Genomic DNA, 59,682 nt, shown 5'->3' with positions numbered 1-59,682 from the left:
TAGCGGTTTGACTAGTCAAAAAAGCTAAAAGCTACTTAAAAAGCTGTTGCCGAACACAACGGTAGTATAGATAGATAGATATATTTGGTGCAAGATAAGAGAAATATTCCTTTTCTAATTACTAGAAATTTTTATTTATTTATTGGGAGATCCAACGAATCAAATTTACTTACTAAATTGGTGAAAATTTTTATGGTCAAAAGAACTCGAATCTAAGATCTTTCATTTTCTTGTAAATAGAAAAATCAAGCAGACCAAACTTGGTTGGCTATAATAATTATTACCTCCACCCCAAAAGGAAAGTCCCAAATAAATAGTCCACTTTTTTTTCACCTAGAGTGAAAAATAAAATTATAAAGTTGGTAGACAATTTCGTTACTATAACTTTTATATTATATCCATTTTAAATAACACATGAGCATCACGTTGAAATAATAAAAATCATATTGATAATATAAAAAGAAAAATATAAATTACAATTAATGAGAGTTACCAACATTGATGACTTTTTAAATTTAAGAGGAAAAAAAAAGGAAGAATAAAGCTACTTTATAAATTACTAAAATCATAGTGAAGAATATCAATCAAGAATGATAAATGTAATTTGTAATTTTTGATATTATTATTAATGAATTACATTTTAAAAAAATTAATTAAATAACATATTAATTTGAAGTAAGACTGACTTGAAAAAAAAAGTAAAGAATTAATGAAAATTATTGAAAATAAATAAAACTTAAGGAGGGCATAATAAACAATTTAAAAATAACTACAATGTAAAAAAAAAAAAAAAAAAAAAAGAGTATATCGACTATATTTTGGGACAGATCAAAATAGAAAGATTATATATTTTTTTGAGACGAAAGAGTACCATTTTACTAATTCATACTTCTATAATTTTGGGTATCTTGCTTTTCAATTACTCATTACTCTTAAGGGACATATTTTCATTTATTAGTAATCCACTTAAAACAATTAAATGAAATTAATCCAAAACTTAAAAGTTCTCTTTTCTTCCTTCACTAGCGGCCACGGGTGGTCACTTTTTTTTTTTTTTTTAAATAATCCTCAAATTTGTATCTTTTGATACAGATATGAGTTATTGTTGTCAAATATTGCAATTTATTGTTGCCTATATATTGAGATTTATAATCAGATATAGTTTTGAGTTATTGTTATCACCATTATTATTTAGATAGTTATACAGAAAGAAGTACAAATTTCCTCTGTAATAAAATGAAGAAATTTGAAGATGATCAGATCAAACTTGTAGAAAGATCATAGAGTCGAACAATGGCTATGAATAGCCATCAAGTGGAGCAAACGATTGCCTTTGACACAAATATTATGCTCTGTCAATTCGATCAAATACTTCTAATCCAAATATAGATTGTATTTTTTATTCTTTATATAAGTGGATAATTATTAGACTTCACGTATAAAAATATAGAAACATATTGATATGACCTGTATCCCATATATATATATATACCGTTTCCTCTTAAAGAAATTTCTAATTTGATTCTAAAAAAAATAAATTGATTTTCCTGGGAAAAAAAATGAAAAACTAGAGGTGCGTTTATTTACAGAAAACAGTTTTCTGTTTTCTATTTTATGTTTTCTAAGAAAATGAAAACTAGAAAACATAAAATGGAAAATACGTTCACTTGATAATAATAAAAAATTATATTTTAATTTAACTTCACAAACATTATTCATAACTTTCATCATACAAAATAAATTTAGAAATTTTTATATAAAAGTTTTTGAATTTTTATTATTGATTATTTATAATAATAATATTTTCTATCATTTTATAATTTTTTTTAAAAAAATAAAGAATATAATGTATTTGTAATAATAAAATTAATTATTTATTAAAGTATAATATAATTTTATTTTATTTAAATATTTTTCTTTTTTCAAATGAAAATATTTTATAGAAAAAATTATTTACAAATATTATAATTTTAATTATGAAAATATCACTTTTTAAAAGTGAAAAATAGTTAGAAAACATGTATTTTGTTATAAAGGGTGAAAAACAACTTAAAATTGTTTTTCAGATTTTATTTAAATTTTGAAAAACTGGAAAAATGTTTTTTAGTATTTCAAATAGAAAACCGACTTATTTAAACATAAAACTCTATTTTAAAATTTTCTGGGAAAACTGTTTTAGAAAACTACTCCAGTTTTCTACAACTGAACACCCTATAATCTTTTTATTTATTTTTCATGGTTTACAAATTCAAATGCTTTTATAGAAATACAAAATTTTTTAAATAATATCTTATGCGTATCGTAATTTACGCTATAATTCAATCACCATTTTGAGGCAGGTTTTGCAGACTTGTATGTATATGTAGTTATGGAGGACTAGGAAATATAGAGATTTGAAAATAGTATGCATGGAAAGATTGTCACTAAAATTTACACTTTGACGTCAAATAATTTTAATTGGATTAGTTATACTATTTGTATCTAAGAAAAAAAATTACAATTAAGGTTTCATTCATTTCTGGAGAATAACTTATTTTAAAAATATTTTTCAATTTCAAATAATTTATTTTTCATTATTTGATTGTAATATCAAAAATTAGTTAAAAGGTATTAAATTAATTAACTTATAAACTATAAAAATATTTATAATTATAAAAATTTATATTTTAAAATTTTATAGTTAAATGTGAGAAAAAAACAACATGAAAAATAATAAATTGTAATAGTCGCTGGTAATTAGTGGTGGTGATCCAGGGTGACCCTTGACCAGTCTATTGATAATTAATAAATTGTTTATAAGATTATAAATAAGTTTATCGATCTCTAGAAAATTTTTTATTCCATTAAAAATGAGAAGTCATTTTCCTGACTTCTCCTGAAAAGTGACTTAATTTTCCTTTGATCAAGAAAATATTTTTCGTTGAGTAATTTTTCTGAGCACCTCAAATATAAAAAAAATCTAAAATATATTTTTCAGAAAAATTATTTTCTAAAAAATAAACAGAACCTACATGTCTGATAATTTTAAAAATTGCAATTTTACATATTTACTTTTGTTTTTTAGGGCTTTGCAAGTAAATTGGAGTGAAAGTAGCCATACCATATTTTCACTAGCAATAGCCATAGTTATTAAATCCTGCCTAATTCGACGTGTCAATCTGAAGAACCGATCAACTGGCGTTAAAACTGGACCAATTTTACTTTTGAACCAAGGAAGAGTATCAGATTTGAACCGATTGACCCGTGATTGAGCCGGCTTCGTGATTGAACCATTGACATGCAAAAACTCGATTGACACGGATCTATTTTAATATTTTTAATTATTTTATTATATTATAATTATTTTAAATTATATTATTTAATTAATATATATTATAAATATTTTTATTACCCACTGGCTGAACTATTAATTCACCTGTTAAACTAATGACACCCAATTCTTTAGCCAGGTCAATGTTGAGTCGAGTTTAACAACAATATTGGCCGGGGCTAATTGTCACGACCCATTTCCATGGACCGGACCGGCACTAGGACCTGGGTGGGCTTAAGGCCCCCGAAGCCCGTAGTAAGCCTATATTATGCAAATCTCATTTACTATTCATAACTGTGGATACATGCCTAATAATTTATTTCAATTATGTATCACTAGTACAGTTCATCTACAACCCACTAGAATACAATTGCGGAACTCTACCTGTACATTTACATCATCATTTATTTATCGTTTACAGTCTTCTATACTTATGTCTCAACTCCATAGAATTTTTCTTTCTTCTATTACCTGGAAAAAAAAAAGGTAGGCAGGGGTGAGCGCCAAACTCAATGAGTAGGGTTAGATAACCCTCTCACCCCACACAATCATACAGATGCTAAAATATTTTTATTTGTTTATCAATTAAATTTATGATCATGCAATTTGTCACACGAATGGCAATACAACAGCAATCACAGTTATTATCACCTTCATATAATCACATCACGTGGAAATTAGTCAGTGGCACCACCTGAAACCCCAACGAGCCGTCCTCACACATGGCTCGCCCTCTCATACATGTGCACCAGGGAGCCGATCCCCCATACGGCCAACTGGTCTAATCCTCACTGACCAGTCCTCTCATTGTTTTTCCATTCTCTCTTTTCTTTTCCATACCAACAGGAGGCAACCCGGTGGTCTCCATCCAATCTAGATCATCAAGTGCTCACAACAGGAGGCCACCCTGCGGGCTACAATCAAATCTAGATTATCAGGTGCGCAACAACAAGAAGCCATCCTGTGGTTTTCCTTACAATCCATATCATCAGGTGCACACGGGGGCGCCGATCTCCCATTTTCCCGGCCGACGGTCAAATATCATATCATATCATATCATATTTAGGATCCATATCACATAGACCGTCCTCACAAACCCATGGTGGTCCACTTCATCCCAATTCCACACAAACAAGGCATAGTATGTTCATAGCACAAGTAATCAAACAATTTTTAATATCAACAAATAATGCATCATAATATGGCAACTCAATAAATTAATGCATGATAACATTTAGCCGTGAATGCATGAATGCAGGCGGATGGTACTAGTTATCTAACACTACTCACTGTTCTTTATTGTCCTCTAAGGGAACTGCTTTTCTAGCCACATGCTTCGAGCCTTTGTCCTTGCATTTCGGAGTTTTATAAACCTTTAACATAAACAATAAAATTCTAAGTAAGAATTTTCATTCGAAAGATTATATTTCATATTCGTTCATTAATTTTGGTAATCAGTTATTTAATTCCCTTAGTAATTTAAATTATATATATATATATATTATATTGGGTTTCCTTATTTATTTATCTATTCTAATGTATCGCAAGGTTTAGTTATTTGTTAAATAAGATTTTACGATCATACTAATCAAAATATTAGTATTACGAATAATAATAATAATGATAATTTTAGTCGGCATTTAATTTATTAACCTATATATAAATTCGTTACTCTTGTTTATTTATTTATTTGTTTATATTTTTCAGATAAGTGCCGTTAGTAAATTAATGTTCCATAATAAATTTTATTTTATTTTCTACCAAAATTTCGACAGCACTTCCCCTATAATTCAACTATCCACCAATTAACTCAGTCAATCATTTTATTAAGTTCTAACAACCCATCCATCGGGCAATCAATCAATTTAACTTTTCCCTTCCTCCATCCAAACGTCAATATCCACACTACCTTACCCCCATAATTTATAAATTAATATTACCTACCAAATAATCTACCTTAAATCCACATTTAAATTCCACAAATTTATTATTATCAAATTTTCCTAATAAATTTATGTAATACTAGAATTAAATTTAATTAGTCAAATATTTAATTAATCAATAGATCAACACTAATTTAAATTAATTTATCTACTCACAGTTTACTTAAATTAATTAACTAATCGAGATTACTTAAATTAAATCAATTAACTCAGATTACTAAAATTAATTAACCACAATTAATTAAATTAAATTAATTAGTTAAAAATTACTAAAATTAATTTAATTAACTAAAAATTTACTAACATTAATTTATACCGCAAAATTAATTAGTTTTTTTTTTTTTTTTTTTTTTTGTCGTAGATCGCTAGATCTGAGCTTTACGCGTGCCGGATCGAAACTACGCGTGTTGGAAGCGACTGGACCACCTGAGATCGACGCTCACCTGGACAGATCAGAGGAGGAGCAACCTTCTGTCCCTGCTTGGCTTGAACGGAGAGAGGCGTCGGCGATGGCGGAGCTACTGCAGTGTGGAGCAGCGGCGAGGTGGCGCGACGTGGCTGAGCTCGTGCTGGTGGCTTGCGTTTCTGCTGGAGCTGCTGGGACGCGACGCAGACGCAGTCACAGGGAAGAAGAAAGAAAAGAAAAGAAAAAGAAAAGGAAAAAGAGAGGAGGAAGTGGTGGCGTGATGGTGCTGCTGGAGGTGTTGTAGAAATGGTGAGGGAGAGGGAATGGGATAAGCGTGGAGATAAAAAGAAACAGGGCTTCTAGAAGGTTTGGGCTGGTTCGATTCAATTCTGGTTCGATTCAGCCCAAATCTTGGTTTTTCGTTTGATTTTTGATTTTTCAATTGGTTTTTGATTCGGTTTATCACTGTACGAATTATTAATTTGCATTTAAATAATTAAATACATTTCCAGGCTGTCAGTTTATTAAATTAAAATGGAAAATCTTTGAAAATAAAAATTCGGGTTGTTTCAGTCTTCCCCCCTTATAAAAATTCGTCCTCGAATTTTAAAAGTAACAAGAAACTAGGATGCAACAATTGTTTACGCCAATGGTAGTTGTGCTTCTCATATAATGCTGCAACTGCTAAAAGTTATGACATTCACATTCAGGAGAATACTTGTTCTTATGAGCAGTTATATATCTACCTTATCACGATAGTTAATTTAAGTTTGAGTTGTACTATATCTACAAGTCATCAACTCAAGTCAAAGATTCATAACCCTAAGCACATAACTCAAGTTAAATATTCATAACTCCAAGCACAGATTCGACACTAATATTCACCTTTACACATAAGAATTTAAGTCCCTTATAGCTTCTGCTCAAATAAGAGTTATTAATCTCATTAGTTATATATCATGTGCCCTACATTGATGTATCGCCTCATTTATCTCTCCCTAGCTATTATAGGCAATGATCATTACCCAATAAGACACTCATACACAAACCAAGTATTAAGTCTTTTGATACAAGAATCCACATATTCAAATTTACTACTATCCCAATTAGAATCCTTATTTCAAAATTTAAAACCTACATGCTGACTCATCCATTTTCCATCAGTTCCAAATATTAATATCATTGCTCCAATAATCATGGAAGAAGTTTACAATTAGATAAAATGGTTGCTGCCAATTCAAGGAGGTTTTCGATTATTATCAATTTTTGCCATTAAGTACTATTTGATCATTTCCAATTAAAGAGAACAAATTTATAGCACTTCTACAAGCTTGCTATCAACTGATAGGAGATCATGACCTCTATTCCAAGCTCATCATCTATTTATCAACTTAACCATTTTCCAACGAAAAATAGATGTACAATCTCTTTTCAAATCCTACTAATGAGAATCCCCTAAAAACAAATAGTACACCAACTATATAGAGAGAGTTTAAATTCACTATCAAGTCCCTATTTCGTTATTAACTTCTCTATTCCTCTTTCAAAATTATCATACCTTACCATTTCTTAACTAATTATATCATGTTGCCATGTCGAATAAATTTTTTTTTTTTTTTTTTTTAAAAAAAATTTTGCACACACCATTTTATTATACTCAATTCCATAAAGAAATCCAGCCTATATTTTTTTTTTTATTTTTTTTTTATACAAGTTTAATCGAGATGTAAAATTCTCCAAACCATAGTTTATATCCAATTTACCTATTTCTTCTGTCTTTAATCAATCTTTTAGACCTAAGTCTACGTAAATAAGAGATTAAGGATGTCATTTGTTTTATGTTTATTCTTAATCCTATGAATGCCTATGAATATGCAGAGAATAATATCGTTGGGTTATTCCTTTTTTCCAAGTCTATCGTAATGTCTATCACCTGTAAAATTTATACTTAATACGATCTAGGAATATCCTCAACCTCAATTATAAAATAATAGCAAGTCCTTAATATCTATAGTACATAAGCCAATTGTTTCATGTTCCATCAAAGTTTTAAAGTATAATATCATCTTATCTATCTCACACGTCTTTCGTCCATTAGTCTTTTCTTATTTAAATTTCGCAAGATATTTTTAAATTCTTAAATTTACCCATAGTTTTTCGGGTTAGCACACTGCCACCTGGTGTTATTATCTAGACCTCGACTGAGTTCAGGTCTTTCCTCCTTTCACTGACATGTCAAAATTTTTATCAATTACCTTACGATTCACTTCACTAGATTCTTTCGTTCTCTTTTCTCTAAGGATTTAAATTTTATTAATTTAATATTTATCGAAGAGCTCGGAGAAATTAATTGCCACATGCTTAAATTGTATTTTATTAATGTAGCTTTAACTCCAAAATATCCCCTAGAGTTGACTATTTCTCCTATGATCTAGCAACTACCCAAAAGTTTAAATTTAAATATCACATCCCTCTAGTTCTGATTTGTCACAAGTCATTATAGTCTAAAAGGCATAGCACTAAAAAAATTTCAATTCTTAACGTATCTACCTTTAAGTTTTATTGATTTCCATTTCTTATTCTTGAGAAAATTTCTGCCTCACAGAGTTACTTGTACTAATAGTCTACAATACTAGCTATCTCTTGTGAATTTCATCGAATGTGTTTACTAACTAAGGATTTTTGAGTAATTTAAGAATCCTCATTTATTAATACTTCCACTATACATTGTTTCACTGACAGATTAATCGTTTATTCAAAATTCGACTAATGAGTTGACGACTACACTCTAGGTCGACCATCCTATGGGTAACTGAACATTACAGACAATTTTCAAAGTAATTTTCCTTTTCCACTTTTAAAAATATCGGCATGTCACTCATATATAATTTTGAAATTCTTATAATAGAAATTTGCATTTCACTTTTATTTCCTTCAAAAACCAATATCAATGGTAATATAAAATATTTTCGAAAAGTTTGAAAATTATTACTTGGTGTATTTTCTAAAACCTTTTTGTATTTAACAAAAACAAATTGTCTATCTCCACGAGGACGATCCTCAAGTCATCTAGTTCCGGTCTACTGTTACATATTTCATCTCTAAATGATCTCCTTAAAGCAAGAACATTCTAATCTCCACCAGTACTGTTACTTTCGTTATTACTAGTCTATTAAGTAAATTGGTCCACACTTTAACTTTTTTTTTTCCAAAAGTTATTGTTATTTTATGATTATTTTTGATTTATTATTTATATTTATATTATTATTTTATCTTCATTTGTAGTTAACTGACCATATTATCATCATCAGCTTTTTACTATTTAACATCCCCTAGTTGTCTCCAAATTCTTTACATTTTTTTTTTTTCCAATAAGCAAATAATAAAACCTTTTTCTCAAATCAATATTCAAATAAAATCACTTTCATATTGTCTTTAAAACTTCGAATTCTTTACTAAATAAGTTCGAATAATTTTCGAAGCAGTGTCTCTTGTCGAATCATGGTGTACTGGGTGATCAGGCCATTACACCAATTTCCAACTGATCTTCTGCTTCAAAATAGATGGAGGGGGGTTTAGCAAAACTCAATATATTTATTTTATAAACGTCAGTTACCCGGACCTTTTTATGATTTACTATTATTTATGTACCTTTAGTTCTCATCCTAAGATTCATACAGATTTCCTTCCATCCTCGTGCACGATGCGTCCACCGGCACTAAAATGGAATTCAATCCAGACTACATCTCCTTTGTTGGTTACGGCCGATCCCAACATAGGAGCTCTATATTAATTTCCTATGTTCCGCAATTGATTCCTAAGGCCCAATTTATGCTCTGATACCAACTTTGTCACGACCCATTTCCATGGACCGGACCGGCACTAGGACCTGGGTGGGCTTAAGGCCCCCGAAGCCCGTAGTAAGCCTATATTATGCAAATCTCATTTACTATTCATAACTGTGGATACATGCCTAATAATTTATTTCAATTATGTATCACTAGTACAGTTCATCTACAACCCACTAGAATACAATTGCGGAACTCTACCTGTACATTTACATCATCATTTATTTATCGTTTACATTCTTCTATACTTATGTCTCAACTCCATAGAATTTTTCTTTCTTCTATTACCTGGAAAAAAAAAAGGTAGGCAGGGGTGAGCGCCAAACTCAATGAGTAGGGTTAGATAACCCTCTCACCCCACACAATCATACAGATGCTAAAATATTTTTATTTGTTTATCAATTAAATTTATGATCATGCAATTTGTCACACGAATGGCAATACAACAGCAATCACAGTTATTATCACCTTCATATAATCACATCACGTGGAAATTAGTCAGTGGCACCACCTGAAACCCCAACGAGCCGTCCTCACACATGGCTCGCCCTCTCATACATGTGCACCAGGGAGCCGATCCCCCATACGGCCAACTGGTCTAATCCTCACTGACCAGTCCTCTCATTGTTTTTCCATTCTCTCTTTTCTTTTCCATACCAACAGGAGGCAACCCGGTGGTCTCCATCCAATCTAGATCATCAAGTGCTCACAACAGGAGGCCACCCTGCGGGCTACAATCAAATCTAGATTATCAGGTGCGCAACAACAAGAAGCCATCCTGTGGTTTTCCTTACAATCCATATCATCAGGTGCACACGGGGGCGCCGATCTCCCATTTTCCCGGCCGACGGTCAAATATCATATCATATCATATCATATTTAGGATCCATATCACATAGACCGTCCTCACAAACCCATGGTGGTCCACTTCATCCCAATTCCACACAAACAAGGCATAGTATGTTCATAGCACAAGTAATCAAACAATTTTTAATATCAACAAATAATGCATCATAATATGGCAACTCAATAAATTAATGCATGATAACATTTAGCCGTGAATGCATGAATGCAGGCGGATGGTACTAGTTATCTAACACTACTCACTGTTCTTTATTGTCCTCTAAGGGAACTGCTTTTCTAGCCACATGCTTCGAGCCTTTGTCCTTGCATTTCGGAGTTTTATAAACCTTTAACATAAACAATAAAATTCTAAGTAAGAATTTTCATTCGAAAGATTATATTTCATATTCGTTCATTAATTTTGGTAATCAGTTATTTAATTCCCTTAGTAATTCCCTTAGTAATTTAAATTATATATATATATATATTATATTGGGTTTCCTTATTTATTTATCTATTCTAATGTATCGCAAAGTTTAGTTATTTGTTAAATAAGATTTTACGATCATACTAATCAAAATATTAGTATTACGAATAATAATAATAATGATAATTTTAGTCGGCATTTAATTTATTAACCTATATATAAATTCGTTACTCTTATTTATTTATTTATTTGTTTATATTTTTCAGATAAGTGCCGTTAGTAAATTAATGTTCCATAATAAATTTTATTTTATTTTCTACCAAAATTTCGACAGCACTTCCCCTATAATTCAACTATCCACCAATTAACTCAGTCAATCATTTTATTAAGTTCTAACAACCCATCCATCGGGCAATCAATCAATTTAACTTTTCCCTTCCTCCATCCAAACGTCAATATCCACACTACCTTACCCCCATAACTTATAAATTAATATTACCTACCAAATAATCTACCTTAAATCCACATTTAAATTCCACAAATTTATTATTATCAAATTTTCCTAATAAATTTATGTAATACTAGAATTAAATTTAATTAGTCAAATATTTAATTAATCAATAGATCAACACTAATTTAAATTAATTTATCTACTCACAGTTTACTTAAATTAATTAACTAATCGAGATTACTTAAATTAAATCAATTAACTCAGATTACTAAAATTAATTAACCACAATTAATTAAATTAAATTAATTAGTTAAAAATTACTAAAATTAATTTAATTAACTAAAAATTTACTAACATTAATTTATACCGCAAAATTAATTAGTTTTTTTTTTTTTTTTTTTTTTGTCGTAGATCGCTAGATCTGAGCTTTACGCGTGCCGGATCGAAACTACGCGTGTTGGAAGCGACTGGACCACCTGAGATCGACGCTCACCTGGACAGATCAGAGGAGGAGCAACCTTCTGTCCCTGCTTGGCTTGAACGGAGAGAGGCGTCGGCGATGGCGGAGCTACTGCAGTGTGGAGCAGCGGCGAGGTGGCGCGACGTGGCTGAGCTCGTGCTGGTGGCTTGCGTTTCTGCTGGAGCTGCTGGGACGCGACGCAGACGCAGTCACAGGGAAGAAGAAAGAAAAGAAAAGAAAAAGAAAAGGAAAAAGAGAGGAGGAAGTGGTGGCGTGATGGTGCTGCTGGAGGTGTTGTAGAAATGGTGAGGGAGAGGGAATGGGATAAGCGTGGAGATAAAAAGAAACAGGGCTTCTAGAAGGTTTGGGCTGGTTCGATTCAATTCTGGTTCGATTCAGCCCAAATCTTGGTTTTTCGTTTGATTTTTGATTTTTCAATTGGTTTTTGATTCGGTTTATCACTGTACGAATTATTAATTTGCATTTAAATAATTAAATACATTTCCAGGCTGTCAGTTTATTAAATTAAAATGGAAAATCTTTGAAAATAAAAATTCGGGTTGTTTCACTAATATTCCAGTTTAATAATGATATAGTATATATTATTTAATTAATATATTATATCATAATTTTAACATTTATGAATGTGTAATATTAAATTGATGATTAAAAAAAATACGGAGATAATTTATTTCTTTCTCAACAACTAATCATGTACATAATAAACTTTTGAAATTAAATAGAAAAACAATATATAAAAAAATAAAATTTTATAATGCGTAAAAATAACAAGTATTCACGAGCAATGCACGTTCGGACAAACTAGTAAGACTAAAAGCAAGAAATAAACAACTTCCTTGCTTTTTAGATTTCATCTGTGGTTGCCCAACTCTTAATCGATATAAATCCATTTCATGTGCTGAACTTGTTTGACCTTTGATCAAAATTGAAATTTCCTTCAAGAGAAGATAAGATTCTTTCCTTTATTTCGTTCACATGGTCATGGGTATTGTTTTGTTGGATTCAAATTGAATATTTTGTGCATTAGAGGAATCCAAATGGAGGATTGGTGCCATTTGGGATTTTTTTAAAAAAATCTAATTTAGATTGATTCTTTGTGGTATCATACTCAATATGTTTTTTTATTCTTTTGTTTCCCTAAACAACGAAAGCATGGAATGTTGAGGTTAAGTAGGCATCAGTGTCATAATTTAGTTTTATATCCGACACTTTCCTCCCCGACTCTCCTAATAAGGCTTGAAAGATTTCTTTGATTAGCTTGCCCCTTTTCCCCCATTCCATTTCACCATGCATTCCTGAAACATCCCCATAGTCACTATTTGTTTATATTCGAATTCCAATTTATCTATAAAAAAGCTATTTGTAAAAGTCAGTTCCATAAAATTAATGTTTGAATTTTTTTTAGTGCGAGAGAGATTTTTTTGGACAGTAAAACACAAGTGAATTTTATTAAGAGAATGAAAGATTACAATAATTACAAATTCTCAACTCATAAGTTCCATAACTAAAAAATCCTATACCCGAAGGTTACTGAAAACTGGAAAGAATAGCCCATATCAAATCTGCCTACCTCTCATGAGATAAGAAAAGAAGGCAGATAGCATGGCCATTCTCAAAAAGTGCAGTACAAGGAAATTTGCTTTAGTTTGTTCAAACGCCAGAACTTTGATGCTGTCAAGAATTTTCTCGTCATCCATCCAAGTTTGTTTAAACGAGGAGGTATTTTTCACCACCACAGACAGCAAATAGCGAAGAAAAAGAAAAGAAAGAAGAGAATAATCAAATTCACATTTACTAGCAAAATCATAAATCAAAACTAAATTTTATTCACTTAAAATTTGTAGCTCTAGCTACGTTGCTAGCTAATATCTCCCTAAACTCAAAATTTATTAGCGCTAGTAATTACCTGACTAAAACTAACTTGAATTGGAAAAGAAATTACATCATCCCCAATCATGATAGTGTGCCCTCCTGATGGCAGAACACTATAAGCATTATAGTCTATGATCTGCAGACTTTTACAAACATTAAACTCAAAGCTAACCTTCTGACTACTTATTAGCTTTAACAAAAACCCTCTTAAAGCCAATCACTTGCTTTATATTTGCCCCTACAATTCCTTCGGGAGGCTTCGAGTACACAATCACAACATCGCTTCCATCTCTGGATCCCACATTTTTCACTTCAACATCAAACTGAAAACTTTCCTTACAGGATAATTGATCAGTTTGGACTGATGGACATGGAGGAGTAAAGGTGTCTTCTTTGTAGTTCAAATTATGGCAATGTTGGAACTTGTTTAGTTTTATATTGACTGGTGTTCTTCTTGGAGATGTTAACTTATAAGTGAAGTTAGTGTAGCTGAGTCCATATCCAAATGGGTAAACTGTAGAGCCATTAAAGAATTTGTAAGTTCGACCTGGATAGCTTAATTCATCATTTGGCCTCAATTGTAGAGAAGTCCTTGGTAGTTGATCGACATAATCAGCTTCATGCCAAGTAAGTGGTAGTCTTCCACCTGAATCCAAAAAAAAAAAAAAAAAAAAGAAAGAAAAAGAAAAAAATTACTAAAATTATTAAAAACTGAAATTTCTTGGTTAAAAACTATTAATCAAGAAGAATTCAATTACCAGGATTGTATTTTCCAAAAACGACATCTGCAATGGCCCGACCACCTTCTTCTCCAGGGTATTCAGCCCACAAAATGGCTTTGATATTGTCATTGTTTTTAGCGAAAGTGATATCTATCCCTCCTGCTCACATGATTACGAGAATAACTGGACCTTTGGCAGCATTCGCAACATTGTTGATAAGTTCAGTTAGGTAACCAGGAAGGAGGAGATCCTCCCGATCTCTGGTTCGGCTTCAACAGACAAGTCAATGCCCGCTACTTATAGTAGCATCAGCTTCCTGCGCAACTTTCATTGCTGGGAATACCAATATGTCATCCCTACAAGCAACGTCGCATCCAATTGCATAACTCACTTTTGCATATGTCGAAAACCCATGGATAGGAGAGATATATCGGCATGGAATTCCTGTAAATCAAAATGTCCAGTTAATTAGATTTATAATACAACTGAACTGTATTTGTATTTATAAAAAATATGTACCTGCATAATTTCCAATCATAACCTTGGTAGCGTTAGCATGAGGACCAACCACAGCTAAGGTTTTGATCGTATCAGACTTCAAGGGCAAAGTATCATCGTTATTTTTGAGGAGGACAATTCCTTCCCTCGCTGCTTGTGCTGCTAATTCAATGTGTTGTTCGGAGCACACGTCTTTCAGGCCAAGAGATTGAAATTGAGGGATTCCATCAAAGAACCCTACTCTCAGAAGCACCACATAGAGATATTTAAGTGACCTTCTATGTCTTCTTCCCCGACCTTTCCTTGCTTTACTGAAGCTTCAGTGTTTTTGGTGTAGCATTCTCCACAATCCAGATCCAAGCCTGCTTTAAGTGTTCTTGCAACTGCATCCTCCTTGGTGTCACCAAGAAATTTATGGCGTTCAACCATAACTTGGATGGAATCACAATCTGAGACTATATATCTGTCACAAAAAGATAGAATAAAATCGTTAAGTTGTATTATTTATAGAATAAAGAAAATTAATTGAAGCCTGATCATATCTTTACCCATGGAGATTCCATCTCGAAAGGTCGATTAAAGGTTTCTATCATATTTTGATCATTCACCTGCATTGAGTTATAGCTTTAATTAATTCTCATTCATTTTGAAAATTAATTAAGATGATTACAAATTTTGAAAAAAAGCGTTTTTCTTCGAAAAAATTACTCTAGCATCAAAGATATAGCGTCCGATATTCTTCCAATTTTCAAGATCATAGGCAGTAAAGTGCTTGCAACACGAGGAAACTTTAAGAGGTCTAGAGTCTGGATCTGGGTGATTTTCAGTGCCATCAACATCCTGTAAGCCTCTTACAAAACTAGAAGCATATCTACCTACAATGAAAGGATCTTCTCCAGGTGTTTCAATGACTCTTCCCCATCGAGGATCCCTTACTACATTAATAACTGGACTCCAGAAAGTTAATCCGGCCCGACTCAAATTGTACATCGCCCTTGCTTCGGTCGAAACAGCCTGCATTAGTTAAATATTTACGTTAATAGTAACCCGTGTATGAGCAAAAACTGACATTTAATGCTAGAAATAGCAACTAAACTGATTACCTGACCAATAGTTTTCCATAAAGATTCGTTAAAAGCAGCTGTTGTGAGTATTACAGTAGGAAAGCTAGTTGCACCAGGAACAACTTCATCAAAGAAAGTTCCTGGGCCTGTACTGGACACACCATGCAAGGCTTCAGACCACCAATTATATTTAGGTAACCCTAACCGAGGCACACCATAAGCAACATGTCCAAGCTGCTGAACCTTTTCTTGCAATGTCATATGGTTTACCAAGTCTCTAGCCCTAACTTCATAGGGAAGGGACTTGTCACAGAAGGCAAAATTTGCCATGTCCAATCCAAGGGCAGCATACCTAGAAGGGTCACACACATAAGTGAAGTTACTCTTGTTAATAATTAATCTCAAATAATTCCACAATAACCTAGATCGTGCAAATCACTAGATTCAACAAAATAGATTGAATAAGAAAAAGGTTGCGTACCTGACATCGTTGTTTGTCGATCTTGATGTGTAGAATTAGGTTTGCAGCCTTCCAGAGAATTGAAGAATCGATTTAGCGGAAGCAATACGAAAGGAACGTAAAACTGAATCGTATTTAACTCATCTGGGGACCACGACCTTTATATACCTGTAGGGTTAGTACAATTCCTATTTCGGTCCTTTAACGAAATAGGAATTATATAATGGTCTCTACACTTAATATCTATAATTAGTTGATACCTCAATAGTCAATTATTCACAATCAAGACCACATTTAAAATTGACTTTACAATTGGACTGCTGTACATATTTAATTTTACATATTAAGCCCACAATAGAAAATTAAATCCAACAATCTCTCACTTGGGCGAACATATGTTAAATAAAATACATACACCAAAATGAGCTCAACAAACGCAGTCATACAAGGTATCCAAAAACAATCTCGTCCATTAGTTATATTGATAAAGAGCTGAAGGAACATTCGCCATATATCTCATGACTAAGTTCATCATCAACTACATTACCAATATCCCTAAATGACATAGATTCATTATAGAAGTGTAGCATGAAAACTACATGCAATGTGATCATCATGTCTGTTTCCAACTGGTCACCAACAAAAGTGAGATCAAGCAAAACAATAATAATAATACAGAGTGTAACCATCAACCAAAATGAGTACTCAACAAAATTTCATAATAAAACATATCCAAAACAAAATAGAGCATTCAAAAACATAATGCAAACATAAAGAGCAAACTCCCACTAAAACTAGACAGTCTCAAACAAAACGATACCCATATGAGCGGTGTGCTCATGGAAAACTTTCGGTATCACTGCCTTTGTAAGCGGATCCGCAATCATAGAGTTTGTTCCAATATGCTCTAAGGATATCTGTCCACTCTGTACCCTCTCCTTCACAGCCAAGAACTTAATCTCAATGTGTTTTGATCAAGAAGAGCTCCTGTTGTTGTTGGAGAATAAAACGGCTAACCTGCTGTCACAATACAACTTCAGTGGTCTTTCTATTCCACCTACTACACGCAGCCCAGTGACAAGGTTTCTCAGCCAAATAGCTTGATTGGATGCCTCATAAGATGCTACAAATTCAGCTTCCATGGTGGAGGTTGCTACTAGAGTTTGTTTCACACTCTTCCAAGAAATAGCACCGCCAGCCAATAGAAAAACGTAGCCAGATGTGGATTTTCTACTGTCTTGGCATCCAGCAAAATCAGAATCAGTATACCCAATGATCTCAAGCTGATCTGATCTCCTATATGTGAGCATATGTCCCTTAGTCCTCTGAAGATATCTCATGACTCTTTTGGCTGCTTTCCAATGATCCATTCCTGGATTGCTAAGATATCTACCTAACATGCCAACTATAAAAGAAATGTCTGGACGAGTACAAACTTGAACATACATAAGACTTCCTACAGCTGACGCATAAGGAACCTTTTGCATTTCCTGAATTTCAAGTTCACTCTTTGGACATTGTTGATTACTAAATTTATCACCTTTTGCAATAGGGGTATCCAATGGTCTAGAATTCTGCATACTAAATCTCTTGAGCACTTTATCAATATAGCTCTTTTGTGATAATCCAAGAATACCTCGAGAACGGTCTCGATGTATCTGAATCCCTAAAACAAAAGAAGTTTCACCTAAATCTTTCATCTCAAAATGCTTTGAAAGAAAAACTTTGGTTTCATGCAGCAAGACTTTACAATTAGTAGCAAGAAGTATGTCATCCACATATAAGACCAAAAAGATAAACAAATAGATAAGTATAAGCTCACAATCCACAAATGAAACAATTCACATAAGTAGAGATTAAAAAAAAATGGAAATAAGATACAGACACAACATTAATATTCTCATCTTTGGATGTAAAACATTAACTTGTAATTAGTATCTCAACGCAGCAATCAAATATTGATAACATAGTCCTGACAAATAATAAATCTTCCTTTGGGCCGATATATCATTGTCATGGAAAATAATCAAACAATTATCACATACTTATTGCCAACATGTATTCAAAACTCAGCCAGATAGCAACCTTCCTTTGGGCCGATTAACTATCCGCAACGAATTCTAATACACCTGTCTAATATTCTAAAATAAATCAATTCAAGCAATAGAGGTCACTTTGGTGACTTATTGATCAAATCAATTTATTTTAACAAATATCAAACACAATAGGGACTTAATCACTCTAAAATTTAATCTCAAGTCGACAAATTAATTCATTTAATTGTAATTAAAACAAAACAATTGCAATTAAATGAATTGATTGTCTAAATATTTAATAATCTAAAATTATTTAGCCCTAAAAAAAAATTATAATCTAGTCTTTAAGTCACTAAATTAGAGACTAAGTTATAAAATTGGACTAAATAAATTTGAATAAATAAAGTTCGGGATCTAATTTAATTAAATATATATCCATGGGTCTAGACGAAAGAAAACAGAAAATTAGGGGCCTAATCTGAAGTTACAGAAAATTAAGGGGCCTAATCTGAAGTTACAGAAACTTAGGGGCCTAATCCGAAATTACAGAAACTTAAGGGCCTAAACCGAAATTTTCCAGGGACCTAACTGTAATTTGCCATCCCTAACCCTAAAAAACAAAAACAATAACAGGTCCGCCGCCAACCAAAAAACGATCTGAATTTTTTTTTTTTTTTTTTTTTTTTAAACAAAATCCGGCCAGAATAAAAAAAAAAAAAAAAAAAAAATATATATATATATATATATATATATATATATATATATATAAAATATCAAACGAACAATTAATCGTCAATGGGGTTTGTTCAAAACCTCTTACCTGTTTTTGGGGAATCCGAAGAACAGTGAGAAAAAAAAAAAAAATTTTTTTTTTTTATTAAACAAAACCCTCAATCCGTAAACAGTAGGGTAAACAAATAAAAAACATACGAAAATCAATCTAAAATCTAGCAATTATGCACAAGGCTCTGATACCACTTGTTAATAATTAATCTCAAATAATTCCACAATAACCTAGATCGTGCAAATCACTAGATTCAACAAAATAGATTGAATAAGAAAAAGGTTGCGTACCTGACATCGTTGTTTGTCGATCTTGATGTGTAGAATTAGGTTTGCAGCCTTCCAGAGAATTGAAGAATCGATTTAGCGGAAGCAATACGAAAGGAATGTAAAACTGAATCGTATTTAACTCCTCTGGGGACCACGACCTTTATATACCTGTAGGGTTAGTACAATTCCTATTTCGGTCCTTTAACGAAATAGGAATTATATAATGGTCTCTACACTTAATATCTATAATTAGTTGATACCTCAATAGTCAATTATTCACAATCAAGACCACATGTAAAATTGACTTTACAATTGGACTGCTGTACATATTTAATTTTACATATTAAGCTCACAATAGAAAATTAAATCCAACAACTCCCACTAAAGGAAGCATCATCTGGGCCTAATGTCGTGGCGTCTAATGCAAAATATGAAAATGGCTTTTCAGTCCATTTCTAGCTGCTGTAGAAGAAATGGCAAACAAAGCCACACATATCAGATAGGAAATGAGAATAGAACTTAAGCTTTCAGCCATAGATTTTTTTAAGTTATGCAGAGATGCTTATGGTTCTAAGACTGGTTGAGTTAATTTATAGGCAGTTCTTGATTTCTTTTTTCATCGTTGGTTTTCAATATCTTGAAAACTTTTGAGCTGTTGAAGTAATATTCGTTACATATTTTCAGTTAAGATAATAATAATACTGAAAACTCTCCTTTTTTTCCTGTTTTTTAATTTGTATATATGCATAGAACTTAATCTTTTGTTGTCTTTTTTCATAAAAAAAAAAAGATTATTGAATGTTTATCCAATAATATCATTCTTGATCTGTTGTTGTTTGGAAAATCTTTTCCTTACATATATTAACGCTAATATGATTTTGAATGGTTCAAGCAAAGGCCAAGGGTGATACAACCTGCTAACTTACCCTCTATCTGATTCCCTTTCTACGAGTACAGTCGATTCAGATAATGAAAAATTGTTTAATCTTTTGCCTTTTTTTTCTTTTCCTTACAAATAGAAATAAATTCTTTTCCTGTTAAACTCTTTCTTTCTGTTTGAGTTTTCTAAGTAATTGTTTTTTTCACACCCTTTGGTAAATGGAACAAATAATTATATTACATATCATACATTATAATCTGAGAATAACTTTTGGCTTTGTAACAGTATCCATCATGTTATTTTTTTCACATATGAGACAAGTATCCTATACATGTTTTTTATTTATTGAATTTACATATTGTATAGATGGCATAATAAATCCGTGTGATTTTTTTTTTTTTCATTTTAACGAATAATTTTATATAGACTATATATTCTATTTATTTTTGAAATAAATAGGATTTTTGTTATCAGTAATATATGTCTATTTTATTAATTTATATCCAGAAAAACATGAGCCATCATTTCAAAAGCCTTTTTTCTTTACCTGTTGCCCAACAAATCACACTTGTTTAGAGGACAATCCTTTAAATGAGATTGTGAAAACAACCTTGATAATAGCATATAATTATGCTTCATTTGAATCGATAATATCTTTCGATTGAAAGAAAAAGAAACTCACTTCACTCTTGGAATTTCTTAAAATCCTACAAAAATCCACAAGCTTGGTTTTCCTTGTGTTGTGCCATCAAACATTAAATTTAAAATTAGAGGTATAATTGGTCGATATGGAATGGAATGACCCTTATATCAATCCATTTTGAAATGTTTTAAAATTCAAAACTTCATTCCGTTCCGTTTCATATATTTTTTGAAATTTAAAATCTTATTCCATTTTAGTCCATTTCTAGCTGCTGTAGCAAGAATGCCAAAGAAAGCAACGCATATCAGATAGATAATGAGAATAGAACTTAAGCTTTCAGCCATAGTTTTTTTTGGTTATGCAGAGGTGCTTATGGTTCTAAGGCTGGTTATGTTAATTTATAGGCAATTCTTGATTTTTTTTTTTTCCTTGTTTTGGGTTTTGAAATTGAAGTAAGATTTGTATATATTTTCAGTTAAGATTATATATAATATTGATATGTTTTTTTTATTTTTTATTTTGTATTTTGTATATTATATTATTATTGAGTGTTTATCCAATAATATCATTCTTGATAAAAGGAAAAATCTTCATCTTTCGTTGTTTGGAAAATAATCTTCTTGTTACATACTTATCCACTAACATGATTTTTAAAATGAAAAATTCTTTAATCTTTTGCTTTCTTTTTTATAATGAAAATCTTTTTTTTCAGAGAACTTAATGAAAGTCTTTTATTCTCTTCTCATTTAAAAATAGAAATAAATTATCCAATAAGATTATTATTGAAAATGAAAAAGTACATATAATTTAAAGTAAATTTCATAAAAAATAGTACAATTCAGACAAATGAGATAAGTAAAATATCCTATATAAGTGTTTAGTTTTACTCGATGTATACATAGCATAGTTAATCTTTGTGTTTTTTTTTTTTTTTTTTTTTTTTTTTTTTTTTTTTTTTTGGTTAAAGAAATATTAGAAAATCTGATAAACCCTTTCTTTCTGAGAATATGATATATCATATACAATATTAAATAAATTATTATTTGTTCCATTTATATATCATATATCATATTCTGAGAATAACTTTTGGCTTTATAACATTGTCCTATCATATGAAATTTTTTTAAAACATGAGACAAGTAAGTAATACATATTTTTTATTTATTGGTTGTACATATTGCATATAGATTGCACAATAAATTGGTGCAATTCTTTTTCACTTTAATGAATAATTTATATAGACTATACATTATATATAATATATGATTATTTTGTTAATTTACAACTATAAAAATTTAGTATTTCCAAGTTTCTGAATCCGAACCACCAAGTTTTCCAAATACACCAAAACCTAGCTCGTAAATACTAAGTAAAAAAAATTTGAAAAACCTCAACTTACATAAGATTGGTCTCTTTTTGAGATAAGAAGATAAATAGAATTCTAAAAAAACGCAACATTACAACAATCTATCAAATCAAAATCAAGTTTAAAAATAATAGATTCTTCAACGCCTTTCTTGGGTAAAGAATCTATGAAGTAATTTTATTTCATAAAAACATGCTGAAATAAAATATTGGAGAAGTTTAGATGAAGGAAGTCAAATCTACCGAAAATATACTGTTAGAATATATCTTGCATATATTCTATTGTTATTGTATATATCTATTTTTAGTTAGTATATATTTAGTTACCATAGTTTTAGCGATCAGTTAGCTGATTTGTAGCCTAACATTCCTCTTGTAACTTTTATATACTGTTTCATGATCAATGCAATAGACACGGAATTGGTTTCCTTCATGGTATCAGAGCCTCTTACGATCCTTTTCTCCTAACCCTAGCCGCACCTCTCTTCTTCTCCATTCTCCTTCTCTCTTTTTCAAACTCTTCTACATGGCAGACTCACCCAAGTTTCATTCCGCCCTCACCATTACTAATGTTAAATCTCTTGTTCCCGTAACATTAGACAATGAGCACGGTTTGTATCATTCTTGGGCTACCTTGTTTACCAATCTTGCTAGGGTGCATGATCTTTATGATCATTTGGTTCCACCAATGGAGGAGAAGGCTAAGACTGCCTATGAGGCGGCTAAGTCGGCTGATCTGACTCTTTGGAGGCGTTTGGATGCTATTGTCTTACAATGGATTTACAGCACCATTTCTAACGACCTTCTTCACGCTATCCTCAAACGCAATGACACAGCAGAGGGGGCATGGAATCATCTTGAAGCTCTTTTTCAGGACAATAAAGCCTCTCGGGCTACCCATCTCGAGGAGGACTTTACACTGTTTTTGAGGATTTCAACTCGATCGATAATTATTGTAATCACCTACAATCTCTGGCGGACAGGTTGGCTGATGTTGATGCTCTGGTAACAAATGGTCTTCTGGTTTTACGTCTCACCGAATCCTTACCGGAGGCGTATGGTGGTACGGTGGACTTTATACAAAATCAAGAGCCTTTGCCCTCCTTTGAGAGTTATCGTTCGAGGTTGAAAATGGCGGAGCGTACTATTAAGGCCGGTCACACTCGTGAAAATGGTGGTTCTGGCAGCAGGTCCGGTGGTGCCGCCATGGTTGCTGCTCATTCTTCTATGACATCTGACTCCTCTGCAAGCAACAAATGCAACAACAATAATAAAGGGAGGGGGAATTCGAAAAACAATGGGAAGAAAAAGGCCCAACAAAATTCTAATGGGGCCGGTGCTAGTCAGCCGACACATCATCAGCAACAGTGGCAGCCACGTCAGTAGGCCCCTCCGCCACAGTGGCAGCAGATGTGGCAGCCTGGTTGGGGTGGGTGGACTATTCCGCCTTGCCCTTTTCCCGCTTACTCCTGGCAGCCAAGGCCCAATCCAGCGGCCCAACGTCCTACCTCTCCTGGGTCAGGCTTACTTGGGCCCTGACCTCAAGCTTTCAATGTTGTTGCTCCTCCTGCTCCTAGCTACACGCCCACCGACATTGAGGCCGTTATGCATGCCCTTTCATTCTCTCAACCCGATGGGAACTACTACATGGATACCGGTGCTACATCTCACATGACGGCGGATGCAGGTATTCTCTCTTCTTATTTCAATTCAAGCAATAAGCATCATGACATTGTTGTTGGTAGTAGTCATTTAATTCCAATTGTTGGTCACGGTCGCACTACATTGCCTCCCCCTTATCCACCTTTTACCCTAAACAATGTGTTACATGCTCCCCAGCTCATTAAAAATCTGGTCTCTGTTCGTAAATTTACTACTGATAATATGGTTTCTATCTCTTTCGACCCTTTTGGTTTCTCTGTTAATGACTTACAGACGGGGACTAGACTACTGAGATGTGATAGCACTGGGGACTTATATCCACTTTTCTCCAACTCTCAAGCCATTTCTTCCAACAATCAGTCCGCTTTTACTGCTTTACCTTCGGATATCTGGCACAACCGTTTAGGTCATCCAGGCGATGCTATCCTTAAGTCTCTTCGTAGTCAAAAGTTTATTGATTGTAATAGGCTTGTCCTCTTGGGAAGCATTATAAACTACCTTTTTATGATTCGGTGTCATTTACTTTTCTACCATTTGATATTATTCATAGTGATCTTTGGACTTCTCCTATTGTTAGTACTTCTGGCCATTGCTATTATGTTCTGTTTCTTGATGACTATAGCAAATTTTTGTGGACATTTCCTATTGCTAAGAAATCTCAAGTCAAACAACTTTTCTTATCTTTTCATGCTTTAGTTAAGACTCAATTTAAACGTAATATTAAAACCTTTTAGTGTGACAATGGAACGGAATACATAAATGGAACTTTTCAGGATTTTTTTGAGCAACATGGCATGCTTTTCCGTCTCTCATGTCCTCATACTTCTCCTCAAAACGGGAAGGCCGAAAGACACATAAAATCCATAAATAATATCATCCGGACTCTTCTCTCTCATGCATCTATGCCACCATCCTTTTGGCATCATGCTCTCTCCATGGCTACATATCGCCTCAATATCCTTCCTTCCAAGGTCTTGAATTATCAATCACCCGCTCAAATCCTTTATCAAAGTGATCCCGATTATTCGAGTTTGCGTGTTTCTGATTGCTTATGTTTCCCATTATTTCCCTCTTCTAGTATTCATAAATTACAAGAAAGGTCGACTCCTTGTGCTTATTTAGGTCCGGCTCCTAATCATCGTGGCTCCAAATGTTATGACATGTCTAGTGGTAAAATCATAATTTGTCGTCATGTTCATTTTGTTGAAACCGAATTTCCTTTTTCCAAACTACACAACCCACAACCTTCAAATTATGATTTTTTGAGTGATAATATTAATCCTCAAGTATTACATTATATCACTCAAAATACCACACCACAAAATCTGCAGCCTGACCCAAACCCACAGCCCAACTCGTCCTCTCTTTCTCACTCTGGGCCACAGTCTCACACGGGCCCAGATTCAGCAGCTTCTCCTGCTGCCCACACACGGTCTGCCACTCCTTTGGGCCCAATGCAACTGCAATCCACTACTCCTTCTTCTCACTTGGACGACTCTACCTCAAGTAGTCCGGTCCACTCCTCTGGCCCATCCTCTCTTCCCCTTGGCCCAACCCCGTCTATGCACTCCACACCTTTGTCCATTCCTCACACCACTCCAAGGCCTACTAATCCAGCTTCAATACGCATGACCACTCGTGCTTCGTATGGCATTTTTAAACCCAACCCTAAATACTCTTCCAATTACCACACTTCCACCACTACGGATATATCTCCTATTCCAAAAAATCCTATTAGTGCCCTTAGTGACAATAATTGGAAAAGTGCAATGTTAGATGAATTTAATGCTTTAATTGATAATAAGACTTGGGAATTAGTGCCTAGACCTCTTAATGTGAATGTCATTCGGTCTATGTGGATTTTTCATCACAAACATAAATCTGATGGTTCTTTTGAGCGCTATAAAGCTCGTCTTGTAGGTGATGGGAATACTCAGCAGCAGGGTATTGATTGTGATGAGACGTTTAGCCCCGTGGTTAAACCTGCCACCATTAGAGCGGTTCTCAGCATTGCTCTCTCTAAATCTTGGCCCATTCATCAAATGGATGTCAAGAATGCTTTCTTACATAGTCATCTCAATGAAACAGTTTATATGCATCAACCCATGGGTTTTCGTGACAAAAATAATCCAGATCATGTTTGCCTTTTGAAGAAATCTTTGTACGGGTTAAAACAGGCTCCTCGTGCTTGGTACCAAAGATTTGCTGATTTTGGTGCTACCATTGGATTCTCTCACAGTAAGTCAGATCACTTTGATATTATTATTAGTGAATTACATTTTTACAAAAAAATTTCAATTTTGCAATTTTCGAATGGATAAAATTTAAAAATTGAGAAACATGCTCGGTTTAGTAAAAAGATACTGTGAAAAGAGGATAGTTTATAAAATGTGTTTTATCTAAAAAAAATTATTGATGTTAGTGAGTTGAACCAAGCTAGTCAATTAATAAATATAATTTTTTTTTTAATTCGTTGAGAGGTCCAAAGAGTTGAAAGAATATTATGGGCAACAAAAAGGGTTAGTCCTTCACTTTACTCACTAAATTGATGAAAACTCTTGTGGTTGAAAGATTTTGAACCTAAGATCCCCACTCTACACACGAGTGAGAAGACCAACCAGACAAAAAAAAAAAAAAAAAACTCCCTTAAATAGATATGTTTTACTAAATTTAAGAACCATATAGTATTGAAACACCCTGAATTTCTATTTTCGAAACTTTTGAATTTTTATTAAATCAAAAATCGCAAATTTTGGCCGCGTGGGCTGCAGTTGTAACACAGTCCCAATTCGAGCCCAAATTTTCGAATTGGGCCTAAGCCCAAAATAGTTCGTTCGGAAATTTCGAGTAATAAAATGAAAGTCCAGCAATTAATCTATTATGCATATATATAAATTAATTTTTCCTAAAAAATCAAATATGACTACTAACTATATTTTTATTGTTATTAGTTAATGGAGGAAATGTTATGAAAACTAATTAAAATAATTAAAATAATTGAACCAGACCCAAAACGCAAATTGATTATTCGAAGACCAAGTGAAAAAACCCTGCAAACCGAGTAAAAATCGAGCCGAATCATTAAATTAGACCAAACCGGTTCGAATCGAACCGGAATGGTCTAGAAGCCCAAGAATTTTCTTTCTTTTCTTTTTCTTTTTCTTTTTTTCTTTTTTCTTTCTTTTCTTTTCTTTTCTTTCTCTTCTTCTTCCTTGCGCCAGCACCAGGCGCGTGACCTCCTCTCCCCCTTTCCTCTCTTTGTTTCCGGCCACCATGCGAGGAAGCAAGGCGGCGCTCACCTCCATTCACGCCACCAATCGCGTCTCTCGCTTTTTCTTCGCGCCGAACGGCTTTGCAGTGGCGTAGCTCGAAGCTGCCTCCTTCGGCAACTCCTCCTCCTCCGGCCTTCCGGTGACTGCTAACAACAAGGTGAGTTGATCATGACTTCCTAACCTCCTTTCTTGGATTTTCTTGTGTCAATAGATAATTTACTGTGGGATTTAGGGAAATTCCTTGAAGAAATTTTGTTAAGGTGTCACAAAAAAAAAAATTTTAATTAAAATTTGGGATTTCATTAGATAATGGCATGATTTGTGTAAAGTGAAGAGGAATTTGTAATTTTCATGGAAATATTAAGCAAATTAGCGTCGAAATTGCTTGATCTCAGACTGCCGCCTCCCTCGCCACCCTGTACGGCGGCGACGCCGGCAGCCAGCGGTTGTTCCGGTCACCGGAGCATGCGTATGGCAGAATGTTGACCTTTTTATGTAGATTACGAATATACAGTTAGTTTTGCAACCCGAATTCAATTGACCTTCAAATAATTATTCGACGCAAATTTAGAAATTCGGTGTTATAGCTGAAAAACTGTAGAAGTTTAGATTTAGTGACCTTAGCAAATTTATGTGGCTTAATTATCGAAGTAGGTACAATAAAATAATAAGTAAAGGAGAAACTGGTTCTTAAGTTAGTTTAGTTTGAGTTAATGATTGTTGTTGGACTATAAACCAAACGAGGACGTAAATTAAATTCTCCCTGTGATGCGAGTTACTTAGAACATAATATGTAAATTTGGGTAAAGTAAGACCTGTTGTTCTAATAAGCGGCAACTAATATGAAGTTAGTGTCAATTTATATAAGTTAATATAGTAATGGATTTGTTTATTAAGTTAATTGGAAGTGGTGAATCTAGTTACTTAAAAGATGCATTTATCTAAGTGTAACTTAATTAAAGCAATGATTCTTAGCAACTAGTCTAGGATTTTATTAAAGGATACTTTTGCCCGAGTAAGGTGGATGAATATAGATTTAGTTATATTTATATATATGTGTGTGTGTGTGTGTACGAAATGTTTTATTTATTAGATAATTAGCTAAAGAAGCTAATTATATTGAGGTAAAGTGATAATGTCTGATAATGCGCTTGGATCAATGAAGATTATTTCAATTTATATGTTGAGAGTTGAATGTAATTTTGATTTTGTTATTTGGAATGGAGGAAGGGAAATTTAACTGTTTGATCGCCCGACGGATGGGCTGTGTGCATAGATTTGATAAATATATAATAATATTGGGACATTTGAGCAGGTAGATAGTCCAATTTTTAGGGAAGGTGCTGCCGAAATTTTAATAGAAATTAGACTAAATTTTAATAAATAACATAATAAATAACTTTATTTAGATAATTTCTATAATATGATGCAAAATAAATATAGTGCATTAATTACCTTATCATTATTCTTATTATGTAATTATGTATTTATTTTCATTATCATTGTTTATTATTATTATTATTATTATTATTATTATTATTATTATTATTATTATTATTATTATTATTATTTATTTATTTTATCTTTGTTGTTGTTGATATTATTTATTTAATTATTTAATTGTATTTAAGAATGAATGTCTAATTGTGCATTGCATTATGATGCTCAACTGATCAATATGTCTGCATTTGATTGCATTGTTTGATTACCTGTGCTGTGAATATGTTGTGCCTTGTTTGTGTGGAATTGGGATGAAGTGGACCACCATGGGTTTGTGAGGACGGTCTGTGATATGGATCCGATTATGATTTGATATTTGACCGTCGGCCGGGAAAATGGGAGATCGGCGCCCCCTTGTGCACCTGATGATATAGATTATATGGAAATTCACAGGATGGCTTCTTGTTGTTGCGCACCTGATAATCTAGATTTGATTGTAGCCCGCAGGGTGGCCTCCTGTTGTGAGCACTTGATGATCTAGATTAGATGGAGACCACCGGGTTGCCTCCTGTTGGTGTGGAAGAGAAACGAGAGAATGGAAAAATAATGAGAGGACTGGTCAGTGAGGATTAGACCAGTTGGCCGTATGGGGGATCGGCTCCCTGGTGCACATGTATGAGAGGGCGAGCCCTGTGTGAGGACGGCTCGTTGGGGTTTCAGGTGGCGCCACTGACTAATTTCCACGTGATGTGATTATATGAATATGTTTATGATTGTGAGTGCTGATGATATGCCATTTGTGTGACTGGCTGCGTGAGCATATAACTAGTCGGATGACTAGATTAATATGTGTACACATTGTGTGACTGCGTGTGTTGTGTAATAATTATTACTCCTTAGAAAACTCACATGTCTTGCTTAAATTTTTCAGGAAGTAGTTTCTCTCTAATTCGGGTTAAACTATGTTATCTTCGCCGCAGGATTATTAAGAAGTTTTCCCAGTTCCATAATTGTTTTGCTATGTAATTATATGTATAAGAAGCTATGTATAACAAACAGTTAGTGACTCCGCAGTTGTAGAATTTACATACGCCTAGTCGTGTAGTAATATAGATGAAGTAATTCTGTTAGCCCATATTAAAAATGTGTTATATTGTAAATGGGGCTCGAACTGTGAAATGTAGAAGATAAACTTGGGCCGAGAAATAATCAAATATTGAAGTTTTTTTTTTTTATTAATTAGACCGAGATAATAGACTCTAATGTTTCAGGCTTACTACGGGCCTCGGGGGCCTTAAGCTTACCTGGGCCCTAGTGCCGGTCCGGCCCATGGAATCGGGTCGTGACAAAGTTGGTATCAGAGCTTAGGTTAGGGTTGTAGGACACAACTGCGGAGTATAGGAAATTTCTTTATGTTGGGATCGGCCGTAACCAACATAAGGAAGGAAACTTGTGATTTTCCTCTCTAGGGATGGTGGACGCACTAGACCCTATGAGGTGGGAAAATCCACACCTATTGTGTAGATCAATAGACTATAGAAGAAGTAATTCAAGGTTTGAAGTGGAAGCAGTAGACAATAAGATAAATCCATCGCAGTACCTATAGGGGCTAGAATGGTATCAGCCCTTAAGCTAGGGTATAGAGTGATACCTGATAGTAGTGGATTGGCCTGATCACCCAGTACACTACTTTTCATGTGAACTCTATTCCCGTCAGTGAGTAGGATAGTGTAGAGAATAGATAGGATTTTCATTGGTATGGTAGATTCATGAGCATAAATAATAACTTTGGGGTAATTAGAAATTTGTGTTTAGTTTTCAACACAGCTACTGAATTTCTTTAGAGTTTATTCAAAAATATAAACTTTTTACTTTTGTTTTCATTTTATTTACCTGACATTTTAAATTTAAAACCCCATTTTAATTTTGAATTTAAAGTGTGTTATGATAAATAATTTGAAATTGATTATTTAAATAGAAAATTATTTTGAAAGCTGTCTATTTATATCATGGGGCCAATTGGATTAGATCATAAAATGAAATGATTGCGAGGATAATAAAATTTTAAAGAAGATTTGGAAAAGAAGAATAAGACAAGTGGTGATGATGATATTAAGTAAGTAGACACTTAGTAGCTAAGTAAGAACATAAACATTGGAAAGGTTGAGGAGACAATTTTAGTTTAGAAGCTAGACTGCAACCAGAGTTAGAGTGTAGGACTGTTTAATGTAATAAATGGGAGAAATAACAATAGAAATGAACTTGGGTAGTTTAAGGGTAAGACATAATAGGTAACAAATTGTAATATATATATAGGAGTAAGTGGTAGATAAAATTTGAGGAACTTATAAATACCTTACTAGACTGAATAAGGGAAAGATTGATTGACCAAAGATAGATAAAATAGGTAAGTTGAATATGAAATTGACGTAAAGCAGTGATAAGTAGATGCGAATCTTGAATAAATAATTCCACATAGAGAATTAAACTTTTGTTTAATTAAGGTTCTAATTAAAATGTTAGAACCGTGGGTTGTAAATTCTAATCTAGGCCATGAACAGGAAGTGAGATGTTAATAGTAAATATAAACTGGACAATGAGGAGTTATTGAGATCAACTTAATGTAATATGTGGATGGTAAGGTATTATTAGGTTGGGAATTAACGAATTAATAGGCAACATTAGTAGAATGGAAGGTTATCCAATGAGATGTAGGTTGTGAATGGAAGTGCGAATTACTAAGAGATATTATTATGAAAGTTAAAATTTTGTAATGAGTATTAAGGCGACATAAGGAATAAGCGTTGGAAAGAGAAATTGATGGTTAAGTGGAAGGAGTGAAAATTTTATAGGATTGAGATAGCTATGGGATGCAGTGATTTAGGAGCTGTATAATAGATGAACTAATCTATAGTAAAAATATTATAAGGACAATCGAATTTGCAAAGATGAGAAACAAAATCAGTTATTTCGAAGCGGCCTGTGATATAATAAATAGCGGAAATTGCAGACGATTTTGCCTAAAGTTTTGAAGTAAAGCAACCAGTTTTCAAAAGTTTTGATTAGTAAGAGTTTTATTAAATAACACATGTGAATTGAACGAGTTAATTCTTATGATTGTAAGTAAATCATAATTACAATTGTTTGCCTTTGTAAATTATGTTTGGCCTTCACAGACGAATGTCTAATAAAATTTAAATTTTCAAATGAAGTTACATAATTTTGAGAGAAATCTATGATATATGATATGTACTTTTCTGTTAAATCTGATTTTATTGTCAAATTTTATTCAAAGAAAGATTTTCTAAAGAGTTCAGTAGCTGTCTAAAGATACTGATTGGAGATTTAGGTAATAAACTCAAATTCTTGTGAGTGCTAGCTAGGTGGCACTAAATAGGATTGTTAGCAATAGAAATACAATTAGAATACTTGACTCTTTTCATTCCTAGGTTTATATTATCCACTCTCGAGCTGTGCCCTTGGTGTTGGAAGTAATTTCTTATGGCTTTGAAATTCTCTGTGTGTTCATTCTTACTCTCTCCTACTAGATTTCAATTCGAGGACGAATTGTCTTAAGGGGGGAAGATTGAAACACCCTGAATTTCTATTTTCGAAACTTTTGAATTTTTATTAAATCAAAAATCGCAAATTTTGGCCGCGTGGGCTGCAGTTGTAACACAGTCCCAATTCGAGCCCAAATTTTCGAATTGGGCCTAAGCCCAAAATAGTTCGTTCGGAAATTTCGAGTAATAAAATGAAAGTCCAGCAATTAATCTATTATGCATATATATAAATTAATTTTTCCTAAAAAATCAAATATGACTACTAACTATATTTTTATTGTTATTAGTTAATGGAGGAAATGTTATGAAAACTAATTAAAATAATTAAAATAATTGAACCAGACCCAAAACGCAAATTGATTATTCGAAGACCAAGTGAAAAAACCCTGCAAACCGAGTAAAAATCAAGCCGAATCATTAAATTAGACCAAACCGGTTCGAATCGAACCGAAATGGTCTAGAAGCCCAAGAATTTTCTTTCTTTTCTTTTTCTTTTTCTTTTTTTCTTTTTTCTTTCTTTTCTTTTCTTTTCTTTCTCTTCTTCTTCCTTGCGCCAGCACCAGGCGCGTGACCTCCTCTCCCCCTTTCCTCTCTTTGTTTCCGGCCACCATGCGAGGAAGCAAGGCGGCGCTCACCTCCATTCACGCCACCAATCGCGTCTCTCGCTTTTTCTTCGCGCCGAACGGCTTTGCAGTGGCGTAGCTCGAAGCTGCCTCCTTCGGCAACTCCTCCTCCTCCGGCCTTCCGGTGACTGCTAACAACAAGGTGAGTTGATCATGACTTCCTAACCTCCTTTCTTGGATTTTCTTGTGTCAATAGATAATTTACTGTGGGATTTAGGGAAATTCCTTGAAGAAATTTTGTTAAGGTGTCACAAAAAAAAAATTTTTAATTAAAATTTGGGATTTCATTAGATAATGGCATGATTTGTGTAAAGTGAAGAGGAATTTGTAATTTTCATGGAAATATTAAGCAAATTAGCGTCGAAATTGCTTGATCCCAGACTGCCGCCTCCCTCGCCACCCTGTACGGCGGCGACGCCGGCAGCCAGCGGTTGTTCCGGTCACCGGAGCATGCGTATGGCAGAATGTTGACCTTTTTATGTAGATTACGAATATACAGTTAGTTTTGCAACCCGAATTCAATTGACCTTCAAATAATTATTCGACGCAAATTTAGAAATTCGGTGTTATAGCTGAAAAACTGTAGAAGTTTAGATTTAGTGACCTTAGCAAATTTATGTGGATTAATTATCGAAGTAGGTACAATAAAATAATAAGTAAAGGAGAAACTGGTTCTTAAGTTAGTTTAGTTTGAGTTAATGATTGTTGTTGGACTATAAACCAAACGAGGACGTAAATTAAATTCTCCCTGTGATGCGAGTTACTTAGAACATAATATGTAAATTTGGGTAAAGTAAGACCTGTTGTTCTAATAAGCGGCAACTAATATGAAGTTAGTGTCAATTTATATAAGTTAATATAGTAATGGATTTGTTTATTAAGTTAATTGGAAGTGGTGAATCTAGTTACTTAAAAGATGCATTTATCTAAGTGTAACTTAATTAAAGCAATGATTCTTAGCAACTAGTCTAGGATTTTATTAAAGGATACTTTTGCCCGAGTAAGGTGGATGAATATAGATTTAGTTATATTTATATATATATGTGTGTGTGTGTGTACGAAATGTTTTATTTATTAGATAATTAGCTAAAGAAGCTAATTATATTGAGGTAAAGTGATAATGTCTGATAATGCGCTTGGATCAATGAAGATTATTTCAATTTATATGTTGAGAGTTGAATGTAATTTTGATTTTGTTATTTGGAATGGAGGAAGGGAAATTTAACTGTTTGATCGCCCGACGGATGGGCTGTGTGCATAGATTTGATAAATATATAATAATATTGGGACATTTGAGCAGGTAGATAGTCCAATTTTTAGGGGAGGTGCTGCCGAAATTTTAATAGAAATTAGACTAAATTTTAATAAATAACATAATAAATAACTTTATTTAGATAATTTCTATAATATGATGCAAAATAAATATAGTGCATTAATTACCTTATCATTATTCTTATTATGTAATTATGTATTTATTTTCATTATCATTGTTTATTATTATTATTATTATTATTATTATTATTATTATTATTATTATTATTATTATTTATTTATTTTATCTTTGTTGTTGTTAATATTATTTATTTAATTATTTAATTGTATTTAAGAATGAATGCCTAATTGTGCATTGCATTATGATGCTCAACTGATCAATATGTCTGCATTTGATTGCATTGTTTGATTACCTGTGCTGTGAATATGTTGTGCCTTGTTTGTGTGGAATTGGGATGAAGTGGACCACCATGGGTTTGTGAGGACGGTCTGTGATATGGATCTGATTATGATTTGATATTTGACCGTCGGCCGGGAAAATGGGAGATCGGCGCCCCCTTGTGCACCTGATGATATAGATTATATGGAAATTCACAGGATGGCTTCTTGTTGTTGCGCACCTGATAATCTAGATTTGATTGTAGCCCGCAGGGTGGCCTCCTGTTGTGAGCACTTGATGATCTAGATTAGATGGAGACCACCGGGTTGCCTCCTGTTGGTGTGGAAGAGAAACGAGAGAATGGAAAAATAATGAGAGGACTGGTCAGTGAGGATTAGACCAGTTGGCCGTATGGGGGATCGGCTCCCTGGTGCACATGTATGAGAGGGCGAGCCATGTGTGAGGACGGCTCGTTGGGGTTTCAGGTGGCGCCACTGACTAATTTCCACGTGATGTGATTATATGAAGATGTTTATGATTGTGAGTGCTGATGATATGCCATTTGTGTGACTGGCTGCGTGAGCATATAACTAGTCGGATGACTAGATTAATATGTGTACACATTGTGTGACTGCGTGTGTTGTGTAATAATTATTACTCCTTAGAAAACTCACATGTCTTGCTTAAATTTTTCAGGAAGTAGTTTCTCTCTAATTCGGGTTAAACTATGTTATCTTCGCCGCAGGATTATTAAGAAGTTTTCCCAGTTCCATAATTGTTTTGCTATGTAATTATATGTATAAGAAGCTATGTATAACAAACAGTTAGTGACTCCGCAGTTGTAGAATTTACATACGCCTAGTCGTGTAGTAATATAGATGAAGTAATTCTGTTAGCCCATATTAAAAATGTGTTATATTGTAAATGGGGCTCGAACTGTGAAATGTAGAAGATAAACTTGGGCCGAGAAATAATCAAATATTGAAGTTTATTTTTTTTTATTAATTAGACCGAGATAATAGACTCTAATGTTTCAGGCTTACTACGGGCCTCGGGGGCCTTAAGCTTACCTGGGCCCTAGTGCCGGTCCGGCCCATGGAATCGGGTCGTGACAGTATTATTATTGAACTATTCCAAAAAACGAGCAGCTATCTCTTAAACCATATTTATGATAGGTATGTGTACGGTCAAGATTATTAATAAAATTAATTATGCTTGAATAATATCTACGAGTTGTATAACATAATTTATTTTTAAATTAAAATATTATATATATGTATATTTTTAATTAGAATCTTCGGCAATGGCTTATTTATTTTTTAATAAACATATAACCATATTAATGTTTTTTTGAGGGTTATAATAATATTAATTTGATTTTTCTAAACAATATTTTTATAAATATTATTATATTTTGACAACCAAATGTCATAAAAATAAAATTACATATTAGCCAATTTAATTTTTCTTATAACAATTTAAATTTAATTAACTTAATTTTTTTATATTATAAAATATCATAAATCATCTATGAGAAACCAAAAATAATTTTTATTATTATATTAGTTTTAAAAAAACTAAAAATAATTTTTTTTAGGAGAAAAAAAAAAAGCAAATCAGGACTTTTGACTCTCAGTTTACAAATAGAGGTATGTCTCACGCAAAGGCATAAAGTCCTGAAACATAAACAGTTGACAGGAAACAGCCTTTGTATCTCTAGTGAGAAATGGCCACTTCCTTCCCCCTCTATTACTCTACAAACTTCCCTGAAAGAAAGGTATCCCCAACTGTGGATTCAGCAATCTCCAGCATTTGTAAATGTTTGCAAGAGATCATCTTATCTTGTTCAAATTCTGCACCTGAGAAGTATGACTGATGAACTTATGCCTTGTATAAAGATTTTCCCTTATTTGGTTGTCTTCACCTTGAAGCCTTCAATCGAGTTGCTCGAGCGAGAACTTTGGTTCCTTCGGTGCCTTTCTACTACCTACTTTGGAATTTCCAACAATGGAGTTATTTAACTTCTTAATAATCCTTTCAACCATGCCTCTTTCATATGGACATTTTTGAAATGGTACCACCCTCAAACAAGGTGGAGGAATGAGCTACTAACAGTAATACCATACAAAAAAAAAGGCTAAATTGCGACGAAAAACTGCGATTGACGACCATCGGTAGCAAAATTGCAACGAATTTACGATTGGGTGCGACGACAATATAAGTCGTAGAAATCTAATAATTGAGAACACTGCGACGGAATTAGCAACATAATGGCGACTGCAAGTGTGTCCATCTCAAAATATTGCTCTATTAATTTCCGCGAGTTTTGTTATTTGTTTGTGACCGATCAGCGACCAATCTGCTACCAACTTTACGATGCATTTGCAAACAATTTCTTGTCTGTCACTACATTTTGCGCTACACAATACCACAAATTTTATTGATAGATGGCAACCGATTGGTATTGGTCGCAATTTGGACACTTATGAAACGATATCTATTTAATAATTATAGCGACCAAATTAATGCAAATTGCGATCGATCAGTTGGTCGCAAAATTTTAAGGCTTTATAAGCCCTTTGGTTGCCTTGGTAGCAATACAGCCCCTTTTTCCTTCCCTTTTCTTGTTTCTTTTCTCCCTCTTCTGTCTGTGTTGCCAGTTGCTGTGAGATCACCGGAGCTACATCGCTGTTGTTCTCACAGGAGAAGACCACCGCCGTCCGCAAGTAGGTTCCTGAACTTTTATCTATTAATTTATTTTGTGGGACTTTTAACTTATTTGATTTTGTTTGTGTATTTTATTGGGCAGTGATATATTTTTTGTTGGAACAATGCAAGTGAATATTTTAATTTGTTTGTTGTTTCTATGTATTTTTTATGTATTTTTTTTCAATTATTTCTTATTATGCTATAGTAATTATTTTTGTTGATGAGTCAGCACTATATTTAAACACTGCATGAGGCGAAAAGAAGAGGAAGGTGTATGACATCAGCTCTCAGGCATTACAATTCTACTGCGGCTCAGCGTTTGACGCTGCTAGAGCTTCCTCACGACCACAGCCCGACCACTGAGGAGATTAGTGCATTGCGGGCTCGTGTTGATGCGTAGGAAAGACAGCTTGAGAGAGCTTACAACGCATATATTGCAAATGTCTAGCCTGCATAGTGCTAGTACTTCCTTTGATACTTCACCTGCTATAGATTCACCAGTTTCTACTCCTTCGCATCAGCCGATATCTTCTCGTCTTCCTTTAAATATTGCAGTCGATACCTTAGTCACTCCTGCAAATACTACAATAGATCCAACAGACACTATACCAGATCATAGATTTGACTTTGGACTATTTATTGTAGGTATATTTAGTTTTTTCATATTCTGTATAGTATATTACATTTATAGTGCTTTTTTTTGATTGACTATCATTGATGATGATGAAATTATTTTAAATTAAGCCTCGGCATAATACTTGATTGATAATGTTTCAAATAGACTTGTCATGTGTGTGTGGGTGTGCCTGCGCGTGCATGGGTGTGTGTGGGTGTGTGTGTGTGGAACTTGCATTGTGAACACATTTGTTGTGCTTAATGAATATTATTTAGTGTCACATGTTTACTACAGGTTTCGATAGCCTTAAACCTACTCAGATTTCAGTGCTGATGGTGACATTCACATTTACAAACAAAATCATAACTAAAAAAAATTTAAATTCGAATTTATCTATAAAAAAATTATTTGTAAAATCAGTTTGATAAAATTAAAGTTTGAATTTTTTGGTGCAATGTTTTAGAGAGATGTGTGAATTTGTGGAATAAATCACTTGAGCCTTTTATAAAATTTATTACTACTAAAAAATTGATCTTACAAATGATATTTTCAATGAAATTTATTTACATAAAGATAACACAGATCGTATGCTAATTTCATTTTGCCAAATTGTTTGTATCATATAGAAACTGGCTTCTATAATAAAATTAAATAATCTATATCATGGTTTAATTTATAAGATTTTATCAAAACGAGCTTTGTTGTTTTTTTTTTCCCCAATTCATATTAAGATTTACAAAAAAATAATAAGAGAATAAGAGACTACACATCTTCTGCAGGTAGTCTAATTTTCGTTTGTGTTCAGACTACACATCTTTTGTGTTCAGACTACCAAAAAAAAAAAAAATGCCACTGTTAGCTGAAACAATGCCAATAGTTGACATTAATGCAGATTTAGTTTCAAATAAATAAATGATGCATACAACAGACTCCAACTAGTCTGAGATAATAATTGAATAATTGAATAATTGAATAATAAAAATAATTCGCCTTTCAGGTGGGTACTTCAGTTTTTCCTCCAGGACAAAATAAAGCAGAAACATTTTGACAAGGTGTGAGCAGAATCCCTGTTATGGCAGAAATCAATTTTGCTAATGAATTTTCATTTGTACTAAACATAGCATAAGTTCCATTAGTGCTCAACGAAAATAGCATCATATGATATCCCAAACATAGGCTAAGTTTCGTTGTATTCTCAATTTTGTCTGTGCAGGGAAAAAGAGATAATTGTTGGAAGGCCAATCATATCCCTGGATGAAGTAGCTGTGGTAAATAATCTCGTAAGTGCTTCTTTGCCTTTTTATTTTTTCAAAGGAAAGAGAAATATTTCTCTGAATAACAATTTTGACAGCAAAACTAAAGGCTATATGTATATAAACAAAATACAGTTACAAGATGAAATAGCTAGAAGAAGCATCGCCGATCCAAGGGATGGGAAGGAATGTAAAGATGAATAATGATGGAGATATGCATTAGATGTCTCACAGAGAAGCCATATCTGATAGCTACATTCACATTTGCTAACAAAATCATAAATCAAAAGTGTATTACTAAACTTTATTCCCTTCAAATTAACTACGAGACAATAGCTATGTTGCTCCCTAAAATCTACTAATTACCTAACTAAAACTAATTTGAATTGGAAAAGAAATTACATCATCCCCAATCATGATAGTGTGCCCTCCTGATGGCAGAACACTATAAGCATTATAGTCTATGATCTGCAAACTTTTACAAATATTAAACTCAAAGCTAACCTTCTGACTACTTTTAGCGTTAACAAAAAGCCTCTTAAAGCCAATCACTTGCTTTATATTTGCCCCTACAATTCCTTCCGGAGGCTTCGAGTACACAATCATAACTTCGCTTCCATCTCTGGATCCCACATTTTTCACTTCAACATCAAACTGAAATATTTCCTTACAGGACAAATGATTAGTTCGGACCGATGGACATGGAGGCGTGGAGGTGTCTTCTTTGTAATTCAAATTATAGCAATGCTGGAACTTGTTTAGTTTTATATCGACTGATTTTCTTGGAGATGTTAACTTATAAGTGAAGTTAGTGTAGCTGAGTCCATACCCAAATGGGTAAACTGTAGAGCCATTAAAGAATTTGTAAGTTCGACCTGGATATCTTAATTCATCATTTGGCCTCAATTGTAGAGATGTCATTGGTAGTTGATTAACATAATCAGCTTCATGCCAAGTAAGTGGTAGTCTTCCTCCTGAAGAAACAAAAAATTACAGCAACTGAAATTTCTTTGTTACTACTTAATTAAAAACAATTAGTCAGTCAATTACCAGGATTGTATTTTCCAAAAACAACATCTGCAATGGCTCGACCACCTTCTTCTCCAGGGTATCCAGCCCACAAAATGGCTTTGATATTGTCATTGTTTTTAGCGAAAGTGATATCTATCCCTCCTGCTGACATGATTACGAGAATAACTGGACCTTTGGCAGCATTCGCAACATTGTTGATAAGTTCAGTTTGGTAACCAGGGAGGAGGAGATCCTCCCGATCGTTGCTTTCGGCTTCAACAGACAAGTCAATACCTGCTACTATTATAGTAGCATCAGCTTCTTGTGCAACTTCCACTGCAGGGAGTACCGAGTTGTCATCCTTACAAGCAACATCGCATCCAATTGCATGGCTCACTTTTGCATATGTCGAAAACCCATCAATAGGAGAGATATATCGGCACGGAATTCCTGTAATCAAAATGTAATCAATATATATATATTTGTTAATTAGATTTGTAATACAACTGAATTTTATTTGTTTTTATATAGCTTCAAATAAAATTCAAATAAAAAACATGTACCTGCATAATTTCCAATCATAGCGTTGGTAGCATTAGCATGAGGACCAACCACAGCTAAGGTTTTTATCGTATCAGACTTCAAGGGCAAAGTATCATCCTTATTTTTGAGGAGGACAATTCCTTCCCTCGCTGCTTGTGCTGCTAATTCAATGTGTTGTTCGGAGCACACGTCTTTCAGGCCAAGAGATTGAAATTGAGGGCTTCCATCAAAGAACCCTAGTCTCAGAAGCACCACATAGAGATATTTAAGTGACCTGTCTATGTCTTCTTCCCTGACCTTTCCTTGCTTTACTGAGGATTCAGTGTTTTGGGTGTAGTATTTTCCACAATCCAAATCCAATCCTGCTTTAAGTGTTCTTGCAACTGCATCCTCCTTGGTGTCACCAAGAAATTTATGGCGTTCAACCATAACTTGGATGGAATCACAATCTGAGACTATATATCTGTCGCAAAAAAGAATAAAATCCTTTAGTTATATCATTCATAAAATAAAGAAAATTAATTCAAGCTGATTATTTCTTTACCCATGAAGATTCCACTCTCCTCTAATGGTTTGATTTAGGAGTTTTGGATCAGCACAAGCAGGTATGCCATTAACACGATTGTAAGAGCACATAATGCTGCTGACATCACCTTCTTTAATACACATCTCGAAAGGTCGATTGAAGGTTTCTACCATATCTTGTTCAGTCACCTGCATCGAGTAAAATTTTAATTAATTCTCATTCATTTTGAAAATTAAGATGATTATAAATTTTGGGAAAAAGAGTTTTTCTTGAAGAAAATTACTCTAGCATCGAAGGTTTCACGTATAATATTATTCCAATTGTCAACATCGTAGGCAGTAAAGTGCTTGCAACATGAAGAAACTTTAAGAGGTCTAGAGTCTGGATTTGGGTAATTTTCAGTCCCCTCAACATCCTGTAAGCCTCTTACAAAACTAGAAGCATATCTACCTATAATGAAAGGATCTTCTCCGTTTGTCTCAATAGTTCTTCCCCATCGAGGATCCCTTACTACATTAATAACCGGACTCCAGAAAGTTAATCCGGCCCGACCTAAATTGTACATTGCCCTTGCTTCGGTTGAAATAGCCTGCATTAGTTAAATATTTTACATTAATAGCTAATCCGTATGAGCAAAAACTGACTGTTGATGCTAGAAAAAGCAGCAAAACTAATTACCTGGCCAATAGTTTTCCATAAAGACTCATTAAAAGAAGCTGTTGTGAGTATTACAGTAGGGAAGCTAGTTGCAGCAGGAACAACTTCATCAAAGAAAGTTCCTGGGCCTACACTGGACACACCATGCAAGGCTTCAGACCACCAATTATATTTAGGTAACCCTAACCTAGGGACACCATAAGCACCATGTCCAAGCTGTTGAACCTTTTCTTGCAATGTCATATGGTTTACCAAGTCTCTAGCCCTAACATCATAGGGAAGGGACTTGTCACAGAAGACAAAATTTGCCATGTCCAATCCAAGGGCAGCGTACCTAGAAGGGTCACAGACATAAGTGAAGTTACTCCCACTGAAGGAGGAAGCATCATCTTTGCCTGATGTAGTGGCGTCTAATGCAAAATATGAAAATGGTTTTTTCAGTCCATTTCTAGCTGCTGTAGCAGAAATGCCAAGGAAAGCAACGCATATCAGATAGATAATGAGAATAGAACTTAAGCTTTCAGCCATAGCTTTTTTTGGTTATGCAGAGGTGCTTATGGTTCTAAGGCTGGTTATGTTAATTTATAGGCAATTCTTGATTTTTTTTTTCCTTGTTTTGGTTTTGAAATTGAAGTAAGATTTGTATATATTTTCGGTTAAGATTATATATAATATTGATATGTCTTTTTTTATTTTTTAATTTGTATATTATATTATTATTGAGTGTTTATCCAATAATATCATTCTTGATAAAAGGAAAAATCTTCATCTGTTGTTGTTTGGAAAATAATCTTCTTGTTACATATTTATCCACTAATATGTTTTTGAAAATGAAAAATTTTTTAATCTTTTGCTTTCTTTTTTGTAACAAAATTTTTTTTTTTTTTTCAGAGAACTTAATGAAAGTCTTTTATTCTCTTTTCGTTAAAAATAGAAATATCCAATAATATTATTTCTGAAATTGAAAAGTATATATAATTCTATTCTTAGAAAAAAAAGTATATGTAGTTTAACAGGTTGAATTGTTTGATCTCATATCTAGTACACATTACTTTTTGTCATGTTAAAAGAAGCCAGAATAATTTTGTAGATGTGTTAGCTAAAAAATGGATTTATGCGCAGATTCATTTCTTGACTTGGTTATGAAAAGTTTGTATTTTGATTTTATTGCAATTATTTATTCTCTTATCTCAAGAGAAGTAATAGCTTTTTTTTAAGAATTTTGTATTATCGTGGTTCTAGGTTTTTTACCTAATATTTTCAGGTTAAGTTGAGTTCTTTGTTGTGAATCTATTGGTTACAGTCTAAACACTTGAAAATATTAAGTTTTTACTGAATTTATAAAAATTAATAAATTAATTAAATTGTCTAAAAAAAAATAGTACAATTAGACACATGAGACAACTAAATATCCTATATAAGTGTTTAGTTTTACTAATTGTATAGGCAGCATAGTTAATCGGTGTGATTTTTTTTTTTTTTTTTTTTTTTTGGTTAGATTCTTTCTATTTGAGTTTTCTAAGTAATTTTTTTCACACCCTATGATAAATGGAACAAATAATAATTTAATTAATTATTATATATCATATATCATATTCTGGGAATAACTTTTTGCTTTATAACAATATCCATCATATGTATTTTTTTTTTTTAAAACATGAGACAAGTAAGTATCCTATACATGCTTTTTATTTATCGATATTGCATGGATTGCATAATAAATCCGTGCAATTCTTTTTCACCTTAATAAATAAGTTTATATCGAGTATACATTATATAAAATATATGTTTATTTTGTTAATTTATATCCATAAAAATTACTATTTTCAAGCTTCAAATCCGAACCACCAAATTCTCTAAATACATCAAAATCTAACTCGTAAATGCTAAATAAAAAAATTTAGAAAATCTCAACTTACGTAAAATTGATTTCTTATTGAGATAAGAAGATAAATAAAATTCTAAAAGTACAATATTACAACAACCTATCAAATCAAAACAAAGCTAAAAAATAGCAGAGGTTTCAACACTCTTCTCCACCCAAGAATCTACAAAGTAATGGAAACATAATGAAATGAACGTGTCACAGGTTTTGATTAATGGAAAAAACTTGCCTCGACTTAGTTCATGGCCCCACTCATGAACTAAGCAAATGAAATTCAAAATTTTTTAAAAAGTGTTTTGACTTTATCTTTTTTTTTTTCAAATATATGGTCAGAAATACTTTCGTTTCAATGAGAATAATGAATTTCATTAGTTTATTCCATAAGTGAAGACATGGAGCAGATCTAGGCGAATTTTTCTCCTCAATTAAAGACATCAATTCTACTCAAAATATGCCACCATTTCTAACGTCTTTTTTCCTAACATGTTCCCAACAAATCACACTTCTTTAAAGGACAATCCTTTAAATGAAATTATGAAAACAACTCAGCAATCTTGATAATATCATATAATTCTGTTTCATTTGAATCGATAAATAAATGCCCAATGAATATGAAAGTCATTCATCCTTGAAATTTCTTAAAATCTTACCAAAATCCGAAAGTTTGGTTTTCTTTTTCTTTTGACATCTATATTAAATTTAAAACAGATGTCATTTGAAGAAATCCAAGACAAAGAGGAAACTAGTGTTTTTAAATCAAGACTAGCAGGTCAAACCGAGTTAACCATGACTGTTGGTCGATCCTGTTTGGTTTGACATGTAAAGTCCGGAGACCTAAGAACTGAATAAAATCGGTTCGGACAGGAAAAACAGAAAAATTGGATTGACCCAATTAAATCCAATTTTCGACTTTTTCACCTCTTACTATCCTTTTTTCGTCTTTACCCAAGGTGTCCTTACCCATTGTCATTACTATTACATGCATATGTATAAAATTACCTAGGGACTTGTACAAATAATTTAAAATGGTGGAGTGTCCTAGAAAAACTTAAACATCAATAAAAAGATGTGTATGATAAACTTTTTTTTTAAAATATAATAAACTCATTTATGAGTTTAATATGTATAATAGATTTTTATAATAATACTTTAGTTGTCGTTTTAGTTAATTAAAAAAATTTTAATATTAATAATAAAGCTAATATATCAATATTTATGAAAAGTAATCTATTTTCATTTTAGATTTTATTTTTTTATATTTAATTATTAAAAATAAAATAATAGTAATTTCTATGAAAAATGATAAGAATTCTAATGTTAAATTAATGTATATAATCAATCCCTAGTTTCATGCATTATATTTCATCAAATATTAAAAAAAATTAATATTTTAATAGTTTTCACTTTTTAATATTAAAAAAAAGATATTTTAAAAGGAAGAAAATGTTAAATTTTAAATTAGAGGTGATAAATTATTAAATTAAATCTAAATCTGAGATTAAATGATAATAAACTTATTTATTTATTTATAAATATTTAACTTTAATGTAGAAAAAATCGTAATAATTTACTAAGAATATAAATTCAACAGTATATTTGATAATATATATGTACACACCCGATTGTAAGAAAGGTTTGGAAAAAAATTTTACAATTATAATAATATTATTATTAAGAAAGTTCATGAGTGAATTTATGTATTCTACCTTATTTTGTTATAAAGTGTCCATCAATCTATTTTTAATTTTATAAACAATTTGTTAAAATAAAAATAAAAAATATTTATTTTTTTATTCTTAAAAGTGACATGAATTGTTTTATAAAATTGTGAGCCTACATATTATTTTGATATTTGATAAATTTTATTTAATAATTATAAATTAAAAGTCAAAAATTATGTTTAAAAATCAAAAATCTGGTTGATCCAAATCGACCTGATCTAACCACGACCCATTAACGATATCAATTGGACATACCGTCCAATTTTAAAAACACTGGGTTTAACTATAAAATTTACTTTCTTTATAAAGGTTAACGCTGCTATAAGAAACCAAATAGTACCAATCCTTATAATCACAAGGATAGAATCAAAATTTAAATTTCAGCAATTCAAAACTTACTTGTAATTTAAAATTGAAAACTTATAATTTACTTTATTTTATTAATTTAATTAATATATATATTTATGAAGTTTTAATTATTTTTTATATATCCTATTTATTCTTTAAATAGAATAAATTAATTAATTAATAACTGAATTTTTTTTTATTTTTTAATCTAATACAATTGAAAATAAATTGTATTTATAAAATCATTTAAGTAGTTATTTACATAATCAAATTAGCTATACGATTAAAATACAAAAATTAAGAATGAAATTTATTTGTAATTTTAATATATTCCAATATTGAGTATTGAAATTTTGTCCTCCTTCTTCCTTCTTGCATTAAGGCATGAGCTCTATCAAGCCACTCTAACTTATAGTTTTTTTTTTTTTTTTTTTTTGAAATATTATATGTCTTTCTATTATCAAATAGATAATAAACTAAATTTAGATAGAAATTTTGAAATATATGATGGATATCATATTTGATTCAAAAAATCTTAAAATAAAGATTAAAAATATCAAGCTTCCATCGAAATCATCACATACAACGGTTCTATCCTCACTTTCATAATAATTTTGAGTATAATAATTGATTTAATGTATAAAAATTGAGCTAACTTTGGCAATTAATTTTCTTACAAAATTCAAATTCTTGCTCAAGTAGAACCCAATAAATAGAAGACTCATCATGTTTGTAAATACATAAAGAACTCCCGTATGTAGCCATATGAAAAAATAAAATCTACATGCTTCTCTGTTTTTTTCTACTCGTATATTGGATCAAAATGCTCTTTATAGTTCTAATCTACAAATAATAAATCAACTAGAATAAAAAAGAATTATTCTTTCAAAATTTATAAAATATAATTAATAAACCATCTTAGCCAACAAATTAAAATTTGAAATCATGATAATTTAAAGAATCTAAGAAGAAGATTTTTTTTAAAAAAAATTAAGAATCGTAATATTTAGAGAAGAAGATTAAAAATAAATTTAGAAAGAAAAAAAGATTAATCTTGAAGATGAAAAAAATATAGAAAGGGATGAGAAATTCTTACCTGATAAAGGAAAGCCTAAGAACAACATTTTCTTTAAATCTAAATATTAGTAAAAAGACATATATATGCACCTGCACCTGTAAATATATAGGGTAAGTAAAAAAAAAAAAAAAAATTATGCATATGCCCTAGACACACAAATATAAAGAATATTTACCCAAATAGGCATCCAAATAATAATATCACTAAATTACTATTCTAATTTCCAGGCAAAACATAAATATATTTGCTTAATTATACAAATGGATTATATAAATACAAAGTGCAATCAAAAGAATCTTATCATGAGCTCTAAGGTTTCACAACTCGGTTTCCAGTCCCTGAGCAATATCATGAAACTTATGAAGGATGATCCGATCAGAAAAAGTATAAGCTCCTTTTTCACAAACTTGAAAAAAAGATTACTGAGTAAAATATAAAGCTAAAAAAAATAGAAAAACTCAACATAAAACCTAAAAAGTGAAGTACTCTTAACTGAATGACTCTTTGATGATTTTTTATCATAGAATAGAGACGATACTATGCGCTAGCTTCAAATCAGTGAAGATATAAATATGTATATACAGACTACGGTTGTTTTATGGATAATAAAGTATTCAAAAAAAATTCGAAGCGATACATATCTATTTAGAGAAAATAATTTTAAATATATATATATATATATCAAATTGAAACATAGAAAAATATATAAAAAAAGAAAAAATTCAAAATTTACTAAAAAGAGGAAAAATAGAATGCTCAAAACTATGCAGTATCTATATTGGAAACTCTATTTTCTTATTATTGTTCCATTAGAGTTCAAACATATTAAGCAAATAACAACACAAATCAACTAAAAAAATTAATTTCCAAAATAAGTTATTAAAAGTGTAAAGTAATAAAATAAATAAATATTTAAAATAAAAGTACATTAAATAAATAAATAAAATAAAGTTAGAATAAGATACCAGTGAGAAAATTTTCTTAAAATGAGAATTAGCTTAACTTAATTTATATCATAGAATACTATATATTATAGATAGATAGTTATTATTTTTTATAATTTTAGTATTTTTTTTTTTTTTTTTTGTCTTTTTGCTGAAGTCTATGAGCATATAATTAATTCTATGGTTTTTTTTTTTAGAAAAAAAATCCTTTCAAAGTGTTATATGGTTTGCTAATAAACATGTTGTATTATAATTTTATATTTTATATATATTTCTAATGAGTTTTATTTTCATTTTATACCAAATAATAAATCTTATAATATGTTCCTTAATAAATAATAATAAATTATATTTATTTTTTGTAGAATATATAAGTTAATTGTAAGAAAATAATTATAACCAATCAAATTAAAGATTTATTAAAAATAATAATTGAATATATTATATTCTTATTGTATTTAATATGTACCTTAAATAGTATAATATAGTTAATCAAAATTAAATTACATTTATTTCCTCAATCGATAAAATTAAAATCCTTAAAAGATATTGTATCTTACCATATTTAATATATAGGTTACTTAGTATATATTTCAATTTCTTAATTAATTCATCCAATAAAATTTAGATTTAAATAGAAAATTAATATAAGGAATCAAAATTAAATTACCTTTATTTTTTCGATCAATAAAATTAAAATTCTTAAAAATATTATATCATTATCATATTTAATATATACCTCATATACTATATAATATAATTTCTTATTTTATCCGATAGAATTTAGATTTAAATAGAAAATTGATATAAGCAATCAAATTAAATTGTTTTTATTTTTCAACCACTATCAATTAAACTCTTTTTTTTTTTAATCTCAATATTCCCCGTTTATTTCACTTATATATATATATATATATATATATATATATAGAGAGAGAGAGAGAGAGAGAGAGAGAGAGAGAGAGAGAGAGAGAGAGAGAGAGAGAGAGAGAGAGAGAGAGAGAGAGAGAGAGAGAGAGATTATAGATTAATTATGCTCAAATCATCTCTAAGAGTTGCATTATATAGATGTGTGTATAATTTGTGAGAGAATGAAAACAAGCTCTTAGAAAATTCATTCTCCATTAAACTGCGTATAAAAGCTTTCTTTCCCTTACTTTTCAATCTTGTTTTTTTTTTTTTTGTTTGAACAGCTATTTTTTTCATTCACTAACTATATTTACATGTTCTTTTCTCATTCTGCTTTTCTTTTTATTTTTCAATCATAACATGAGAAGTCCCAAATGGCAACAGTGCATTTTTATTTCAGCAACAAGTCCTGCGATTGCCTAGGATGCAAGAGGAAAATTAAAAATGTTCTGAAGAACAAATTATATAAAATTTTATTTTGATTCCAGTTAATTAGATACTTAATCACTTATTTATTACAGAAAGGTGAATATAAAATTGCTCAAGAGGATAATTATGGTGATGGGGATGCTTCAGAGATTGAAGATTATGAAATAAATTCGGGCAGTGTAAAAATCACGGGCAAACTAAGCAAAGAAATAAAAGATCAAGCCTTGGAACTTGGAAGCCTTGAAAAAGTTGAAAGGGCCTGAAGTGTCGGTTCTAGACCTAAATGATGCTGCTACCTTCTCCAGTGTAACGGCCAGGGTGACACGAAACATTGGGGGTTCAAACTAGCCCTGAAGCTGGACCTGTCCCTCAGGCTCAGCATCCTTTGCCTCAAAATGTAGCGGTTCAAACTTGGCCTGAAGCTGGACCTGTCCCTCAGCATCCTGCAGCTGCACCTGTCCAAGTCCCTCAGCATCCTGCGCCTGTCCCTCAGCATCCTGCAGCTTCGCCTGTCCCTCATCATGGACAAGTCCCGTTAGTATGGGCCACTCATGGAGACGATGGACCTAGAGCAGACGTGCAAGAATCTCAGTATGGGTTTTCCTCTGAAAATAGCGAGGATGGGCAGCCTCCATATCATAATGGCTATGAACATGGACCTCAACCTCAAGATAGATTTGAACATGAAGGCGAGTATTATACACTTCAGAAAGGGTATATTCACCGACAATAGGAGTCACAGCTTAGTAGTGATGAAAGTCCTAGATCATGCTTTATCTTGTGAGTCGTTGCTCATTCTAGAGTTCTATTGAACAATAAAAAGCTGTTTAGGAAAAAGAAAATTAGTTAATGCCTAATGGCTATATGCAATAAAACAAAGTTAGTCTCTTATGATTTTCTTTTCTATATAGATTTTGTTTTTTGGAGAGATTTGATGCATTTTATTATGTCATCAAATTACTTAATTTGACAATTTCTAATTTTTTTTTATTTTAAATTATTATAATAATATCTTTAGCTAAAGCTGTGTTGAAAGATACAATGAAGGGGTTATAATGAATGTCTCCATTAAAAATTTATAAGCTGAGAAATTAACCCAAAGGAGTGGCATTATCGGTAATTTGCATTGGCATAAAATCACTCTACACAACAGCATTGGCATTATTGAAACTTAGAGATAAAAATTATTGAGAACGCATTAAAAGTTTTGAATAGAATATTTCCACTGAAGATTGAGAAGGCAAAGCCCCAATCAACTCAGCGACTTATAGCTATGCTGTTGTTTTTTTTTTTTTTTTTTTTATCCCAATTGAAATTGTCACTTCTCTCAATTACAATTAAGTATGAAATTGCAAATAAAAAAATGTTTTACCATTTTAAAATTCGTAACATTGATAAAAATTTAAAGAATAAAAATTTTAAAAAAAATCCATTAAACTATCCAATTAATTTTGCACATTAAATTCTAATTTTTGAAATAAAAGTGCTAATTGAAATTTTAATTTTTTGCATTATTATTCTTTTTTAAAAAAATGATGGAAGTACTAACAATATATATATATATATATATATATATATATATAATAATAATAATAATAATAATAAACTCCATAAAAGAAGAGCTATTCATGAACTCATTTATAATGGTAAAGCCTTTACAATTGTATTTCACAGTGCATAGAGCAGCATAGTTATTTATATATATGACAAAAATGATATCTCACCGCAAGAGCTACTTCAAAACAAAACCATATTTTACTTTGTTTGCTTTACTTTCCTCAACATGCCTTGACTGCCTTTAGTCTCCATCTTCTCCAAGCCAAGCACCCTTTCTCTCCAATTATTGGATTCAGAAGCTTTCTTTTCAATCGTTCACGTCTAGTTATTTCTTCATAGCCATCTTTTGGAGCTAAACTCTTCATGGGGAGCAAGGGGCTCCCCATATCTGTAGCATCCACAATTTTATTAACCATCTCTAGAACTTCACTCATTTTGGGGCGTGATTTGGCTTGTCGAACCAAGCATCTGTTGGCAACAGCAGCAAGTTTTTGTGCAGACTTGAGATGATACTTTCCGTCAAGCCTTGGGTCCAAAATCAACCTGAATTTCTTTACATCTGATAAGTGTGGTCTAACCCATTCCAATAGCTTTTGCTCATCCTTAGGCCGGTTTCGATCCAATGGACGCCTGCCGGTAATAAGTTCATAAAGGAAAACTCCATATCCCCACACATCGGACTTAGATGTGAGACGCCCGGTTTGAATATATTCAGGAGCTGCATATCCTATGGTTCCAACAACCTATTTGGGAACAATCACACAAACTGCTGTCATTAGTTTGTCTAGTTCTATATCAAGAAATATATATATTAATGGCAAATGAGAAATGAAAATCTAAATTAGGTTGCTAGGTCAACTAGAAAAGATTGTGAAATATGACTAAGAATCATTTTGAGTAACAATGAACATACCGCGGTCGAGATATGACTCAACCCATCTGAAGGCCCCAATCTAGCCAAACCGAAGTCCGATAACTTAGCATTCCATTTATCATCCAGCAGTATGTTGGAAGACTTGAAATCTCTGAAGATAATCTATGACAACAATGAAAAAGGAAATGGTGAATGCAACACAAGTGAAGTAGAACAATTAGTTCCTGTTTCAAAACCTTATTGAGGAAACAAACTAAATTGAATAGAAAAGGAGAAAGAAAGAAGAAAAACAGGGACACAAGATAGGTATGTTAATCAGAACCTCGTGCAAAACCACCATAGATGAAATCTAGTAAGCAAATAAGTGCAGACATGCATAACCTTACTATGTCTAAAGAACAAATTTTTTATTAAGTTAGGTCAAGCAATCATCCTTCCTTGCTTATTTTGACTTGCATGAGATTCAAATATTTAATTGCATATGCTAGACATCCTAGAATGCGTGATCTTAGCCAAAATTCTTGGCAGTTCACAAATCTGGTAGCTGACTTGAAATGCTGAAACTATGATGCCAATTTGATGGGACCATTGGTTTGCACTTTCCTATATATGCATAGATTCACAACCTGTTGATTGTCAGAGTTCATATGCAAAAGATTATTTAGAGTAATTTGCATCAGCAAAGGTTGATTAAAAATGTTGCTAGGCATAGACCGTATCAATGAAGAAATTAACTGAAAGGATCATAAACTCACAGAGAAGCTTAGAGATAAAAATTAACGAGAATACATTAAAAGCCCTCACAGAAAATGACATTCTTCTGAATAGAAGACTTCAACTGAATTTTTTAGAAGGCAATGCCTTGAACAAATCAAACAAGCATGCAAGCCAGAATTCTCAACAATTTACAAGCTGTTGCTTAATTCTCATAGTTCTGTTGAAAAAAGCCTCTGTAAGGATCTAGAGTTAGAAAACAGAACGTTGAGGATCATATTCAGTCCAAGAAGTTTTATGCTAGTTGATACCATATTGAGATTGTCACCTCCGGGAAGTTCTCTATTCATTGCTAGTAATCTTATAAATCAGCTCTTTGAATTTAAACCTTGAAACTGATTTTGGATGGTTAGATCATCATTTACCATCTTTTTAGCAAAACCAATCATGTATGAAATTGACAGTGACAGAAATGCAATTTCAAAGATAATAAGAATGTACCTGAAAATCCATTCCTTCATGAAGATATGCTAAGCCACGGGCAGCATCCTGGGCAATTTTTATTCTAGCAGCCCATGGCAGAGGTGTCTGAAATCTACTTGCCAAGTGATCCTGCACACTTCTGTTGGGCATATATTCATAAACTAGCAGGCGCTGAATTCCTCTTTCATCATCCTCAGCACAGTAACCTACTAATTTGACAAGATTCTGATGTTCAACAACTCCTAGAACATTTACTTCTGTCACCCATTCCTTGTGCCCCTGTAGAAATATGTAAAAATGCATATCTAAATCCAGTACTTGAGAATGTTGAAAGTGAAGAAAGACAGGAAAGTACATTTTATTATAAAAGAACAAACCTACAGAAAAGCTCTAACAAAAACTGACCTAACCATTTCTTAATACTCATTAAGTCATTCTTAGTCCTAAATGAGGCATCATAACTGCTATTACAATCTCTCTGCCAAATCAAGTTAAATTTTCATGCCAATTTTTCACCTTCTTTGCCTTTGCACCTAGGTTTACAGATAATTCATTTAAGGAAAGGAATACAAGCGGTCCAATTAGAATACAGGCACATAGGAAATCAAGATTTAAATTAGACAACACGGGCACATATGTAATCCATGCATTCCTTGAATTTTCTTGCATGTTCTGTAAGACCAGAAGAAAACAATACAAAGCTTAGAACCTTATATTCATTAAATCATCCCCTTCACAGAGTCAAGAACTATAAGTATCTGATCATTGCCCACTGTCCATAATCAAGATCACCCTGATGTTATTTCCGGACTCACAAGAAATTTAAAATCCAAAACAAAAAGAAGCTCAATATTGCCAACAATAAAAAATTGTAAATATCTTCAAACTAAAAACGGTAAAGGAACAAAAGGAGGACAAAGTGATTCCTCATCTAATGATGTCAAGAATTCTTCTGAAGTGGACCACTAAAAGTTAATTAACATTGAAGTTGCAACCTACTTTTCAGAAAAGCATCATTTGGATTTGATGTTAAAAATAATAGTTTCAAGACGTTTTTATGAACATGTCCCAGATTCGCCTCAAACAATTTTTAATGGGCTTAATCAACATTTTTAATATAATGATTTCCTCAACAGCAGTAACAAAAATCATAATGCCAAATAGACCATAATCCAAGATCAAACACATGCATACAAGAAGGAAGGAAAAGAAGAATGCTTGCCTGTAGCCCTCTCCTACTCAATTGTTTAACAGCAATATCTACCTTCTTATTTGTTGTGCGGTGCCCACTCAAGTGGGACCCACAATAAATTTGAAAGGAAAATCAAGGAAGTCAAAAATGGAAAGCAACGGAGTTGTACACGGCATTCCTACGCATAGTCAAAAATGGAAGGCAATGGAGTTGTACACGGCAGGAGTTGTACATGGCATTCCTACGCGTTAACCTGCCTATAAATAGAGGCAGAGGCAGAACACAAAACACACCAGAAAAGAAAGAAAAAAATGTAGAGAGAGCGAGTGTTACCGTTTTAGGATGAGTTTCCTAAAACGAGGGAGAGAAAAATAGTGAGGATTATTTTGGGGTGTTTTTGGGAAACACTTTGTGTGCCACTATTTTTGTATTACTCTCTTTGTACCTACTATTGTTTTAATAGTGGAAGAATGATTCGGAGTTTGTCCCGTGGACGTAGCCCTAAAAGAGTTGAGGGTGAACCACGTAAATTTCTGTGTGTCCCAAGTTTATTATTCCGCTGCCGTAATTATTTTCTCTTAATTGGTTAAAAGGGCCCAACGAGTGGTATCAGAGCTGATGCCCAACAACTGGTATCAGAGTCGATATCCTAACAAGTGGTATCAGAGCCGAAGGTTTCGGCAGGTCCAGCCGGTCAGATAGCGGTACCGGATCCGTGGATATATTTTGAAAATAAATATACCACGATGAAGAGAAAATTACGACGAGTCCATTGGTGTTGTCCGCTCGGAAAGACGTTGCAGAATCGACTTAGTGATGAATAGTAAAATAGTAACTCAAAGTTGATGGTGAACAGTACTATTGGCGTTGCTGAGTCCGTTTCAAATAAGCCCAGCACTATTCACGCATAGTACTATTCACGCATACAGTTAGTATTCACGAATACAGTTACTATTCGAGTATACTGTTACTATTCATGGTCACTATTCACGTATACTACTGTTCATGTATACGGTTTATGTTGGTGATGATATTCTGCACAAGTCAAAATGGACAAGTAAAATGATCAGTCTACATGGCGGGAATTACCATATATGGAGAAATGAGAGATCTCCTTATGGTAATCAAAATGCATTTGCTTGTGTTTAGTTGAACTAAACCGGAAGAGAAGACTGATGAAAAATGGGTTTTTTGAGCATGCGTCCAAATCTCAGTTGTAGATTTGATGATGAAGGTTTCTGTAGCACCTTCAGAAATGGTCAGTGGAGGCTCACAAAAGGTTCATTTGTAGTAGCTAAAGGCCGAAAGCTGTACGTGATGCATGCAAAACTCTCCCAAGACACTTTGAGTGTAGCGGAGAATGATAGTACAGTTGACTTATGGCATAAAACGACTACGCCACATGAGTAAGAAAACTCTGGCAAGAAAGAATGTACTACCTGGATTGGATGAAGTTCACCTAGATAAGTGTCCTGATTGTATGGCATGAAAGCTAAACAGAGTAGCTTTCAAGATTATCCCTCCTTCTAGAATGAAGAATGTATTAAATCTGATTCATTCAGATTTGTGTGGACCATTGACGTTGTCATATGGTAGAAATCGATATTTTGTGATATTTATTGATTACCATTCTAGGAAGACTTGGGTATACACATTGAAGTCTTCTAAACCTGGTTGAGAGACAGACAGGTAAGAAGCTGAAGTGTATCAGGACAAATAATGGTGGAGAATACACTGGGCCATTTGATGTTTTCTACAAAGAGCATAGCATTCGACATCAAACGACACTTCCCAAGACGCAACAACTGAACAGTTTGGCTGAGAGGATGAACAGAACTTTGATGGAGAGAGTCAGATGTTTACTCTCACATGCAAAGTTGTCTAAAAGATTTGGGGTGAAGCGTTACTCACAACAGTTTGCCGTTCACTCTGTTTCCCTCTACAGTATGATACTCCAGAGAGAGTATGGTTAGGAAAGGATGTTTCCTATGATCATTTGCAGGTGTTTGATTGCAAAGCCTTCGTACATGTCCCGAAGGATGAACGGGCGAAGCTTGATGTCAAGACTAGACAGTGTGTATTCATTGGCTATGGCCAAGACCAATGTGACTATAGGTTTTATGACCCAATCCAGAAGACGATTATATGAAATCGTGATGCTGTATTTGTTGAAAATCAGACTATTGAAGATATTGAAGCAGAGTACCAATAGATCTGATGAAGACCCAATATACATACAGAGAGTACCTCCAATAGAACGCAGACAAATTGGAGATGAAGAAACTGTTCCACAAGAACAAGTGCTAGAGTTAGAAAATTCAGAAGTTCCTAAATGAACCAAATGAAGATTATGGTGTTCATATTCAACCACCAGCACTGGAAGGTTCTCAAACATTAAGAAGATCTAGTAGAGTCTGACAACCATCTACTAGATATCCAGTCAATGAGTATGTACTGACGACTGACGGGGGAGAACCTGAAAGCTTTGAAGAAGCTATAGAAAATGAACACAAGAGGAACTGGATTGAAGCCATGCAAGATGAAATGAAGTCCTTGCATGAGGATGAAACATTTGAGCTGGTGAAGTTGCCTAAAGGCAAGAAGGCTTTGAAGAACAAGTGGGTGTTCAGTATCAAGCAGGAAGAACACAGCTCCCAACCACAATTCAAAGCTAGACTGGTTGTGAAAATGACATCCATTCGGACAGTGCTCGGAATGGCCACCAGTTTTGAACTGGAAATCGAGCAAATGGATGGAAAGACTACCTTCCTAAATGGAGATTTGGAAGAAGAAATATACATGGAGCTGCCAGAGGATTTCGTAGAAAAAGAGGATTGTGTTTGCAAACTGAAGAAAAGTCTGTATGGCTTGAAGCAGGCACTGAGACAGTGGTACAAGAAGTTTGAGTCTGTTATGGGGGAGCAAGGCTACAGAAAGACTACTTCAGATCACTATAAAGATATTCTCTGATGATGACTACATTATTTTTGCTCTATGTGGTTGATATGGTGACTGTTGGTCAGAATTCTAGCTTGAAGATACAGCTAAGTAAGTCTTTTTCATGAAAGACTTAGGACCAGCAAAGCAAATTCTTGGCATGAAGATTGAAGAGCCAAGAAATTATGGTTGTCACAGGAGAATGCCCTTCTACGGATGGAGAGAAGGAAGAAATAGTGGCTATATCGAAAAAAGATCTGCAGGTGGTGCCTTGTGTCGAAAGTCTTCCCGACAAAAGGAGTTCGGGCGGCGTGTCCCGCAAAGTTGTAGCGGCGGTACAAGATGGTGGGCAGATCTAATAGATTATAGCTGCAGCGGGAGCCGTGTCGTGACAGTCAAAGCTCAATTCACCTTGGAAAGAATTCCTCCTTCCATTCTATCACTAGATCAGGGATGTGTTGGAGATGAAGCTGTTACAGCTTGAGAAGATCCATACAGAAGAAAATGGATCAGTCATGTTGACGAAGATTCTTTCAAAGGAGAAGTTCGAATACTGTCGGTTAGCTGGAGTGACGATGATGGCTAAAGTCCCACTTGAGTGTGCAGGGGGAGATTTGTTGTGCGGTGCCCACTCAAGTGGGACCCACAATAAATTTGAAAGGAAAATCAAGGAAGTCAAAAATGGAAAGCAACGGAGTTGTACACGGCATTCCTACGCATAGTCAAAAATGGAAGGCAATGGAGTTGTACACGGCAGGAGTTGTACATGGCATTCCTACGCGTTAACCTGCCTATAAATAGAGGCAGAGGCAGAACACAAAACACACCAGAAAAGAAAGAAAAAAATGTAGAGAGAGCGAGTGTTACCGTTTTAGGATGAGTTTCCTAAAACGAGGGAGAGAAAAATAGTGAGGATTATTTTGGGGTGTTTTTGGGAAACACTTTGTGTGCCACTATTTTTGTATTACTCTCTTTGTACCTACTATTGTTTTAATAGTGGAAGAATGATTCGGAGTTTGTCCCGTGGACGTAGCCCTAAAAGAGTTGAGGGTGAACCACGTAAATTTCTGTGTGTCCCAAGTTTATTATTCCGCTGCCGTAATTATTTTCTCTTAATTGGTTAAAAGGGCCCAACGAGTGGTATCAGAGCTGATGCCCAACAACTGGTATCAGAGTCGATATCCTAACATTATTTGCATCTTCAGCGCTCCGGATTACTCCTCTATACACACTTCCAAACCCACCTTCTCCAATCATCAGAGAGCGGCTGAAATTCTTTGTGGCTGTCTTCAACTCTGAGAATGTGAAGACTCTGAGATTACTTTGTCTTTGAGACAAAGCAGCAAATGAGTTCTTAGTTGAGGAATCAGTGCTAAAATCTGACACAGTCTGTGAATTGAACTCAGACCCAGATCTCTTCACATCATGATCAGTTGACATTGACATGGAAGTAGAAGATGAGTGAACAGAAACAGATTTTATAGCTTTTTGTTCTTCATTCTTCACTTTATTGGAAAAGTAAAAGCACTTCATAGCATCTAAAAGACCAATTGCCTCACTGCATACACCCAATTCTATTAGGATGGAAAAATTGCTACAAACTAAGACTAATAAATTAAAACAAAAAAAGAAAAGAAAAGAAATATATATATATACAATGAATTCCAAAAATAATTATTTATAATAATTTCGAAAGATTTAGAGGTCAAAAATTCCGATAAGCGCCAAAATTTTCTTGACAGAACAACTAAGAAATCATATCCAATATCCTTAAAGCAATCCTCAAAATTCCTTTCCACAAAAGCAACATTTTGATTACCAGTAACTCCAAAACACAGGCAGAACTCAAAATAATCGTTTAACTTTTTTGACAATTTAAAACCCTTCTTCCTAAACAATGCAATTCCCAAATACATTATCAATTACTATAGAAATCGCATAAGATATTAAGATTACAAGGCAGCTATCAAAAAATTAATAATGTAAACACAGATTCCATTGACGCATCCAATTCAAGAAAACTAAACTCCATTTTTTCACTAAATATACAAGAAACAGCAAGAAACAGCTCACCTCTTTTATAAATATATATCAGCAAAAATGAAATGGAGGAGCAAGAAAATGGTATCCTTCAAAGTTCAAATGTATTCACATAAGAGTGTTTTTCAAGAGAGACCCAAAATTAAAAAACAGAAAAGCGAGAAACCTTGAAACATAACAACGAGCACTCCATGACCTTAGGCAAGTCAATAGAAGGCAGCTGGATTTTAGCTCACCAACCAAGAAACCCCATTAAAATAAAAGAGAGAGATGGAGAATGAAAAGATTAATTAAAAAGAAAGTAAAGACAGTGTGGAAAAGGTCTTGCTTTAGGCGGTGGGGTTGTTTCTTCTTTCTTGGATAGATAGGATTCTTAAAGATGAAATCACAAAGAATCAGTCATGGATAATACAGTTTTGTATTTTGAATATAAAATAATTACCTGAAACATTTATACTGTACGTGGGGTGTTTAAATGTTAGTTAGGAATTTGAAATCATGACTTCGCTAGCTGTGTTCTTTCTTTCTTTCTTTATTTATTTATTTTAATTATGGCTCCTATAATTTGCATTAGAATTTTTCAATTAAACATAAGGGTAATTACTATTTTAGTCCCTCAATGAAAGTCAGAACCTATTTAGTAGTATCTTCCTTCCCAATACATGTAATATTTAGAATTTTACGTTGCTTAAAAACTTATGAAATTTATCTAAACTACAATAAATTATTATATAAATCGATTA

The 59,682-nt window shown here is 32.8% G+C and overlaps 2 protein-coding genes, 1 long non-coding RNA gene and 1 pseudogene across 3 annotated transcripts; all 4 read right to left on the bottom strand.

The window, feature by feature from the left end:
* Window positions 1–3,576: 3,576 nt before the first annotated feature.
* LOC149495811 (uncharacterized) lies at window positions 3,577–12,249 on the bottom strand. Its single transcript, XR_016321306.1, has 5 exons — window positions 11,722–12,249; window positions 10,615–10,697; window positions 5,697–9,795; window positions 4,601–4,683; window positions 3,577–3,781 (listed from the first exon to the last, which is right to left on the bottom strand). It is a non-coding gene; the product is annotated as an uncharacterized LOC149495811 (long non-coding RNA).
* A 1,339-nt stretch (window positions 12,250–13,588) lies between these two features.
* On the bottom strand, window positions 13,589–19,951 carry LOC149495810 (putative beta-D-xylosidase 5; annotated as a pseudogene).
* A 19,419-nt stretch (window positions 19,952–39,370) lies between these two features.
* On the bottom strand, window positions 39,371–42,396 carry LOC105650277 (putative beta-D-xylosidase 5). The gene is made up of 6 exons (XM_089722187.1): window positions 41,850–42,396; window positions 41,455–41,760; window positions 41,190–41,359; window positions 40,666–41,108; window positions 40,142–40,552; window positions 39,371–40,065 (listed from the first exon to the last, which is right to left on the bottom strand). The coding sequence occupies exons 1-6, from the start codon at window positions 42,354–42,356 to the stop codon at window positions 39,458–39,460; spliced, it is 2,445 nt and encodes an 814-aa protein (XP_089578313.1). The 5' UTR covers window positions 42,357–42,396; the 3' UTR covers window positions 39,371–39,457.
* An 8,357-nt stretch (window positions 42,397–50,753) lies between these two features.
* Window positions 50,754–59,360, bottom strand: LOC105650276 (Protein kinase superfamily protein). The gene is made up of 6 exons (XM_089722869.1): window positions 58,973–59,360; window positions 58,088–58,457; window positions 53,993–54,037; window positions 52,789–53,049; window positions 51,613–51,735; window positions 50,754–51,442 (listed from the first exon to the last, which is right to left on the bottom strand). Exons 2-6 carry the CDS (start codon window positions 58,430–58,432, stop codon window positions 50,921–50,923), a joined length of 1,296 nt encoding a protein of 431 aa, XP_089578995.1. The 5' UTR covers window positions 58,433–58,457; window positions 58,973–59,360; the 3' UTR covers window positions 50,754–50,920.
* Window positions 59,361–59,682: the final 322 nt, after the last annotated feature.

Source organism: Jatropha curcas, chromosome 6, assembly GCF_041381405.1.
Source record: "Jatropha curcas cultivar XTBG-Jc1 chromosome 6, XTBG_Jcur_1.0, whole genome shotgun sequence".
Lineage (NCBI taxonomy): Eukaryota > Viridiplantae > Streptophyta > Magnoliopsida > Malpighiales > Euphorbiaceae > Jatropha > Jatropha curcas.
This window is presented reverse-complemented; position numbering and strand designations above follow the sequence as displayed.

Coding starts and splice junctions, on each gene's coding strand:
- LOC105650276 (XM_089722869.1), bottom strand. CDS start 58,432: ATGAAGTGCTTTTACTTTTCCAATAAAGTGAAGAATGAAGAACAAAAA. Junction 53,050..53,992: donor TGAGTAGGAGAGGGCTACAG/GCAAGCATTCTT, acceptor ATATTTCTACAG/GGGCACAAGGAATGGGTGAC. Junction 51,443..51,612: donor TGAGTCATATCTCGACCGCG/GTATGTTCATTG, acceptor GTTCCCAAATAG/GTTGTTGGAACCATAGGATA.
- LOC105650277 (XM_089722187.1), bottom strand. CDS start 42,356: ATGGCTGAAAGCTTAAGTTCTATTCTCATTATCTATCTGATATGCGTT. Junction 41,109..41,189: donor GGAGAGTGGAATCTTCATGG/GTAAAGAAATAA, acceptor TTTTTGCGACAG/ATATATAGTCTCAGATTGTG. Junction 40,066..40,141: donor TTTTGGAAAATACAATCCTG/GTAATTGACTGA, acceptor TTGTTTCTTCAG/GAGGAAGACTACCACTTACT.